The following is a 72,089-nucleotide window of genomic DNA, read 5'->3' on the forward strand; positions in this document are numbered from 1 at the left end:
ATGCATGATTGAATCACTATGAATTTTTTTTTACAGCCTTAGAACACATATAAGCTAGATTGAACCACTACAAATTGTTTTTCACAGAATTATAACACATATTTGCATGATTGAATCACTATAATTTTTTTTTGATAACCATAGATTACATATATCCAAGATTGAATCAGTCTCAATTTTTTTTGACTACCTTAAAACACTTATATGCATTGTAGAATCACTATCAATTTTTTATGACTGCCTTAAAACAAGTGCATGATTGAATCTCTATGATTTTTTTTTGACAGCCTTGGAACACATATATGCATGATTAAATCCCAATGATTTTTTTTTTTACAAACTTAGAACTTAAATATATACATGATTGAATCCCTATGATTTTTTTTGACAAACATAGGACACATATATAAATGATTGAATCACTATAAAATTTTTATGACAGCCTTAGGAGACATATATGAAAGATTGAATCACTATGAGATTTTTTTGACAACGTTATAACACATATATGCATGATTGAGTCACTATGAAATTTTTTTGACAACCTTAGAGAACGTATTGAATCACTATAAATTTTTTTTGACAATGTTATTACACATATACAATTTTTTTACAATATTAGAACACATATATGCATGATTGAGTCTCTATGAAAAGTTTTTGACAGCCTTAGAACACATATATGCATGTCTGAATCACTATGATTTTTTTTGATAGCCCCATAACACATATATGCATGATTGAATCACTATAATTTTTTTTTAACCGCCTTAGACCCCATATATGCATTATTGAATCACTATGAAAATTTTTTGACAGCCTTAGAAAACATATATGCATTGAAATTTTATTTACAACCTTAGAAAACATATATACTTGATTGAGTCACTATGATTTTTTTTTGACAGCCTTAGATCACATATATGCATGGTTGAATCACTATGAGTTTTTTTTGACAACGTTAGAGCACATACTTGTAGGATTGAGTCACTATGTAATTTTTTTGACAGCCTTAGAACACATATATGCATGATTGAATAACTATAAAATTTTTGGCATAGCCTTAGAAGACATATATGCACGATTACAATTTTTTTGACAGCCTTAGAACAGATATATGCATGATTTAATCACTATGAAGTTTTTTTGACAGCCTTAGTATATGCATGATTGAATCACTATGATTTTTTTTTGACATTGTTAGAACACATATATGCATGATTGTGTCACTATGAAATTTTTTTGGTAGCGTTAGAACACATGTATGCGTGATTTGATCATTATGAACTTTTTTTGATAGCCTTAGAACAAATATATGCATGATTGAATCACTAAGATTTTTTTTGACAACATTAGAACACACATGCCTGATTGAGTCACTATGAATTTTTTTGACGGCCTTAGAACACATATATGCAAGATTAAAATTTTTTTGATGACCTTAGAACATATATATTCATGATTTAATCACTATGAATTTTTTTGACAATGTTAGAACACATATATGCTTGATTGAGTCACTATGAATTTTTTTTCACAGCGTTAGAATAGTTATATGCATGATTAAATCACTATAAATTTTTGTTGACAGACTTACAACACAAATATGCATGTTTGAATTTTTTTGACAGCCTTAGAACACATATATGCATGAGTGAATCACTATGATTTTTTTTTGACAACCTTAGAACACATATATGAATGATTAAATCACTATGAAATTTTTTTGACAACGTAAGAACACATATATGCTGGATTGAGTCACTATGAATTTTTTTTGACAGCCTTAGAATGCATATATGCATGATTGAATTATTATGAATTTTTTTTAACAGCCTTAGAACACATATATGCATGATTGAATCACTATGAATTTTTTTCGACAATGTTGGAAAACATAAATGCATGATTGAGTCACTGTGATTTTTTTTGACAACCTTAGAAAATATGTTTGCACGATGGAATCACTATGAAATTTTTTTCACTCCCTTATAACACATATATGAATGATTGAATCACTATGAAATTTTTTAACAGCATTAGAACCCATATATGCATGATTCAATCACTATGAATTTTTTTTGAGATCGTTAGAACACATATATGCATGATTGAGTCGCTATGAAAATTTTTTGACAGCCTAAAAACTCATGTATGTAAGATTGAATCACTATGAATTTCTTTTGACAGCCATAAAACACATATACGCATGATTGAAATTTTTTTGACAGCCTTAGGACACATATATGCTTGATTGGATCAATATGATTTTTTTTTGATTGACTTAGAACACATATATGTATGATTGAAATTTTTGTGACAAAGTTAGAACACAAATATGCAGGATTGAGTCACTATGAAATATTTTTGACGACCTTAAAAGACATATATGCATGACTAAAATTTTTTTGATAGCCTTAGAACACACACATGCATGATTGAATCACTATGATTTTTTTTGAAAATGTTATAATACATATATGCATGATTGAGTCTCTATGAATTTTTTTTGAGAGCCTTAGAACACATATATGCACGATTAAATTTTTTTTGACAACCTTAGAACAAATATATACATGATTAAATCACCATGATTTTTTTTTGCTTTTTTAGAACACATATATGCATGATTGAATCACTATGAAATTTTTTTAACAGCCTTAGAACACATATATAAATGATAGAATCACTATGATTTTTTTTTTTGACAATGTTAAAACACATATATGTATGATTCCGTCACTATGAATTTTTTTTGACAACATTAGAACACATATATGCAGGATTGAGTCACTATGAAATTTTTTTGACAACCTTAGAACACATGTATGCATTATAGAATCACTATGAATTTTTTTTGACTGCCTTAGAACACATATATGAATGATGGAGTCCCTATGATTTTTTTTGACAGCCTTAGAACACATATATGTGTGATTGAATCACTATAAATGTTTTTTAATATCCTTAGAACACATGTGATTGATTGAATCACTATGAATTTTTTTTGACAACGTCAGAACACATATATGTCGGATTTAGTCACTATAACATTTTTTTGACAACCTTAAAACACATATATGAATGATTGAATCACTATAATTTTTTTAACAGCCTTAGGACACATATATGCATGATTGAATCACTTAGAAATTTTGTTGACAACGTTAGAACACATATACCCATGATTGAGTTACTATAAATTTTTTTTGACAGCCTTAGAACACATATATGCATGAATGAATAACTATAAAATGTTTTTAACTGCCTTAGAACACATATGCGCTTGATTGAATCACTATGAAATTGTTTTGACTACGTTACAACACATACATGCAAAATTTAGTCACTATGACATTTTTTTGACAGCCTTAGAACACATATATGAATGATTGAATTACTGTAAATTTTTTTTAACAGCCTTAGAACACATATATGCATGATTGAATCACTAAGAATTATTTTGACAATGTTAGATCACAGATACGCACGATTGAGTCACTATGATTTTTTTTAACAGCCTTAAAACACATATATGCATGATTGGATCACTATGAAATTTTTTTGATATCCTTAAAACACATGTATGCATGATTGAATCACTATAAATTTTTTTTGACAACCTTAGAACACATATATGCATGATTGAAATTTTTGTGACAGCCTTAGAACACATATATGCATGATTGAATCACTATGAATTTTTTTCGACAATGTTGGAAAACATAAATGCATGATTGAGTCACTGTGATTTTTTTTGACAACCTTAGAAAATATGTTTGCACGATGGAATCACTATGAAATTTTTTTCACTGCCTTATAACACATATATGAATGATTGGATCACTATGAAATTTTTTAACAGCATTAGAACCCATATATGCATGATTCAATCACTATGAATTTTTTTTGACATCGTTAGAACACATATATGCATGATTGAGTCGCTATGAAAATTTTTTGACAGCCTAAAAACTCATGTATGTAAGATTGAATCACTATGAATTTCTTTTGACAGCCTTAAAACACATATACGCATGATTGAAATTTTTTTGACAGCCTTAGGACACATATATGCTTGATTGGATCAATATGATTTTTTTTTGATTGACTTAGAACACATATATGTATGATTGAAATTTTTGTGACAAAGTTAGAACACAAATATGCAGGATTGAGTCACTATGAAATATTTTTGATGACCTTAAAAGACATGTATGCATGACTAAATTTTTTTTGATAGCCTTAGAACACACACATGCATGATTGAATCACTATGATTTTTTTTTGCAAATGTTATAAACATATATGCATGATTGAGTCTCTATGAATTGTTTTTGACAGCCTTAGAACACATATATGCACGATTAAATTTTTTTTGACAACCTTAGAACAAATATATACATGATTAAATCACCATGATTTTTTTTTTGCTTTTTTAGAACACATATATGCATGATTGAATCACTATGAAATTTTTTTAATAGCCTTAGAACACATATATAAATGATAGAATCACTATGATTTTTTTTTGACAATGTTAAAACACATATATGTATGATTTCGTCACTATGAATTTTTTTTGAGAACAATAGAACACATATATGCAGGATTGAGTCACTATGAAATTTTTTTGACAACCTTAGAACACATGTATGCATTATAGAATCACTATGATTTTTTTTGACTGCCTTAGAACACATATATGAATGATGGAGTCCCTATGATGTTTTTTGACAGCCTTAGAACACATATATGTGTGATTGAATCTTTATAAATGTTTTTTAATATCCTTAGAACACATGTGATTGATTGAATCACTATGATTTTTTTTTGACAACGTCAGAACACATATATGCCAGATTTAGTCACTACGACATTTTTTTGACAACCTTAGAACACATATATGAATGATTGAATCACTATAATTTTTTTAACAGCCTTAGGAGACATATATGCATGATTGAATCACTTAGAAATTTTGTTGACAACGTTAGAACACATATACGCATGATTGAGTTACTATAAATTTTTTTTGACAGCCTTAGAACACATATATGCATGATTGAATAACTATAAAATGTTTTTAACTACCTTAGAACACATATGCGCTTGATTGAATCACTATGAAATTGTTTTGACTACGTTACAACACATACATGCAAAATTTAGTCACTATGACATTTTTTTGACAGCCTTAGAACACATATATGAATGATTGAATTACTGTAAATTTTTTTAACAGCCTTAGAACACATATATGCATGATAGAATCACTAAGAATTATTTTGACAATGTTAGAACACAGATACGCACGATTGAGTCACTATGATTTTTTTTAACAGCCTTAGAACACATATATGCATGATTGGATCACTATGAAATTTTTTTGATATCCTTAACACACATGTATGCATGATTGAATCACTATAAATTTTTTTTGACAACCTTAGAACACATATATGCATGATTGGAATTTTTGTGACAGCCTTAGAACACACATGATTGAATCAGTTTGAAACTTTTTTGATAGCCTTAGAACACATATATGTATGATTGAATCACTATGATTTTTTTTGACAAAGTTAGAACACATATTTGCAAGATTGAATCACTATGAATTTTTTTTGACAGCCTTACTACACACATATGAATGATTGAATCACTCTAATTTTTTTTGACAGCCTTAGTACACTTATATGCATGATTGAATCACTCTGAATTATTTTTTGACAATAATAGAAACATATATGCATTATTGAGTCACTATGATTTTTTTTGACAGCCTTAAAACACATGTATGCATGATTGAAGCTATGTGAATTTTTTTTGACAGCCTTAGAACACATATATGCATGATTGAAATTTTTTTGATACCCTTAAAACACATATATGGATGCTTAAATTTTTTTTAACATCCTTAGAACACATATATTCATGGTTGAATCACTTTGAAATTTTTTTAATAGCCCTGGAAGACATATACGCTTGATTGAATCACTATGATTTTTTTTTGACAATGTTGGAACATATATATTATTGATTGAGTCACTATGAAATTTTTTTGACAGCCTTAGAACACATGTATACAAGATTGTATCACTACGATTTTTTTTACAATGTTAGAACACATATATACATGATTGAGTCACTATGAAATTGTTTTGACAACCTTAGAATATATGTATGCATGATTGAATCACTATGAGATTTTTTTGACAAAGTTAGAACACATGTATGCATGATTGAGTCACTATATTTTTTTTTTGACAACCATAAAACACATATATGCATGATTGAATCACTATGACATTTTTTTGCCAATGTTAGAACACAAATATTCATGATTGAGTCACAATGAAATTTTTTTGACAGCCGTGGAACATTTGTATGCATGATTAAATTTTTTTTGACAAACTTAGAAAACGTATATGCATGATTGAATCATTTTGAAACTTTTTTGACAATGTAATAACAAATATATGCAAGGCTAAGTCACTATAATTTTTTTTTGACAGCCTTTGACCACACATATTTTTGATTGAATCACTATGAATTTTTTTTGACAACCTTAGAACACATATATGCATGATTGAATCACTATGAATTTTTTTTGACAACCTTAGAACATATGCATGATTGAATTTTTTTTTACAACCTTAGAACGCATATACACATGATTAAATCACTATGAATTTTGTTTTGACAACATTAGAACACATATATTAATGATTGAGTCACTATAATTTTTTTTTGATAGCCTAAGAACACATGTATCCATGATTGAATCACTTTGAAAGAATTTTTACAGCCTTAGAACATATATATGCATGATTGAATTACTATGATTTTTTTTGACAATGTTAGAACACACATATGCATGATTGAGTCACTACGAAATCTTTTTGACAACCTTAGAACACATGTATGCATGATTGAGTTACTATGAATTTTTTTTGATAGCCTTAGAACACATATATGAATGATTTAATGACTGTGACATTTTTTTAACAATGTTAGAATACATAAATTCATGATTGAGTCATAATGAAATATTTTTAACAGCCTTAGAAAACATATATGCATGATTGAATCACTATGAAATTTTTTTGACAGCCTTAGAACACATATATGCATGATTAAATTTTTTTTGACCGCCTTAGAACACATATATGCATGATTGAATCACTATAAATTTTTTTACATCCTTCGAACACATATATGAATGATTGAATCACTATAAAGTTTTTTTGATAGACTTAAAACACATATATTTATGATTGAATCACTATGAATTTTTTTGACAGCCTTAGAACACGTATATTTATAATTGAATCACTATGATTTTTTTTGACAGCCTTAGAACACGTATATGCATGATGGAAATTATTTTGACAACCTTAGAACACTTATATACATGACTAAATCACAATGAATTTTTTTTGACAACATTAAAACACATATATGCAGGATTGAGTCGCTATAAAATTTTTTTTGACAATCTTCCAGCACATATATGCATGATTGAATCACTATGAAATTTTTTTAAGAGCCTTAGAACACATATATGCATGATTGAATCATTATGATTTTTTTTTGATAATATGAGATCACATATATTCATGATTGAGTCACTATGATTTTTTTTTTACAACCTTAGAACATATATATGCAAGATTTAATCACTATGAAACTTTTTGATAGCGTTTTAGCATATATATGCATGATTGATCTTTTTTTGACATCCTTAGAACACATATATGCATGATTCAGTCACTATGAATTTTTTTTGACAGCCTTAAAATATATATATGTCGGATTAAATTTTTTTTGATAGCCTTTGAGCACATATATGCATGATTGATTTTTTTTTTAAATCCTTAGAACATATATATGCCTAATTGAAATTTTTTTGACAGCCTTAGAACACATATATGGATGATTGAATCACTACAAAATATTTTTGACAGCCTTAGAACACATATATTCATGATTGAATCACTGTAAAATTTTTTTGACAACGTTAAAACATATATATGCAAGATTGAGTCACTATGAAATTTTTTTGACAGCCTTAGAGCACATGTATGCATGATTGAATCACTATGAATTTTTTTTGACAGCCTTAAAACACATATATGAAAGATTGAATCACTACAAAATTTTTTTAACATCTTTAGAACACGTATATGCATGATTGAGTCACTGTGATTTTTTTTTCACAACGTTAAAACACATGTATGCATGATTTAATCACTTTGAATTTTTTTTCACAGCCTTTGAATATATACATGCATGATTGAAATTTTTTTGATAGCCTTAGAACATATATATGCATGATTGATTTTTTTTGGCAGCCTTAGAACACATATGGATGATTGAATCACTACGAAATATTTTTGACAGCCTTAGAAAACATATATTCATGATTGAATCACTATGATTTTTTTTTACAATGTTAGAACATATATATGCAAGATTGAGTCACTATGAAATTTTTTTGACAACCTTAGAACACATGTATGCATGATTGAATCACTATAAATTTTTTTTGACTGCCTTAGAACATATATATGCATGACTGAATTAGAATGATTTTTTTTTATCAGCATTAGAACACTTATATGCCTGATTTAATCACTATGATTTTTTTTTGAAAACCTTAGACATATGTATGCATGATTGAATCACTATGACATTTTTTTGATAGCCTTAGCACACATATATGCAGGATTGAAATTTGTTCGACAGCCTTAGAACACATATATTCACGACTGAAACACTATGAACTTTTTTTGATTGCTTTAGAACACATATATGCATGATTGAATCACTATTAATTTTTTTTGACAGCCTTAGAACACATATATGCATGATTGAATTTCTATGATTCTTTTTGACATTCTTAGAACAAATATATGCATGATTAAATCATGATGATTTTTTTGAAAACCTTAGAGACATATATGCATGATTAAATCACTATAAATTTTTTTGAAAGCCTTAGAACATATATATGCATCATTGAATAAGTATGATTTTTTTTGACATAATTAGGACACATATATGTATGATTGAATCACCTTAAATTTTTTTTGATAGCATTAGAACACATATAATGCATGATTGAATCACTATAAATTTTCTTTGACAATCTTAGAACACATATATGCATGATTGAATCACTATGATTTTTTTTATAGCCTTAGAACTCATATATGCTTGATTGAATTACTATAATAATTGTTTGACAATGTTAGAATACAAATTTGTATAATTGAATGACTATAAATTTTTTTTGACAGCATTAGAACACATATATGCATGATTGAATCACTATAAATTAGTTTTGACAACCTAACAACAACATATGCAGAAATGAATCATTATAAAATTTTTTTGACAGCCTTAGGACACATATATGCATGATTGAATCACAAAGAATTTTTTTTGATGCCATTAGAGCACATATATGCATGATTGAATCACAATAAATTTTTTTTGACAACCTTAGAACACATATAAATGCATGATTGAATGACTGTAATTTTTTTTGACAACCTTAGAACACATATATGCATGATTAAATTACTATCAATTTTTTTTGACAGTCTTAGAACACATATATGCATGATTAAATCACAATGAAAAATTTTTAATAGCCTTAAAACACATATATGCGTGATTGAATCACAATAAAATTTTTTGACAGCCATAGAACATATATATGCATGATTGAATCATTACAAAATTATTTTGACAACATTAGAACACATATATGTCTGATTGAATCACTATAATTTTTTTTTGAGAACCATAGAACACAAAAATGCAAGATTGAATCACTATGAATTTTTTTTGACAGCCTTATAACACAAATACGCATGATTGGTTCACTATGAAATTTTTTTGATAGCCTTAGAACATATACATGCCCGATTGAATCACTATAATTTTTTTTTGACAACCCCAAAACATATACAAGCAAGATTGACTCACTATGAAATTTTTTTGACAGCCTTAGAAGACATATATGCAAGGTTCAATCTTTGAGATTTTTTTTTACAGCCTTTGAACTCATACACGCATGATTGAATTTTTTTTGACAGCCTTAGAACATATATATGCATGATTAAAACACTAAATTTTTTTGGACAGCCTTAGAACACGTATATGCAAGATTGAAACACTAATTTTTTTTTGACAACATTAGAACACATATATGCATGATTGTACCACTATGAATTTTTTTTGACAGCATTAGAACAAATATATGCATGATTGAATCACTAGAATTTTTTTTGACAACCATAGAACACATATACACTTGATTGAATCACTATAATTTTTTTTGACAACCTCAGAAAACATATATGCAAATTTGAATCACTATAAATTTTTTTTATAGCTTTAAAACACATATATGCATGATTGAATCACTGTGATTTTTTTTTGACAGCACACACACACACACACACACACATATATATATATATGATTAAATTTTTTTTGACAATCTTAGAACACATATATTCACGATTGAAAGACCATGATTTTTTTTGAAATCCTTAGAACACATATATGCATGGTTGAATCACTATAAATTTTTTTGACAGCCTTAGAACACATATATGCATGATTGACTCTGTATATATTTTTTTGATAGCCTTATAACACATATATGCATGATTTTATCACTATGAATTTTTTTAGAAAACCTTAGTCACATATATGCATGATTAAATCACTAGAAATTTATTTTGATAGCCTTAGAACACATATATGCGTGATTGAATTACTATGATTTTTTTTGACATCCTTAGAACACATACATGACTGGATCACTATGAATTTTTTTTGACAGCCTTAGAACACATATATGCATGATTGAATGACATTGAAAATCTTTTGATAGCCTTAGAACACATATACGCTTGATTGAATCACTGTAAAATTTTTTTGACAACCTTAGAACACATATATGCATGATTGAATCACAATGATTTTTTTTTGGTAGCCTTAAAACTCATATATGCATGATTGAATCACTGTGAATTTTTTTTGACAATGTTAGAATACATAATTGAATGATTGAATCACTATGATTTTTTTTTGACAACATTAGATCACATATATACATGATTGAATCAATATAATTTGTTTTTGACAACTTAAGAACACATAAATACATAACCGAATCACTATACCTTTTTTTGACCATCTTAGAACACATATATGCATGTTTGAATCACTATGAATTTTTTTTGACAGTATTAGAATACATATATGCATGATTGAACCACAATACATTTTTTTCGACAACCTTAGAACACATATATGCATGATTGAATCACTGTGAATTTTTTTGGACAACCTTAGAACACATATATGTATGATTGAATCACTATGATTTTTTTTTGGCTGCCTTAGAAGACATATATTCATGATTGAGTCACAATGAATTTTTTTTAATAGCGTTAGAACACATATATGCATGATAGAATCATAATGATCTTTTTTTGAAAGCCTTAGAACACATATATGCAAGATCGAATCACTATGAATTTTTTTTGATAGACTTAGAACACATATATGCTTGATTGAGTCATTATAAATTTTTTTTAATAGCCTTAGAAAAGATATATGCTTGATTGGATCACAATGATTTTTTTTGGACAACCTTAGAACACATATATGTGTGATTGTATCAGTATAATTTTTTTTTGACAACATTAGAACAAATATATGATGGATTGAATCACTCAAAATTTTGTTTCAGAACCTTAGAACACGTATGTGCATGATTGATACACTATGATATTTTTTGACAACGTTAGAACAAATATATGCCTGATTGAATCACGATGATTTTTTTTTGACAGCCTTAGAACACATATATGCATGATTGACAACCTTAGAACACACATATGCATGATTGTATCAATATGATTTTTTTTGACAACACTAGAACAAATATATGCAAGATTGAATCACTAGAATTTTTTTTGACAACCTCAGAACACATATATGAAGATTGAATTACTATAAATTTTTTTTGACAACCTTTAATCACATATGTGTATGATTAAATCACTGTTAAATTTTTTTGACAGCCTTAGAACACATATATGCATGATTGAAATTTTTTTAATAGCCTTAGAACACATATATTCATGATTGAATCACTATGATTTTTTTTGACAGACTTAGAGCACATATATGCATGATTGAATAACAATAAATTTTTTTTGACAGATTTAGAACACATATATGTAGGATTGAATCACTATGAATTTTTTTTGACAGCCTTAGAAGACATATATGCATGATTGAATCACTATGAATTTTTTTTGATAACCTTAGCCACATATATGCATTATTAAATCATTATAAATTTTGTTTGATAGCTTTATAACACATATATGCATGTTTGAATTAATATGATTTTTTTTTGACATCCGTAGAACACATATATGCTTGATTGAGTCACTATGGAATTTTCTTGACACCCTTAGAACATATATATGCATGAGTGAATCACAACAATTTTTTTTTGAGAGCATTAGAACACATATGTATGTATGATTGAATCACTATAAATTTTTTTTAAAACCTTAGAACACATATATGCATGATTGAATCACCATAAAATTTTTTTGACAGCCTTAGAACACATATATGCATGACTGAATCACTATCAATTTTTTTTGACAGCCTTCAAACACATATATACATGATTGAATCAATATAATTTTTTTTGACAGCCTTAGAGCTCATGTATGCATGATTGAATCACTATGAAATTTTTTTGACAGCATTAGAACACATATATGCATGATTAAATTATTATAAGTTTTTTTGACAACTTTAGAACACATAGATGCATGATTGAATCACTATAATTTTTTTTTGATAGCTTCAGAAGACATATACGCATGATTGAATCACTATGAATTTTTTTTGACAGCGTAAAAACACAAATATTATTAATTGAATCAGTATGAAATTTTTTTGAGAGCCTTAGAACACATATATGCTAGATTGAATCACTATGTTTTTTTTTTGACAGCCTTAGAACACATTTATACAAGATTTAATCACTATGAAATTTTTTTAACAGCCTTAGAACACATGTATGTATGAATGAATCACTATGAATTTTTTTGATGGCCTTAGAACACATATATGCATGATTGAATCACTATAAAATTTCTTTGACAACCTTAGAACTCATATATGCATGATTAAATCATCATGAATTTTTTTTGAAAGCCTTAGAACTCATATATGCATAATTGAATCACCATAAAAATTTTTTGACAGCATTATAACACATATATGCATGATTAAATCATTATAAATTTTTTTTGACAACCTCAGAACACATATATGCATGATTGAATCACTCTGAATTTTTTTTGATAGACTTAAAACCCATATATACATGATTGAATCACTATCAAACTTTTTCGCCAGACTTAGAACACATATATTTACAATAGAATCACAATAAAGCTTTTTGACATCCTTAGAACACATATATGAATGATTAAATCACTGTAATTTTTTTTTGACAACCTTAGAACACATATATGCATGATTGAATCAGAATGAATTTTTTTTTACAATGTCAGAACACATATATGCATGATAGAATCAAAATGAATTTTTTTGACTGCCTTAGAACACATATATGCATGATTGAATCACTATGAATTTTTTTTGCGAGACTTACAACACATATATTCATGATTGAGTCACTATAAATTGTTTTTACAGCCTTAGAACACATATATGCATGATTGATTTTTTTTGATAGCCTTAGAACACATATATGCATGATTGAATCACTATGAAATTTTAATGACAGCCATAGAACACATATATGCTTGATTGAATCACTATGAAATTTTTTTGACAACGTTAAAACGCATATATCCATGATTGTGTCACTATGAATTTTTTTTGACAGCCTTAGAACATATGTATGCATGATTCAATCACTATTAAATTTTGTTGACAACATTAGAACACATATATGCATGATTGAATTTTTTTTATAGCATTAGACCACATATATGCATGATTGAATTTTTTTTGACAGCCTTAGAACACATATATGCATGATTGAAACAATATGATTTTTTTTGACAACCTTAGAACACATATATGCAATATTGAATCACTAAGAATTTTTTTTGAGCACGTTAGGACACATATATGCATGATTGAGTGACTATGATTTTTTTTGACAGCCTTAGGACACATATATGCTTGATTGAGTGTGTATGATTTTTTTTGACAACCTTAGGACACATATATGCATGATTGAATCACTATGAATTTTTTTTGACAGCCTTAGAACACATATAAGCTAGATTGAACCACTACAAATTGTTTTTCACAGAATTATAACACATATTTGCATGATTGAATCACTATAATTTTTTTTTGATAACCATAGATTACATATATCCAAGATTGAATCAGTCTCAATTTTTTTTGACTACCTTAAAACACTTATATGCATTGTAGAATCACTATCAATTTTTTATGACTGCCTTAAAACAAGTGCATGATTGAATCTCTATGATTTTTTTTTGACAGCCTTGGAACACATATATGCATGATTAAATCACAATGATTTTTTTTTTACAAACTTAGAACTTAAATATATACATGATTGAATCCCTATGATTTTTTTTGACAAACATAGGACACATATATAAATGATTGAATCACTATAAAATTTTTATGACAGCCTTAGGAGACATATATGAAAGATTGAATCACTATGAGATTTTTTTGACAACGTTATAACACATATATGCATGATTGAGTCACTATGAAATTTTTTTGACAACCTTAGAGAACGTATTGAATCACTATAAATTTTTTTTGACAATGTTATTACACATATACAATTTTTTTACAATATTAGAACACATATATGCATGATTGAGTCTCTATGAAAAGTTTTTGACAGCCTTAGAACACATATATGCATGTCTGAATCACTATGATTTTTTTTGATAGCCCCATAACACATATATGCATGATTGAATCACTATAATTTTTTTTTAACCGCCTTAGACCCCATATATGCATTATTGAATCACTATGAAAATTTTTTGACAGCCTTAGAAAACATATATGCATTGAAATTTTATTTACAACCTTAGAAAACATATATACTTGATTGAGTCACTATGATTTTTTTTTGACAGCCTTAGATCACATATATGCATGGTTGAATCACTATGAGTTTTTTTTGACAACGTTAGAGCACATACTTGTAGGATTGAGTCACTATGTAATTTTCTTGACAGCCTTAGAACACATATATGCATGATTGAATAACTATAAAATTTTTGGCATAGCCTTAGAAGACATATATGCACGATTACAATTTTTTTGACAGCCTTAGAACAGATATATGCATGATTTAATCACTATGAAGTTTTTTTGACAGCCTTAGTATATGCATGATTGAATCACTATGATTTTTTTTTGACATTGTTAGAACACATATATGCATGATTGTGTCACTATGAAATTTTTTTGGTAGCGTTAGAACACATGTATGCGTGATTTGATCATTATGAACTTTTTTTGATAGCCTTAGAACAAATATATGCATGATTGAATCACTAAGATTTTTTTTGACAACATTAGAACACACATGCCTGATTGAGTCACTATGAATTTTTTTGACGGCCTTAGAACACATATATGCAAGATTAAAATTTTTTTGATGACCTTAGAACATATATATTCATGATTTAATCACTATGAATTTTTTTGACAATGTTAGAACACATATATGCTTGATTGAGTCACTATGAATTTTTTTTCACAGCGTTAGAATAGTTATATGCATGATTAAATCACTATAAATTTTTGTTGACAGACTTACAACACAAATATGCATGTTTGAATTTTTTTGACATCCTTAGAACACATATATGCATGAGTGAATCACTATGATTTTTTTTTGACAACCTTAGAACACATATATGAATGATTAAATCACTATGAAATTTTTTTGACAACGTAAGAACACATATATGCTGGATTGAGTCACTATGAATTTTTTTTGACAGCCTTAGAATGCATATATGCATGATTGAATTATTATGAATTTTTTTTAACAGCCTTAGAACACATATATGCATGATTGAATCACTATGAATTTTTTTCGACAATGTTGGAAAACATAAATGCATGATTGAGTCACTGTGATTTTTTTTGACAACCTTAGAAAATATGTTTGCACGATGGAATCACTATGAAATTTTTTTCACTCCCTTATAACACATATATGAATGATTGAATCACTATGAAATTTTTTAACAGCATTAGAACCCATATATGCATGATTCAATCACTATGAATTTTTTTTGAGATCGTTAGAACACATATATGCATGATTGAGTCGCTATGAAAATTTTTTGACAGCCTAAAAACTCATGTATGTAAGATTGAATCACTATGAATTTCTTTTGACAGCCATAAAACACATATACGCATGATTGAAATTTTTTTGACAGCCTTAGGACACATATATGCTTGATTGGATCAATATGATTTTTTTTTTATTGACTTAGAACACATATATGTATGATTGAAATTTTTGTGACAAAGTTAGAACACAAATATGCAGGATTGAGTCACTATGAAATATTTTTGACGACCTTAAAAGACATATATGCATGACTAAAATTTTTTTGATAGCCTTAGAACACACACATGCATGATTGAATCACTATGATTTTTTTTGAAAATGTTATAATACATATATGCATGATTGAGTCTCTATGAATTTTTTTTGAGAGCCTTAGAACACATATATGCACGATTAAATTTTTTTTGACAACCTTAGAACAAATATATACATGATTAAATCACCATGATTTTTTTTTGCTTTTTTAGAACACATATATGCATGATTGAATCACTATGAAATTTTTTTAACAGCCTTAGAACACATATATAAATGATAGAATCACTATGATTTTTTTTTTTGACAATGTTAAAACACATATATGTATGATTCCGTCACTATGAATTTTTTTTGACAACATTAGAACACATATATGCAGGATTGAGTCACTATGAAATTTTTTTGACAACCTTAGAACACATGTATGCATTATAGAATCACTATGAATTTTTTTTGACTGCCTTAGAACACATATATGAATGATGGAGTCCCTATGATTTTTTTTGACAGCCTTAGAACACATATATGTGTGATTGAATCACTATAAATGTTTTTTAATATCCTTAGAACACATGTGATTGATTGAATCACTATGAATTTTTTTTGACAACGTCAGAACACATATATGTCGGATTTAGTCACTATAACATTTTTTTGACAACCTTAAAACACATATATGAATGATTGAATCACTATAATTTTTTTAACAGCCTTAGGACACATATATGCATGATTGAATCACTTAAAAATTTTGTTGACAACGTTAGAACACATATACCCATGATTGAGTTACTATAAATTTTTTTTGACAGCCTTAGAACACATATATGCATGAATGAATAACTATAAAATGTTTTTAACTGCCTTAGAACACATATGCGCTTGATTGAATCACTATGAAATTGTTTTGACTACGTTACAACACATACATGCAAAATTTAGTCACTATGACATTTTTTTGACAGCCTTAGAACACATATATGAATGATTGAATTACTGTAAATTTTTTTTAACAGCCTTAGAACACATATATGCATGATTGAATCACTAAGAATTATTTTGACAATGTTAGATCACAGATACGCACGATTGAGTCACTATGATTTTTTTTAACAGCCTTAAAACACATATATGCATGATTGGATCACTATGAAATTTTTTTGATATCCTTAAAACACATGTATGCATGATTGAATCACTATAAATTTTTTTTGACAACCTTAGAACACATATATGCATGATTGAAATTTTTGTGACAGCCTTAGAACACATATATGCATGATTGAATCACTATGAATTTTTTTCGACAATGTTGGAAAACATAAATGCATGATTGAGTCACTGTGATTTTTTTTGACAACCTTAGAAAATATGTTTGCACGATGGAATCACTATGAAATTTTTTTCACTGCCTTATAACACATATATGAATGATTGGATCACTATGAAATTTTTTAACAGCATTAGAACCCATATATGCATGATTCAATCACTATGAAATTTTTTTGACATCGTTAGAACACATATATGCATGATTGAGTCGCTATGAAAATTTTTTGACAGCCTAAAAACTCATGTATGTAAGATTGAATCACTATGAATTTCTTTTGACAGCCTTAAAACACATATACGCATGATTGAAATTTTTTTGACAGCCTTAGGACACATATATGCTTGATTGGATCAATATGATTTTTTTTTGATTGACTTAGAACACATATATGTATGATTGAAATTTTTGTGACAAAGTTAGAACACAAATATGCAGGATTGAGTCACTATGAAATATTTTTGATGACCTTAAAAGACATGTATGCATGACTAAATTTTTTTTGATAGCCTTAGAACACACACATGCATGATTGAATCACTATGATTTTTTTTTGCAAATGTTATAAACATATATGCATGATTGAGTCTCTATGAATTGTTTTTGACAGCCTTAGAACACATATATGCACGATTAAATTTTTTTTGACAACCTTAGAACAAATATATACATGATTAAATCACCATGATTTTTTTTTTGCTTTTTTAGAACACATATATGCATGATTGAATCACTATGAAATTTTTTTAATAGCCTTAGAACACATATATAAATGATAGAATCACTATGATTTTTTTTTGACAATGTTAAAACACATATATGTATGATTTCGTCACTATGAATTTTTTTTGAGAACAATAGAACACATATATGCAGGATTGAGTCACTATGAAATTTTTTTGACAACCTTAGAACACATGTATGCATTATAGAATCACTATGATTTTTTTTGACTGCCTTAGAACACATATATGAATGATGGAGTCCCTATGATGTTTTTTGACAGCCTTAGAACACATATATGTGTGATTGAATCACTATAAATGTTTTTTAATATCCTTAGAACACATGTGATTGATTGAATCACTATGATTTTTTTTTGACAACGTCAGAACACATATATGCCAGATTTAGTCACTACGACATTTTTTTGACAACCTTAGAACACATATATGAATGATTGAATCACTATAATTTTTTTAACAGCCTTAGGAGACATATATGCATGATTGAATCACTTAGAAATTTTGTTGACAACGTTAGAACACATATACGCATGATTGAGTTACTATAAATTTTTTTTGACAGCCTTAGAACACATATATGCATGATTGAATAACTATAAAATGTTTTTAACTACCTTAGAACACATATGCGCTTGATTGAATCACTATGAAATTGTTTTGACTACGTTACAACACATACATGCAAAATTTAGTCACTATGACATTTTTTTGACAGCCTTAGAACACATATATGAATGATTGAATTACTGTAAATTTTTTTAACAGCCTTAGAACACATATATGCATGATAGAATCACTAAGAATTATTTTGACAATGTTAGAACACAGATACGCACGATTGAGTCACTATGATTTTTTTTAACAGCCTTAGAACACATATATGCATGATTGGATCACTATGAAATTTTTTTGATATCCTTAACACACATGTATGCATGATTGAATCACTATAAAATTTTTTTGACAACCTTAGAACACATATATGCATGATTGGAATTTTTGTGACAGCCTTAGAACATACATGATTGAATCAGTTTGAAACTTTTTTGATAGCCTTAGAACACATATATGTATGATTGAATCACTATGATTTTTTTTGACAAAGTTAGAACACATATTTGCAAGATTGAATCACTATGAATTTTTTTTGACAGCCTTACTACACACATATGAATGATTGAATCACTCTAATTTTTTTTGACAGCCTTAGTACACTTATATGCATGATTGAATCACTCTGAATTATTTTTTGACAATAATAGAAACATATATGCATTATTGAGTCACTATGATTTTTTTTGACAGCCTTAAAACACATGTATGCATGATTGAAGCTATGTGAATTTTTTTTGACAGCCTTAGAACACATATATGCATGATTGAAATTTTTTTGATACCCTTAAAACACATATATGGATGCTTAAATTTTTTTTAACATCCTTAGAACACATATATTCATGGTTGAATCACTTTGAAATTTTTTTAATAGCCCTGGAAGACATATACGCTTGATTGAATCACTATGATTTTTTTTTGACAATGTTGGAACATATATATTATTGATTGAGTCACTATGAAATTTTTTTGACAGCCTTAGAACACATGTATACAAGATTGTATCACTACGATTTTTTTTACAATGTTAGAACACATATATACATGATTGAGTCACTATGAAATTGTTTTGACAACCTTAGAATATATGTATGCATGATTGAATCACTATGAGATTTTTTTGACAAAGTTAGAACACATGTATGCATGATTGAGTCACTATAATTTTTTTTTGACAACCATAAAACACATATATGCATGATTGAATCACTATGACATTTTTTTGCCAATGTTAGAACACAAATATTCATGATTGAGTCACAATGAAATTTTTTTGACAGCCGTGGAACATTTGTATGCATGATTAAATTTTTTTTGACAAACTTAGAAAACGTATATGCATGATTGAATCATTTTGAAACTTTTTTGACAATGTAATAACAAATATATGCAAGGCTAAGTCACTATAATTTTTTTTTGACAGCCTTTGACCACAAATATTTTTGATTGAATCACTATGAATTTTTTTTGACAACCTTAGAACACATATATGCATGATTGAATCACTATGAATTTTTTTTGACAACCTTAGAACATATGCATGATTGAATTTTTTTTGACAACCTTAGAACGCATATACACATGATTAAATCACTATGAATTTTGTTTTGACAACATTAGAACACATATATTAATGATTGAGTCACTATAATTTTTTTTTGATAGCCTAAGAACACATGTATCCATGATTGAATCACTTTGAAAGAATTTTTACAGCCTTAGAACATATATATGCATGATTGAATTACTATGATTTTTTTTGACAATGTTAGAACACACATATGCATGATTGAGTCACTACGAAATCTTTTTGACAACCTTAGAACACATGTATGCATGATTGAGTTACTATGAATTTTTTTTGATAGCCTTAGAACACATATATGAATGATTTAATGACTGTGACATTTTTTTAACAATGTTAGAATACATAAATTCATGATTGAGTCATAATGAAATATTTTTAACAGCCTTAGAAAACATATATGCATGATTGAATCACTATGAAATTTTTTTGACAGCCTTAGAACACATATATGCATGATTAAATTTTTTTTGACCGCCTTAGAACACATATATGCATGATTGAATCACTATAATTTTTTTTTACATCCTTCGAACACATATATGAATGATTGAATCACTATAAAGTTTTTTTGATAGACTTAAAACACATATATTTATGATTGAATCACTATGAATTTTTTTGACAGCCTTAGAACACGTATATTTATAATTGAATCACTATGATTTTTTTTGACAGCCTTAGAACACGTATATGCATGATGGAAATTTTTTTGACAACGTTAGAACACTTATATACATGACTAAATCACAATGAATTTTTTTTGACAACATTAAAACACATATATGCAGGATTGAGTGGCTATAAAATTTTTTTTGACAATCTTCCAGCACATATATGCATGATTGAATCACTATGAAATTTTTTTAAGAGCCTTAGAACACATATATGCATGATTGAATCATTATGATTTTTTTTTGATAATATGAGATCACATATATTCATGATTGAGTCACTATGATTTTTTTTTTACAACCTTAGAACATATATATGCAAGATTTAATCACTATGAAACTTTTTGATAGCGTTTTAGCATATATATGCATGATTGATCTTTTTTTGACATCCTTAGAACACATATATGCATGATTCAGTCACTATGAATTTTTTTTGACAGCCTTAAAATATATATATGTCGGATTAAATTTTTTTTGACACTCTTAGAACATATATATGGATAGTTGAATCACTATGATTTTTTTTTTGACATCGTTAGAACTCATATAAGAATGATTGAGTCTCTTTCAATTTTTTTTGACATCGTTAGAACATATATGGAGGATTGAGTCACTATGATTATTTTTTGATATCCTTAGAACACATATATGCAAGATTGAATCACTATAGAAATTTTTTGACAGCCGTAGAATATATATATGCGTGATTCAAATTTTTTTGATAGCCTTAGAACACATAAATGCTTGACTGAATCACCCTGAAATTTTTTTAACAACCTTAGAACACATAACACATATATGCATGATTGAATCACTATAAATTTTTTTTGACAATGTTAGAACACGTATATACATGATTGAGTCACATTGAAATTTTTTTGACTGCCTTTGAACACATATACGCATGGTTGAATTACTATGAAATTTTTTTGACAGCCTTAGAACACATATACGCATGATTGAATCACTATAAATTTTTTTTGACAGCCTTAGAACACATATTTGCATGTTTGAATCACTATGAATTTTTTTTGACAGCCTTAGAATACATATACGCTTGATTGAATCACTATAAAGTTTTTTTGACAACATTAGAACACATGTATGCAGGATTGAGTCACTATGAAATTTTTTGACAGCCTTAGAACACATATATGCATGATTGAATAACTATGATAATTTTTTGACAGCCTTTGAACACATATACACATGATTGAATCACTATAAAAATTTTTGACAACCTTAGAACACATATATGCATGATTGAATCACTATAAAATTTTTTTGATAGTCTTAGAACATATATATGCACGATTGAATTTTTTTTGACAGCTTTAGAACAAATATTCATTATTGATTGACTACAAGATTTTTTTGAAAGCCTTAGAACACATATATGCACGATTGAATCACTACAATTTTTTTTTGACAATGTTAGAACACATATATGCTTGATTGAGTCACTATAAATTTTTTTTGAGAGCCTTAGAACACATATATGATTGATTGAATAACTATAAATTTTTTTTGACAACGCTAGAACACATATATAGATGATTGAATCACTATAAATATTTTTTGATAGCATTTGAACACATATACGCATGATTGATTCACTATGAATTTTTTTTGACAGCCTTTCAACATATATACGCATGGCTGAATCACTATGAAATTTTTTAGATAGCCTTAGAACTCATATTTTTATGATTGAATCACTATGAAACTTTTTTTACAGTCTTAGAACATATATATGCATGATTGAATTTTTTTTGACAACGTTACAACACATATATGGGTCATTGAGTCACTATAAAATTTTTTTGACAGCTTTAGAACACATGTATGCATGATTGAATCTCTATGAAGTTTTTTTTACCACCTTAGAACTCATGTATAAATGATTGAATCACAATGAATTTTTTTTGACAGCCTTAGAACACAGATATGCATGATTGAATCACTATAAAATTTTTTTGACAACCTTAAAACATATGTATGCCTGATTGAATTTTTTTTGACAGCCTTGGAACACATATATACATGATGGAATCACTATAAATTTTTTTTGACAGACTTAAAAACATATATGCTTCATTGAATCACTATGAATGTTTTTGAAAATGTTAGAACACATATATGCATGATTGAGTCACTATGAATTTTTTTTGACAGCCTTAGAACACATGTATGCATGATTGAATCACTATGAATTTTTTTTACAGCCTTTGAACTCATATACGCATGATTGAATCACTATGAAATTTTTTTGACAGCCTTAGAACACACATATATGCATGATTGAATCACTATGAAATTGTTTTGACAGTCTTAGAACATATGTATGCATGATTGATTTTTTTTTGACAGCTTTAGAACACACAAATGCATGATTGAATCACTATGAAATTTTTCTGAAAGCCTTAGAACGCATATATGCATGATTGAATCACTATGAATTTTTTTGACAATGTTAGAACACATATATGCGTGATTGAGTCACAATAAATTTTTTTTGACAGCCTTAGAACTCATACATGATTGATTGAATCACTATAAATTTATTTGACAATGTTAGAACACATATGTGGATGATTGAGTCACTATGATTTTTTTTTGACAACCTTCGAACACATATATGCATGATCGAACCACTATGAATTTTTTTTGATAGCCTTTGAACACATATACGCATGATTGACTCACTATGAAATTTTTTGGACATCCTTAGAACACATATATGGATGATTGACAGTATTAGAACATATGTATGCATGTTTGAACTTTTTTTGACAATGTTAGAACACATATAAGCACCATTGATTCACTATAAAGTTTTTTTGACACCCTTAGAACACATGTGTGCATGATTGAATCTCTATGAAATTTTTTTGACCGCCTTAGAACTCATATATGCATGATTGAATCACAATAAATTTTTTTTGACTGCCTTAGAACACAGATATGCATGATTGAATCACTTTGAAATTTTTTTGACAGCCTTAGAACATATATATGCATGATTGAAACTTTTTTTGACAGCCTTGAAACACATATAGGCATGATTAAATCACTATGAATTTTTTTTGACAGCCTTAGAACACATATATGCTTCATTGAATCACTATGAAACTTTTTTTAGAACGTTAGAACACATATATGCATGATTTAGTCACTATAATGTTTTTGACAGCATTAGAGCGCATATATGCATGATTGAATAGCTATAAAAAAAAATTGACATCCTTAGAACACATATATGCTTGATTGAATTTTTTTGACAGCCCATAATACATATATGCATGATTAAATCATAATGAATATTTTTTGGCAAGCTAAGAACATATATGGATAATTGAATCACAATGAAGTTTTTTTGACAATGTTAGAACACATATTTGGAGGATTGAGTCACTATGAATTTTTTTCACAGCCTTAGAACACATATATCCAAGTTTGATTTTTTTTTTGCAGCCTTACAACACATATATGCATGTTTGAATCACTATTAAATTTAGTTGACAGCCTTAGAACACATATATGCATCATTGAATTGCTATAAACCTTTTTTGACAACGTTAGAACACATATATGCATGATTGAGTCACTATGAAATTTTTTGACAGCCTTAGAACACATACATGCTTCATTGAATCACTATGAAATTTTTTAGAAATCTTAGAACACATATATGCTTGATTGAATTTTTTTTGACATCCTTTGAACATATATATGCAAGATTCAGCCACTATGAATTTTTTTTGACAGCGTTAGAACACATATATTCATGATTGAATCACTTTGATTTTTTTTTTTACATTGTTGAAATTTTTTAGAAATCTCAGAACACATATATGCTTGATTGAATTTTTTTTGGCAACCTTTGAACACATATATGCATGATTCAACCACTATGAATTTTTTTTGACAACCTTAGAATACATATATTCATGATTAAATCACTTTGATTTTTTTTTACAATGTTAGAACACATATATGCATGATTGAGTCACTATGAAATTTTTTTGACAGCCTGAAAACAAATATATCCAAGATGGAATCACTATGAAATTTTTTTGACAACCTTAGAGCACATATAAGAAAGATTGAATTTTTTTGGACATTCTTAGAACACATATATGCATGATTGAGTCACTATGAATTTTTTTTGACAGCCTTAGAACACATGTATGCAGGATTCAATAACTAGAAATTTTTTTGACACCCTTAGAATGCATATATGCATGAGAATGCATGAATGCATGATTGAATCACTATGAATTTTTTTTGACAATGTTAGAACACATATATGCGTGACTGAGTCACTATGAACTTTTTTTTACAGCCTTTGAACACATATACACAATATTGAATCACTATGAATTTTTTTGACTGCCTAAGAACACATATATTCTTGAATGAATTTTTTTTATAGCCTTATGACACATATATGCATGATTGAAATACGATGACTTTTTTTTGACATCCTCACAGCAAATATGAAATTGTTTTGACAGCCTTAGAACACATGTATGCATGATTCAATCACTATGATTTTTTTTTACAGCCTTACAACGTATATATGCATGATGGAATCACTATGAAATTTTTTATCAACGTTGCCGTCAACCGCCACGTATATTTTTTATTGAATCACAATGATTTTTTTTTGAAATATTAGAACACATATATGCTTGATTGAAATTGTTTTGACAACCTTTGAACACATATTTGCATGATTCATTACCTATGATTTTTTTTTGACAGCCTTAGAACACATATATTCATGATTGAATCACTTTGAATTTTTTTTTCAACGTTAGAACACATATATACATGATTGAGTTACTATGATTTTTTTTTGACAGCCTTAAAACACATATATCCATGATGGAATCACTATGAATTTTTTTTGACAGCCTTAGAACACATATAAGTATGATTGATTTTTTTTGACAGCCTTAGAACACATATATGCTTGATTGAATCACTATAATTTTTTTTAGACAACATTAGAACACTTATATGCATGATTGAATAGCTATAAATAAAATTTGAGAGCCTTAGAACGCATAATTCCTTGATTCAATTTTTTTGACAGCTCAGAACACATATATGCATGATTGAATCACAACAAATTTTTTTTGACAATGAAAGAACATATATGGATGATTTAATCACAATAAATTTTTTTGGACAACATTAGAACACATTTATGCAGGATTAAGTCACTATAAATTTTTTTGACAGCCGTAGAATACATATATGCATGATTAAATGTCTATGAATTTTTTTTGACAGCCTTAGAACACATATATGCATGATTGATTTTTTTTTTGACAGCTTTATAACACATATATGCTTGATTGAATCACTAAATTTTTTTTTGACAGCCTTATAATATATATATACATGATCAAAATATTTCTGATAGACTTAGAACATATATATGCTTGATTAATCACTATGAAATCTTTTTGACAACATTAAGACACATATATGCCTGATTGAATCACTATGAATTTTTTTTGACAGCCTTAGAACACATAAATGCATGATTGAATCACTATGAATTTTTTTTGACAATGTTAGAACACATATATGCATGACTGAGTCACTATGATTTTTTTTTGACAGCCTTTGAACACATATACGCATGATTGAATCACTATGAAATTTTTTTGATTGCCTTAGAACACATATTCTTGATTGAAAAATTTTTGACAGCCTAATAACACATATATGCATGATTGCATTACTATGATTTTTTTTGACAACCTTAGAACACATGTACGCATGATTGAATCACTTTGAAAGTTTTTTAACAACCTTAGAACACATATATGAATGATTGAATCACTATGATTTTTTTTTGACAATGTTAGAAGACATATATGCATGATTTAGTCACTGTGATTTTTTTTTGACATCCTTAGAACATATATATGCATGTCTGATCATTATGAATTTTTTTTTACTGCCTTAGAAAACATATATGCATCATTCATTTTTTTTGATAGCCTTAGAACACATATATGCTTGATAGAATCACTATAATTTTTTTTGGACAACGTTAGAACACATATATGCACGATTGAGTCACTATAAATTTTTTTTTACATCATTAGAACACATATATGCATGATTGAAAAGCTATAAAAAAATTTGATAGCCTTAGAACACATATATGCTTGATTGAATTTTTTTTTGACAGCCCAGAATACATATATGCATGATTGAATCACATTGAATTTTTTTTGATAGCCTAAGAACATATATGAATGATTGAATCACAATGATTTCTTTTTGACAATGTTAGAACACATAAATGCAGGATTGAGTCACTATGATTTTTTTTTGACAACCGTAGAACACATATATGCCAGATTAAAGGACTATGATTTTTTTTGGACCGCCTTAGAACACATATATGCATGATTGAAATTTTTTTGACAGCCTTAGAACACATATATGCTTGATTGAATCACTATGAAATTATTTTGACAGCCTTAGAACATATAATTGCATGATTGAAATATTTCTGACAGACTTAGAACTTATATATGCTTGATTGAAACACTATGATTTTTTTTTGACAACATTAGAACACATATACACATGATTGAATCACTATGAATTTTTTTTGACAGCCTTAGAACACATATATCCACGGTTGAATGTTTTTTTAAGGCCTTATAACAGATATATGAATGTTTGAATCACTATGAAATTGTTTTGACAACCTTAGAGCACATATATGCATGATTGAATCACTATGAATTTTTTTTGACAATGTCAGAGCACAAATATGCATGATTGAGTCACTATAAATTTTTTTTGATAGCCTTAGAACACATATATGCTTAATTGAATTTTTTTTGACAACCTTTGAACACATATATGCATGATTCGGTCACTATGAAAATGTTTTGACAGCCTTAGAATACAAATATTCATGATTGAATCACTTTAATTTTTTTTTACAAAGTTAGAACACATATACGCATAATTGAGTCACTATGAATTTTTTTTGACGACCTTAAAACACATCTATCCATGATGGAATCACTATGTAATTTTTTTGACAGCCCTAGAACACATATAAGCATGATTGATTTTTTTTTACATTCTTAGAACACATATATGCATGATTGAGTCACTATGAATTTTTTTTTACAGCCTTAGAAGACATACATTCATGATTGAATCACTTTGATTTTTTTTTTACAATGATAGAACATGTATATGCATGACTGAGTTACTATGAATTTTTTTTGACAGCCTTAAAACACATATATCCATGATGGAATTCCTATAAATTTTTTTTGAAAGCCTTAGAACCCATAAAGGCATGATTGATTTTTTTTTTAAACATTTTTAGAACACATATATGCATGATTGAGTCACTATGATTTTTTTTTGACAGCCTTAGAACACATGTATGCATGATTCAATCACTATAATTTTTTTTGACAGCCTTAGAATGCATATATGCATGATTGAATCACTATGAATTTTTTTTGACAATGTTAGAACACATATATGCATGACTGAGTCACTATGAATCTTTTTTGACAGCCTTTGAACACATATACGCATGATTGAATCACTATGATTTTTTTTTTATTGCCTTAGAACACATATTCTATATTGAACTTTTTTTGACAGCCTAATAACACAAATATGCATGATTGCATTACTATGATTTTTTTTGACAACCTTAGAACACATGTACGCATGATTGAATCACTTTGAAAGTTTTTTAACAACCTTAGAACACATATATGAATGATTGAATCACTATGAATTTTTTTTGACAATGTTAGAAGACATATATGCATGATTTATTTACTATGATTTTTTTTTGACATCCTTAGAACACATTTATGCATGTCTGATCATTATGAAATTTTTTTGACTGCCTTAGAAAACATATATGCATGATTCATTTTTTTTTGATAGCCTTAGAACACATATATGCTTGATAGAATCACTATAATTTTTTTTGGACAACGTTATAACACATATATGCAAGATTGAGTCACTATAAATTTTTTTTTACAGCATTAGAACACATATATGCATGATTGAAAAGCTATAAAAAAATTTGATAGCCTTAGAACACATATATGCTTGATTGAATTTTTTTTTTGACAGCCCAGAATACATATATGCATGATTGAATCACATTGAAATTTTTTTGATAGCCTAAGAACATATATGAATGATTGAATCACAATGTAATTTTTTTGACAATGTTAGAACACATAAATGCAGGATTTAGTCACTATAAAAATTTTTTGACAACCGTAGAACACATATATGCAAGATTAAAGGACTATGAATTTTTTGGACCGCCTTAGAACACATATATGCATGATTGAAATTATTTTGACAGCCTTAGAACACATATATGCTTGATTGAATCACTATGAAATTATTTTGACAGCCTTAGAACATATAATTGCATGATTGAAATATTTCTGACAGACTTAGAACTTATATATGCATGAATGAATCACTATGATTTTTTTTTGACAACATTAGAACACATATACACATGATTGAATCACTATGAAATTTTTTTGACAGCCTTAGAACACATATATCCACGGTTGAATGGTTTTTTAATGCCTTATAACAAATATATGAATGTTTGAATCACTATGAAATTGTTTTGACAACCTTAGAGCACATATATGCATGATTGAATCACTATGAATTTTTTTTGACAATGTCAGAACACAAATATGCATGATTGAGTCACTATAAAATTTTTTTGATAGCCTTAGAACACATATATGCTTAATTGAATTTTTTTTGACAACCTTTGAACACATATATGCATGATTCAGTCACTATGAAAATGTTTTGAAAGCCTTAGAATACAAATATTCATGATTGAATCACTTTAATTTTTTTTTTACAAAGTTAGAACACATATACGCATAATTGAGTCACTATGAATTTTTTTTGACGGCCTTAAAACACATCTATCCATGATGGAATCACTATGTAAAATTTTTGACAGCCTTAGAACACATATAAGCATGATTGATTTTTTTTTTACATTCTTAGAACACATATATGTATGATTGAGTCACTATGAAAATGTTTTGACAGCCTTATAACACATGTATTCATGATTCAATCACTATGAATTTTTTTTGACAACGTTAGAACACATATATCCATGACTGAGTCAATATGAATTTTTTTTGACCACCTTTGAAGACATATACGCATGATTGTATCACTATGAAGTTTTTTTCACTGCCTTAGAAGACATATATTCTTGATTGAAAATATTCTGACAGACTTATAACACATATATGCATAGTTGAATTACTAAGATTTTTTTTGACATTCATAGAGCAAATATATGCATGATTGATATTTTTTTGACAATTTTAGAAAACATATATGCATGATTGAGTCACTATGAAATTGTTTTGACAGCCTTAGAACACATCTATGCATGATTGAATCACTATAAATTTTTTTTGACAACGTTAGAACACATATATGCATGATTCTGTCACTATGAATGTTTTTTGACAGGCTTAAAACAAATGTATGCATGATTGAATCACTATAAATTTTTTTTGACAGTCTTTGAACACATATATGCATGATTGAATCACTATGAATATTTTTTGACAGCCTTAGAACACATGTATGCATGGTTGAATCACTCTGAATTTTTTTTGACAGTCTTTGGACACATATATGCATGGTTGAAATATTTTTGACAACCTTAGAACATATATACATGAATGAATCACTATCAAATTTTTTTGACAGCCTTAGAATGCATATATTCAAGATTGAATCACTATGAATTTTTTTTTACAACGTTATAACACATATATGCATGATTGAATCAGTATGAAATTTTTTCGACATTTTTAGAACACATATATGCATGATTGAGTCACTATCAATTTTTTTGACTGCCTTAGAACATATGTATGCATGATTGAATCACTATTAATTTTTTTTGACAACTTTAGATCACATATATGCATTATTGAATCACTATGATTTTTTTTTTACAACGTTAGAACACATATATGCATCATTGAGTCACTATGAATGTTTTTTGACAGCCTTAGAACACATACATACATGATTGAATCACTCTAAATTTTTTTTGACAGTCTTTGTACACATATACACATGATTGAAACATTTTTGATAGCCTTAGAACATATATACATGATTGAATCACTATGAAATTTTTTTGACAACCTTAGAATGCATATATGCAACATTGAATCACTATGAATTTTTTTTGACAACGTTAGAACACATATATCCATGATTGAGTCACTATGATTTTTTTGACATCCTTAGAACACATATACGCATGATTGAATCAGTATGAATTTTTTTTGACAATGTTAGAACAAATATATGCATGATTGAGTCACAATGAATTTTTTTTGATGGCCTTTGAACACATGTATTCATGATTGAATCACTATAAATTTTTTTTGACAACCTTAGATTGCATATATGTATTGTTGAATCACTATAAAGTTTTTTTGACAACGTTAGAACACATATATGCATGATTGAGTCACTATAAATTTTTTTTGATAGCCTTACAACACATATACGTATGATTGAATTGTTAAGCAATTTTCTTGACAGCCTTAGATCACATATATGCATGATTAAATCAACATAAATTTTTTTTACCACGTTAGAACACATATATCTAGAATTGAGTCACTATAATATTTTTTTGATAGCCTTAGAACACATATACACATGATTGAATCAGTATGATTTTTTTTTTACAATGTTAGAACACATATATGCTTGATTGAGTCACTATGAAAATTTTTTGATGGCCTTTGAACACATGTATGCATGATTGAATCACTATAAAATTTTTTTGACAGCCTTAGATCGCATATATGCATTATTGAATCACTATGAGTTTTTTTTGACAACGTTAGATCACATATATGCAGGATTGAGTCACTATGATTTTTTTTGACAGCCTTATAACACATATACGCATGATTGAATCACTAAGCAATTTTTTTGACAGCCTTAGATCACATATGCGCATGATTGAATCACTATGAATATCTTTTGACATCGTTACAACACATATATGCATGATTGAGTCTCTATGAATTTTTTTGACAGCCTTAGAACACATATATGATTGATTGAATAACTATGGAATATTTTTAATAGTCGTAGAACACATATATAAATGACTGAATCACTATGACATTTTTTAACAGCCTTAGAACACATATATTTATGATTGAATCACTATGAAATATTTTTGACAATGTTAGAACACATAAGCATGTTTGAGTCACTATGATTTTTTTTTGACACCCTTAGAACACATATGCATGATTGAATCATTATGAAATTTTTTTGACCACCTTTAAACACATATACGCATGATTGAATCAATATGAATTTTTTTAGAAAGCCTTAGAACATATATATGCACGAATAATTTTTTTTTGACAACTTTAGAACACATATATGCATGATTGAGTCACTATAAAATTCTTTTGATAGTCGTAGACCACGTGTGCATGATAGAATCACTATAAAACTTTTTTGACAGCCTTATAACACATATATGCATGATTGAATCACTATAAATTTTTTTTGACAGCCTTAGAACACAGTTATGCATGATTGAGTATCTATTAAATTTTTTTGACAGCCTTTGAACACATATATGCATGATTGAGTCACTATGAATTGTTTTTGACATCCTTAGAACAAATATATGCCTGATTGAATTTTTTTTACAGTCTTAGAACACATATATGCATGATTGAGTGACTATGAAATTGTTTTGATAGCCTTAGAACACATATATGCATGAATTTTTTTTGACAATGTTAGAACACGTCTATGCATGATTGAGTCACTATGAAATTTTTTTGATGGCCTTTGAACACATGTATGCATGATTGAATCCCTATAAAATTTTTTTGACAGCCTTAGATCGCATATATGCATTATTGAATCACTATGAATGATTTTTGACAACGTTAGATCGCATATATGCAGGATTGAGTCACTATGATTTTTTTTGACAGCCTTATAACACATATACGCATGATTGAATCACTAAGCAATTTTTTTGACCGCCTTAGATCACATATGCGCATGATTGAATCACTATGAATTTTTTTTGACATCGTTACGTTACAACACATATATGCAGGATTGAGTCTCTATGAATTTTTTTGACAGCCTTAGAACACATATATGATTGATTGAATAACTATGGAATTTTTTTGACAGTCATAGAACACATATATAAATGACTAAATCACTATGACATTTTTTAACAGCCTTAGAACACATATATTTATGATTAAATCACTATGAATTTTTTTTGACAATGTTAGAACACATATAAGCATGTTTGAGTCACTATGAAATTTTTTTGACACCTTTAGAACACATATGCATGATTGAATTATTAAGAATTTGTTTTGACCACCTTTAAACACATATACGCATGATTGAATCAATATGATTTTTTTTAGAAAGCCTTAGAACATATATATGCACGATTAAATTTTTTTTGACAACTTTAGAAAACTTATATGCATGATTGAGTCACTATGAAATTCTTTTGACAGCCGTAGAACACGTGTGCATGATAGAATCACTATAAAATATTTTTGACAGCCTTATAACACATATATGCGTGATTGAATCACTATGATTTTTTTTTGACAGCCTTAGAACACAGTTATGCATGATTGAGTCACTATGATTTTTTTTGATAGTCTTTGAACACATATATGCATGATTGAGTCACTATGAATTGTTTTTGACATCCTTAGAACAAATATATGCCTGATTGAATTTTTTTGACAGTCTTCAAACACATACATGCGTGATTGAGTGACTATGAAATTGTTTTGATAGCCTTAGAACACATATATGAGTGATTGAATCACTATAAATTTTTTTGGCAACCTTAGAACACATATATGCATGATTGAATCTCTATTAATTATTTTGACAGCCTTAGAGCACATGCATGCGTGATTGAATCACTATGATTTTTTTTTTGACAACGTTAGAACACATATATACATGATTGAGTCACTATGAAATTTTTTTGATAGCCTTAGAACACCTATATGCAAGATTGAATCATTATGAAATTTTTTCACAGCCAAAGAACACATATATATGCACAATTGAAATTTTTTTGATAGTCTTAGAACACATATTTGCCTTATTGAATGACTATGAAATTGTTTTGATAGCCAAGGACACATATATGCAAGATTGAATCACTATGAATTTTTTTTGACAATGTTGGTACACATATATATGCATGATTGAGTCACTATGAGTTTTTTTTGACATCCTTAGAACATATATAAGCAAGATTGAATCACTATGAAATTTTTTTGACTTCCTTAGAACACATAAACGCATGATTGAATCACCACAAAAATTTTTTGACAGCAGTAGAACACATATATGCATGGTTGTGTCACTATGAAATTTTTTTGATAGCCTTAGAACACATGCAGCAGGATTGAATCACTATGAAATTTTTTTTATTGCCTTAGATTGCATATATCAATGATTGAATCAGTATGATTTTTTTTGATAGCCTTAGAACATATATATGCATGATTGAATGACTTTGAAATTTTTTTGACAGCCTTAGAACACATATATGCTTGATTGAATCACTATGATTTTTTTTTGACAGCCTTAGAACACATATATGAAAGATTGAAATTTTTTTAACAGTCTTAGAACACATATATGCATGATTGAATCACTATGATATTTTTGCGACAACCTTAGAACAAATATATACAAGATTGAATCACTATGATTTTTTTTTGACAATGTTAGGACATATATATGCGTGACTGAGTAATTATGATTTTTTTTAACAGCCTTTGAACACTTATATGCATGATTGAATCACAATAAAACTTATTTGACAGTCTTAGAACACATATATGAATTATTGAATCATTCAGAATTTTTTTTACAACCATAGAACATATATATGCTTGATTGAATCACTACAATTTTTTCTGACAGCCATAGAACATATATATGCATGATTGAATCACTATGACATTTTTTTCACAGCCTTAGAACACATATATGCACTATAAATTTTTTTTGACAGCCTTAGAACACATATATGGACTATGAATTTTTTTTGATGCGGTTAAAAGACATGTATGGATGATTGAGTCACAATGATTTTTTTTTGACAGCCTTAGAACACATATATGCGTGATTGAATCACTATGATTTTTTTTTTACATGTTAGAACACATGTATGGAAGATTGAGTCACAATGATTTTTTTTTGACAGCCTTAGAACACATATTCATAATTGAGTCACTACGAAATATTTTTGACAGCCTTAGAACACACATATGCATGATTGAATCACTGTGAAATTTTTTTGATAATGTTAGAACACATAGTTGCATGACTGAGTCACTATGAAATATTTTTGACCGCCTTAGAACACATATTTGCATGTCTGAATCACTATAAATTTTTTTTGACGGCCTTAGTTCACATATATGCATGATTGAATTTTCTTTACAGCCTTAGAACAAATATGTGCATGATTGAATTTTTTTTTACAGCCTTATAACACATATATGCATGATTAAATTCCCATGAATTTTTTTTGACAGCCTTAGAACACGTATATGCATGATAGAAACACTATGACTTTTTTTGACAACGTTAGAAAATACATATGCATGATTGAGTCCCTTTGAATTTTTTTTGAAAGCCTTACAACATATATATGCATGATTGAATTTTTTTTGACAGCCTTAGAACACATATATGCAGGATTAAATCTTGATGATTTTTTTTTGACAACCTTAGAACACATATATGCATGATTGATTCACTATGAAATTTTTTTGATAGCCTTAGAACACATATATGCATGATTCGAATTTTTTTGGCACCTTAGAACAGATTTATGCATGATAGAATCACTATGATTTTTTTTTGACAGGTTTCGAACACATATATACAAGATTGAAAAACTATGATTTTTTTTTTCAACGTTGAAACACATATGTGCATGATTGAGTCACTATGAATTTTTTTTGACAGCCTTAGAACACGTACACATGATTGAGTCACTACGAAATTTTTTGGACAGCCATAGAACCCATATATGCGTGATTGAATAAGTACAAATTGTTTTTTGACAAGGTTAGAACATATATATTCATGATTTTGCCACTATGACATTTTTTTGACAACATTAGAACATATATACGCTTAATTCATAACTATGATATTTTTTTGACAGCCTTAGAACACATATATGCATGATTGAAAATTTTTTGACAACCTTTTAATATATATATGCATGATTAAATCACTATGAATTTTTTTTGATAGCCTTAGAACAAATGTATGCATGGTTGAGTCACTATGAAATATTTTTGACGGCCTTAGAACACATATATTCTTGATTGAATCAATATAAATTTTTTTTGACTGCCTTAGAACACATATATGAATGATTGAATCACTGTGAAATTTTTTTGACAGCCTTAGAACACATATATACATGATTGAGTCACTATGATTGTTTTTTGACAAAGTTAGAACACATATATTTATGATTGGGTCACTATGATTTTTTTTTGACATTCTTAGAACACTTATATGCATCATTGAATCACTATGATTTTTTTTGACAGCCTTATAACTTATATATGCATGATTGAATCACTATGATTTTTTTTGAGAGCCTTAGAACACATATACGCTTGATTGAATCACTATGATTTTTTTTTTACTAGATTAGCGCACATATATGCTAGATTGAATCACTATGAAATTTTTTTGACACCCTTAGAACACGTATATGTATGATTGAATCAATATGATTTTTTTTTGACAACTTTAGAACCCATATATGCATTATTTAAATTTTTTTCACAGCCTTAGAACACATATATGCATTTTTGAATCACTATGAAATCTTCTTGAGAGAATTAGAACACATATACGAAAGATTGAATCACTATGAAATTTTTTTGACAGCCTTAGAACACATATATGCATGATTGAATTAGTATGAATTTTTTCGCACAACGTTAAAATACATATGCATGATTGAGTCATTATAATTTTTTTTGACAACATTATGACACATATATGCATGATTGAATCACTATGGATTTTTTTTGACAGCCTTAGAGCACATATGTGGATGACTGAATCACTATGAAATTTTGTTGAAAGCTTTAGAACGAATATATGCATGATTGAATTTTTTTTGACAGTGTTAGAACAGATATATGCAAGATTGAATCACTATGATTTTTTTTGACAACCTTCAAACACATGTATGCATGATTGAATCACTATGAATTTTTTTTGACAACCTTAGAATGCATATATGAAGAATTGAATCACTATAATTTTTTTTAACAACGTTATAACACATATATCTATCATTGAGTCACTATGAAAATTTTTTGATAGCCCTTGAACACATATACCATGATTGAATCACTATGAAATTTTTTTCACAGCCTTAGAACAGAGATATGCATAATTAAATTTTTTTGGACAGCCTTTTAAGACATATATGCATGATTAAATCACTATGATTTTTTTTGACAGCCTTAGAACACATATATACAAGATTGAATCGCTATAATATTTTTTTGACAACGTTATAATACATATTTGCATTATTGAGTCGCTAAAATATTTTTTGACTGACAAAGAACACATATGTGCATGATTGAATCACTATGAAAATTTTTTGACAGCCGTAGAACACACATATGCATGATTATAGTTTTTTTATTGTCTTAGAACACTTATATGCATGATTGAATCTCGATGAAATTTTTTGGACAGACTTAGAACACATATATGCCTGATTGAATCACTATGAATTTTTTTTGATAGCCTTAGAACACATATATGCAAGATTCAATTTTTTTGGACAGCCTTAGAATAGATATATGCATGATTGAATCGCTATAAAATTTTTTTGACAGCCTTTGAATACGTATATGCAAGATTGAATCACTATGATTTTTTTTTACAACGTTAGAACACATAAATGCATGATTGAGTCACTATGAATTTTTTTGGACAGCCTGAGAATACATGTATGCATGATTAAATCACTATGAAATTTTTTTGACTTCTTTAAATCGCATATATGCATGATTGAATCACTATAATTTTTTTTTGACAACGATAGAACACATATATATGATTGAGCCATTATGAATTGTTTTTGACAGCCTTAGAACATATATATGCAGGATTGAATCACTATGATTTTTTTTTACTACCTTAAAACATATATATGCATGATTGAATCACTATGAAATTTTTTTGACAGCCATAGAACACATATATACACGATTGAAATTTTTTTGATAGCCTTAAAACATATATATGCATATTGAATTTTTTTGATAGTCTTAGAACACAAATATGCAAGATTGAATCACTATGAAATTTTTTTGATAGCCTTTAAACACATATCTGCAAGATTGAATCACTGTGATTTTTTTTTTCACATTCTTAGAACACATATATGCACTATAAATTTTTTTTGACAGCCTTACAACACATATATGCACTATGATTTTTTTTTGATGCGGTTAAAAGATATGTATGGATGATTGAGTCACAATGAAATTTTTTTGACAACCTTAAAGCACATATATGCATGATTAACTCACTATGAATTGTTTTTTACATGTTAGAACACATGTATGGAAGATTGAGTCACAATGATTTTTTTTTGACACCCTTAGAACACATTCATGATTGAGTCACTATGAAATATTTTTGACAGCCTTAGAACACACATATGCATGATTGAATCACTGTGATTTTTTTTTGACAATGTTAGAACACATAGTTGCCTGACTGAGTCACTATGAAATATTTTTGACCGCCTTAGAACACATATTTGCATGTCTGAATCACTATAATTTTTTTTTGACGGCCTTAGTTCACATATATGCATGATAGAATTTTTTTTTACAGCCTTAGAATAAATATGTGCATGATTGAATTTTGTTTTACAACCTTATAATACATATATGCATGATTAAATTCCTATGAATTTTTTTTGACAGCCTTAGAACACGTATATGCATGATAGAATCACTATGACTTTTTTTTGTAAACGTTAGAACACACATATGCATGATTGAGTCCCTATGAAATATTTTTGAAAGCCTTACAACATATATATGCATGATTGAATTTTTTTTGACAGCCTTAGAACACATATATGCATGATTAAATCTTGATGAATTTTTTTTATAGCCTTAGAACACATATATGCATGATTGATTCACTATGATTTTTTTTTGATAGCCTTAGAACACAGATATGCTTGATTCAAATTTTTTTGACACCTTAGAACAAATTTATGCATGATAGAATCACTATGATTTTTTTTGACAGGTTTAGAACACATATATACAAGATTGAGTCACTATGATTTTTTTTGGACAGCCTTAGAACACATGTACACATGATTGAGTCACTATGATTTTTTTTGGACAGCCTTAGAACCCATATATGCCTAATTGAATCACTACAAATTGTTTTTTGACAAGGTTAGAACATATATATTCATGATTTTGCCACTATGACATTTTTTTTTACAGCATTAGAACATATATATGCTTAATTGAACACCTATGATTTTTTTTTGACAGCCTTAGAACACATATGCATGATTGAATTTTTTTTGAAAGCCTTTTAATATATATATGCATGATTAAATAACTATGATTTTTTTTGATAGCCTTAGAACACATGTATGCATGGTTGAGTCACTATGAAATATTTTTGATGGCCTTAGAACACAAATATTCCTGATTGAATCACTATAAAATTTTTTTGACTGCCTTAGAACACATATATGAATGATTGAATCACTGTGAAATTTTTTTGACAGCCTTAGAACACATATATACATGATTGAGTCACTATGATTGTTTTTTGACAAAGTTAGAACACTTATATGCATCATTGAATCACTATGAAATTTTTTTGACAGCCTTATAACTTATATATGCATGATTGAATCACTATGATTTTTTTTTGACAGCCTTAGAACACATATACGCTTGACTGAATCACTATGAAATTTTTTTGACTACATCAGCGCACATATATGCATGATTGAGTCACTATGAAATTTTTTTGACACCCTTAGAACACGTATATGTATGATTGAATCAATATGAATTTTTTTTGAGAACCTTAAAACCTATATATGCATTATTTAAATTTTTTTCACAGCCTTAGGACACATATATGCATTTTTGAATCACTATGAAATCTTCTTGAGAGAATTAGAACACATATACGTAAGATTGAATCACTATGAAATTTTTTTGACAGCCTTAGAACACATATATGCATGATTGAATCAGTATGGAATTTTTTGCACAACGTTAAAATACATATGCATGATTGAGTCATTATGAATTTTTTTGACAGCCTTATGACACATATATGCATGATTGAATCACTATGGAATTTTTTTGACAGCCTTAGAGCACACATGTGGAAGACTGAATCACTATGAAATTTTGTTGAAAGCCTTAGAACAGATATATGCATCATTGGATTTTTTTTGACAGTCTTAGAACAGATATAAGCAAGATTGAATCACTATGATTTTTTTTTGACAACCTTCGAACACATGTATGCATGATTGAATCACTATGAAATTTTTTTGACAACCTTAGAATGCATATATGAAGAATTGAATCACTATAAATTTTTTTTGACAATATTATAACCCATATATCTATGATTGAGTCCCTATGAAAATTTTTTGATAGCCTTTGAACACATATACCATGATTGAATCACTATGAAATTTTTTTCACAGCCTTAGAACACAGATATGCATTATTAAATTTTTTTGGACAGCCTTTAAGACATATATGCATGATTAAATCACTATGATTTTTTTGACAGCCTTAGAACACATATATACAAGATTGAATCACTATAATATTTTTTTGACAACATTAGAATACATATTTGCATTATTGAGTCGCTAAAATATTTTTTGACTGACAAAGAAAACATATGTGCATGATTGAATCACTATGAAAATTTTTTGACAGCCGTAGAACACACATACGCATGCTTATAGTTTTTTTATTGCCTTAGAACACTTATATGCATGATTGAATCTCGATGAATTTTTTTGGACAGACTTAGAACACATATATGCATGATTGAATCACTATGAATTTTTTTTGATAGCCTTAGAACACATATATGCAAGATTCAATTTTTTTGGACAGCCTCAGAATAGATATATGCATGATTGAATCGCTATAAAATTTTTTTGACAGCCTTTGAATACATATATGCAAGATTGAATCACTATGATTTTTTTTTACAACGTTAGAACACATAAATGCATGATTGAGTCATTATGAATTTTTTCGGACAGCCTTAGAATACATGTATGCATGATTAAATCACTATGAACTTTTTTTGACTTCTTTAAATCGCATATATGTATGATTGAATCACTACAATTTTTTTTTGAGAACGTTAGAACACATATATATGATTGAGCCATTATGAATTGTTTTTGATAGCCTTAGAACATATATATGCATGATTGAATCACTATGATTTTTTTTTACTACCTTAGAACACATATATGCATGATTGAATCACTATGAAATTTTTTTGACAGCCATAGAACACATATATATATACACGATTGAAATTTTTTGATAGACTTAAAACATATATATGCATATTGAATTTTTTTGATAGCCTTAGAACACATATATGTATGATTGAATCACTGTGAAATTTTTTTGATAGCCTTTGAACACATATCTGCAAGACTGAATCACTGTGATTTTTTTTTTCACAGCCTTAGAACACATATATGCACTATAAATTTTTTTTGACAACCTTAGAACACATAAATGCACTATGAATTTTTTTGATGCGGTTAAAAAACATGTATGGATGATTGAGTCGCAATGATTTTTTTTTTTACAGACTTAGAACAAATATGTGCATGATTGAATTTTTTTTTACAGCCTTATAACACATATATGCATGATTAAATTCCTATGAATTGTTTTTGACAGCCTTAGAACACGTATATGCAGGATAGAATCACTATGACTTTTTTTTGACAACATTAGAACACACATATGCATGATTGAGTCCCTATGAATTTTTTTTAAAAGCCTTACAACATATATATGCATGATTGAATTTTTTTTGACAGCCTTAGAACACATATATGCATGATTAAATATTGATGATTTTTTTTTGACAACCTTAGAACAAATATATGCATGATTGATTCACTATGAATTTTTTTTGAAAGCCTTAGAACACATATATGCATGATTCAAATTTTTTTGACACCTTAGAACAAATTTATGCATGATACAATCACTATGAATTTTTTTTGACAGGTTTAGAACACATATATACAAGATTGAAAAACCATGATTTTTTTTTCAACGTTAAAACATATATGCATGATTGAGTCACTATGAAATTTTTTTGACAGCCTTAGAACACATGTACACATGATTGAGTCACTATGAAATGTTTTGGACAGCCTTAGAACCCATATATGCGTGATTGAATCACTACAAATTGTTTTTTGACAAGGTTAGAACACATATATTCATGATTTTGCCACTATGACATTTTTTTGACAGCATTAGAACATATATACGCTTAATTCAACAACTATGATTTTTTTTGACAGCCTTAGAACACATATATGCATGATTGAAATTTTTTTGACAGCCTTTTAATATATATATGCATGATTAAATCACTATGAATTTTTTTTGATAGCCTTATAACACATGTATGCATGGTTGAGTCACTATGAAATATTTTTGACGGCCTTAGAACACATATATTCTTGATTGAATCACTATAAATTTTTTTGGCTGCCTTAGAACACATATATGCATGATTGAATCACTATGAAATTTTTTTGACAGCCTTAGAACACATATATACATGATTGAGTCACTATGATTGTTTTTTGACAAAGTTACAACACATATATTTATGATTGGTTCACTATGATTTTTTTTTGACATGCTTAGAACACTTATATGCATCCTTGAATCACTATGATTTTTTTTTGACAATCTTATAACTTATAAATGCATGATTGAATCACTATGATTTTTTTTGACAGCCTTAGAACATATATACGCTTGATTGAATCACTATGAAATTTTTTTGACTACATCAATCCACATATATGCATGATTGAGTCACTATGAATTTTTTTTGACACCCTTAGAACATGTATATGTATGATTGAATCAATATGAATTTTTTTGGACAACCTTAGAACCCATATATGCATTATTTAAATTTTTTTCACAGCCTTAGAACACATATATGCATTTTTGAATCACTATGAAATCTTCTTGAGAGCCTTAGAACACATATACACAAGATTGAATCACTATGAAATTTTTTTGACAGCCTTAGAATATATGCGTGATTGAATCGATATGAAATTGTTTGCACAATGTTAAAATACATATGCATGATTGAGTCATTATGAATTTTTTTGACAGCCTTATGACACATATATGCATGATTGAATCACTATGGAATTTTTTTGACAGCCTTAGAGCACATATGTGGATGACTGAATCACTATGAAATTTTGTTGAAAGCCTTAGAACAGATATATGCATGATTGAATTTTTTTTGACAGTCTTAGAACAGATATATGCAAGATTGTATCACTATGAATTTTTTTTGACAACCTTCGAACACATGTATGCATGATTGAATCACTATGAAATTTTTTTGACAACCTTTTGACAACGTTATAACACATATATCTATGATTCAGTCACTATGAATTTTTTTTTATAGCCTTTGAACACATATACCATGATTGAATCACTATGATTTTTTTTTCACAGCCTTAGAACACAGATATGCTATATTAAAATTTTTTGGACAGCCTTTTAAGACATATATGCATGATTGAATCACTATGATTTTTTTTGACAGCCTTAGAACACATATATACAAGATTGAATCACTATAATATTTTTTTGACAACGTTAGAATACATATTTGCATGATTGAGTCACTAAAATATTTTTTTACTGACATAGAACACATATGTGCATGATTGAATCACTATGAAATTTTTTTTGACAGCCGTAGAACACATATACGCATGATTATAGTTTTTTTATTGCCTTAGAACACTTATATGCATGATTGAATCTCGAGGAAATTTTTTGGACAGACTTAGAACACATATATGCATGATTGAATCACTATGATTTTTTTTTGATAGCCTTAGAACACATATATGCAAGATTCAATTTTTTTGGAAAGCCTTAGAATAGATATATGCATGATTGAATCACTATAAATTTTTTTTGACAGCCTTTGAGTACATATATGCAAGATTGAATCACTGTGATTTTTTTTGACAATGTTAGAACACATAAATGCATGATTGAGTCACTATGAATTTTTTTAGACAGCCTTAGAACACATGTATGCATGATTAAATCACAATGAATTTTTTTTGACAGCTTTAGATCACATATATGCATGATTGAATTATAACAAAGTTTTTTTGACAAAGATAGAACACATATATATGATTGAGCCATTATGAATTGTTTTTGACAGCCTTAGAACATATATATGCATGATTGAATCACTATGATTTTTTTTACTACCTTAGGACACATATATGCATGATTGAATCACTACGAAATTTTTTTGACAGCCATAGAACACATATATATACACGATTGATTTTTTTTTGATAGCCTTAAAACATATATATGCATATTAAATTTTTTTGATAGCCTTAGAACACATATATGTATGATTGAATCACTATGAAAATTTTTTGATAGCCTTTGAACACATATCTGCAAGATTGAATCACCGCGATTTTTTTTTTCAGAGCCTTAGAACACATTAATGCATGATTGAGTCACTATGAATTTTTTTGGACAGCCTTAGAACACATGTATGCATGATTAAATCATTATGATTTTTTTTCCATAACTTTAGATCGCATATATGCATGATTGAATCTCTATAATTTTTTTTTGATAACGATAGAACACATACAAAATTGAGCCATTATTATTTTTTTTGACAGCCTTAGAACATATATATGCATGATTGAATCACCATGATTTTTTTTGACTACCTTAGAACACATATTTGCATGATTGAAATTTTTTTGACAGTCGTATAACACATATATGCATGATTGAATCACTATGAAATTTTTTTGCCTGCCTTAGAACACATATATACACAATTGAAATTTTTTTGACAGCTTTAAAACATATATATGCATATCGAATTTTTTTGACAGCCTTAGAACATATATATGTATGATTTAAACACTATGAATTTTGTTTGACAGCTTTAGAACACATATATGCATTATTGATTTTTTTTTCACAGCCATAGAACACAAATATGCTTTACTGAGTCACTATGAAATTTTTTTGACAGCCATAGAACACAAATATGCATGATTGAAATACTATGAATTTTTTTTGACAACCTTAGAACACATATATGCATGATTGAATCACTATGAAATTTTTTTGACAGCCTTAGAACACATATATACATGATTAAATCACTATAATTTTTTTTGACAATGTTAGAACACACATATGCATGATTGAGTCACTATGAATTTTTTTGACTGCCTCAGAACACATATATGCATCATTGAATCACTATGATTTTTTTATGGCCTTAGAACACATATATGCATGATTGAATCTCAATGTTAATTATTGAGAGCCTTAGAAGACATATATGCATGATAGAATCACTATGAAATTTTTTTGATAGCCTTAGCACACATATATGCATGATTGATTTTTTTTTTGACAGTTTTAGAACTGGTATATGCATGATTGAATCACTATGAAATTTTTTGTATTGCCTTAGAACACACATGTATGCACAATTGAATCACAAGGAAATGTCTTTGACATCCTTAGAACACGTATATTCATGATTGATTTTTTTTGACAGCCTTATAACACATATGTGCGTGTTTGAATCACTATGAATTTTTTTCGACAACATTAAAACACATATATGCATGATTGATTTTTTTTTTACAGCCTTATAACACATATATTCAAGTTTGAATCACTATGAATTTTTTTTGACAACCTTAGAACACATATATACATGATTGAATCACTATGAATTTTTTTTGACAATGTTAGAACACATATATGTATGATTGAGTCATTATAAATTTTTTTTGACAACCTTAGAACTTATATATGCATGATTGAATCACTTTTAATTCTTTTTGACATCCTAAGAAAACACATATGCATGATTGAAACACTATGAAATTTTTTTGACAACGTTAGAACACGTATATGCGTGATTGACTCACTATCATTTTTTTTGACAGCCTTAGAACGCATATATGCGTGATTGAGCCACTATGAAATCTTTTTGACAGCCTTTGAAGACATATGTGCATGATTGTGTCACTATGAAATCTTTCTGACAGCCTTATAACTCATATATGGATGATTGAATCACGATGAAATTTTTTGACAGCCTTAGAACACAAATATACATGATTGAAATTTTTTTAACAGTCTTAGAACACATAAATGCATGATTGAGTGACCATGAAGTTTTTTTGTTAGCCTCAGAACACATGTATGCATGATTCAATCACGATGAAATTTTTTTACAGCCTTAGAATGCATATATGCATGATTGAATCACTTTGATTTTTTTTGACAATGTCAGAACCCATATATGATTGATTGAGTCACTATGAACTTTTTTTGACAGCCTTACAACACATATATGCCTGATTGAATCACTACAAAATCTTTTTCAGAGACTTAGAACACATATATGCATAATTAAATTTTTTTTGCAGCAGTATAACACATATATGCATGAGTGAGTCACTATGATTTTTGTTTGACAGCCTTAGAACACATATACGCATGATTGAATCATTTTGAAATTTTTATGGCACTCTTAGAACACATATATGCATTATTGATTTTTTTTTCACAACCTTAGAAAACATATATGCATTTTTAAATCACTATTAAAATTTTTGGACAGCCTTAGAACACATATATGCATGATTGAGTTACTACGAATTTTTTTTGACACCCTTAGAACACATATATGCGTGATTGAATCACTATGATTTTTTTTTTAGAATGTTAGAACACACATATACTTGATTGAGTCACTCTAAATTTTTTTTGACAGCCTTAGAACATATATATGGATGATTAAATTTTTTTTGATAACCTTAGAACACATATATGCCTGATTGAATTTTTTTTGACAGCCATACAACACATATATGCATGATTGAATCTCTATCAAATTTTTTTAACCACGTTAGAACACATATATGGATGATTGAGTCACTATAATTTTTTTTTAACAGCCATAGAACACCTATATGCATCATTGAATCACTATGATTTTTTTTACAGTGTTAGAACACCTATATGAATGATTGAATCACTATAATTTTTTTTGACTGCATTAGGACATATATATGCATGATTGAATCACAATGAATTTTTTTTGACAGGCTTAGAACACGTATATGCATGATTGAGTCACTATGAAGTTTTTTTTGACAACGCTAGAACACATATATACTTGATTGAATCACTATCAAATTTTTTTGACAGCCTTAGAACAAATATATGGATGATGGAATTCCTATAAAATTTTTTGGCATCCTTAGAACACATATATGCATGATTGAGTCACTATGAAATTTTTTTGACAACCTTAGAACACATATATGCATGATTGAAATTTTTTTGACTGCCTTAGAGAACATATATTGATGATTGAAGTTTTTTTGACAGCCATAGGGGACATATATGCAAGATTTAATTACTATAAATTTTTTTGACAGCCTTAGAACACATATATGCATGATTGAATCACTATGAATTTTTTTTGACAATGTTAGAACACATATATGCATGATTGATTCACTATGAAATTTTTTGGACAGCATTAGAACACATATATGCATGATTGAATCACTATGAATTTTTTTTGACAGCCTTAGAACACATAGATGCATGATTGAATTTTTTTTCACACCCTTAGAACACATATATGCATTGTTAAATCACTATGAATTTTGTTTGACAGCCTTCGAACACATATATGCCTGATTAAATCACTATGATTTTTTTTTGAAAAAGCTAAAACGCACATATACATGATTAAGTTACTATGATTTTTTTTATGGACTTAGAATATAAATATATGCATGATTAAATTTTTTTTGACAGCCTTAGAACACATATATGCATGATTGATTTTTTTTTGACAAACTTAGAACACATATATGCATGATTGATCTTTTTTTGACAGCCTTTAAACACATATATGCAAGATTGAATGCCTATCAATTTTTTTTGACAACGTTAGAAGACATATTTGCATGATTGAATCACCATGATTTTTTTTGACAGCCTTAGAACACTTATATGCATGATTGAATCACTATTAGTTTTTTTTTTACGGCATTAGAACTTATATATGCATTATTGAATCACTATGATTTTTTTTGACAGCCTTAGAACAAATATATGCTTGATTGAATCCCAATGATTTTTTTTTTGACAGGCTTAAAACGAATATATGCATGATTGAATTAGTATGAGATTTTTTGACAACCTTAAAACACATATATACGTGATTGAATCACTATGATTTTTTTTTACAACGTTAGAACACATATATGCATGATTGAATCACTATGAATTTTTTTTGATAGCCTTAACATATGTGCGTGATTAAATCAATATGATTTTTTTTTGATAGCCTTCTAAAACATATATGCAGGATTGAAATTTTTTTGACAGCCTTAGAACACATATATGCATCATTGAATTTTTTTTGACAGCCTTAGAACACATATATGCACGATTGAATCAATATGATATTTTTTTGACAGCATTAGAACACATATATGCAAGATTCAATCACTATGAATTTTTTTTGACAACGTTGGAACACATACATGCTTGATTGAGTCACTATGAATTTTTTTGACGGCCTTAGAACAAATATATGTATGGTTTAATCGCTATAATTTTTTTTTGAAACCCTTACGACATATATACGCATTATTAAAATTTTTTGACTGCCCTAGAACACATAAATGCATGATTGAATCACTGTTATATTTTTTTGACAACATTAGAACACATATATGTATGATTGAATCACTATGAAAATTTTTTGATAGCCTTTGAACACATATCTGCAAGATTGAATCACTGCGATTTTTTTTTTCAGAGCCTTAGAACACATTAATGCATGATTGAGTCACTGAATTTTTTTGGACAGCCTTAGAACACATGTATGCATGATTAAATCATGATGATTTTTTTTTCATAACTTTAGATCGCATATATGCATGATTGAATCTCTATAATTTTTTTTTGATAACGATAGAACACATACAAAATTGAGCCATTATTATTTTTTTTGACAGCCTTAGAACATATATATGCATGATTGAATCACCATGATTTTTTTTGACTACCTTAGAACACATATTTGCATGATTGAAATTTTTTTGACAGTCGTATAACACATATATGCATGATTGAATCACTATGAAATTTTTTTGCCTGCCTTAGAACACATATATACACAATTGAATTTTTTTTGACAGCTTTAAAACATATATATGCATATCGAATTTTTTTGACAGCCTTAGAACATATATATGTATGATTTAAACACTATGAATTTTGTTTGACAGCTTTAGAACACATATATGCATTATTGATTTTTTTTTCACAGCCATAGAACACAAATATGCTTTACTGAGTCACTATGAAAATTTTTTGACAGCCATAGAACACAAATATGCATGATTGAAATACTATGAATTTTTTTTGACAACCTTAGAACACATATATGCATGATTGAATCACTATGAAATTTTTTTGACAGCCTTAGAACACATATATACATGATTAAATCACTATAATTTTTTTTGACAATGTTAGAACACACATATGCATGATTGAGTCACTATGAATTTTTTTGACTGCCTCAGAACACATATATGCATCATTGAATCACTATGATTTTTTTATGGCCTTAGAACACATATATGCATGATTGAATCTCAATGTTAATTATTGAGAGCCTTAGAAGACATATATGCATGATAGAATCACTATGAAATTTTTTTGATAGCCTTAGCACACATATATGCATGATTGATTTTTTTTTTGACAGTTTTAGAACTGGTATATGCATGATTGAATCACTATGAAATTTTTTGTATTGCCTTAGAACACACATGTATGCACAATTGAATCACAAGGAAACGTCTTTGACATCCTTAGAACACGTATATTCATGATTGATTTTTTTTGACAGCCTTATAACACATATGTGCGTGTTTGAATCACTATGAATTTTTTTCGACAACATTAAAACACATATATGCATGATTGATTTTTTTTTTACAGCCTTATAACACATATATTCAAGTTTGAATCACTATGAATTTTTTTTGACAACCTTAGAACACATATATACATGATTGAATCACTATGAATTTTTTTTGACAATGTTAGAACACATATATGTATGATTGAGTCATTATAAATTTTTTTTGACAACCTTAGAACTTATATATGCATGATTGAATCACTTTTAATTCTTTTTGACATCCTAAGAAAACACATATGCATGATTGAAACACTATGAAATTTTTTTGACAACGTTAGAACACGTATATGCGTGATTGACTCACTATCATTTTTTTTGACAGCCTTAGAACGCATATATGCGTGATTGAGCCACTATGAAATCTTTTTGACAGCCTTTGAAGACATATGTGCATGATTGTGTCACTATGAAATCTTTCTGACAGCCTTATAACTCATATATGGATGATTGAATCACGATGAAATTTTTTGACAGCCTTAGAACACAAATATACATGATTGAAATTTTTTTAACAGTCTTAGAACACATAAATGCATGATTGAGTGACCATGAAGTTTTTTTGTTAGCCTCAGAACACATGTATGCATGATTCAATCACGATGAAATTTTTTTACAGCCTTAGAATGCATATATGCATGATTGAATCACTTTGATTTTTTTTGACAATGTCAGAACCCATATATGATTGATTGAGTCACTATGAACTTTTTTTGACAGCCTTACAACACATATATGCCTGATTGAATCACTACAAAATCTTTTTCAGAGACTTAGAACACATATATGCATAATTAAATTTTTTTTGCAGCAGTATAACACATATATGCATGAGTGAGTCACTATGATTTTTGTTTGACAGCCTTAGAACACATATACGCATGATTGAATCATTTTGAAATTTTTATGGCACTCTTAGAACACATATATGCATTATTGATTTTTTTTTCACAACCTTAGAAAACATATATGCATTTTTAAATCACTATTAAAATTTTTGGACAGCCTTAGAACACATATATGCATGATTGAGTTACTACGAATTTTTTTTGACACCCTTAGAACACATATATGCGTGATTGAATCACTATGATTTTTTTTTAGAATGTTAGAATACACATATACTTGATTGAGTCACTCTAAATTTTTTTTGACAGCCTTAGAACATATATATGGATGATTAAATTTTTTTTGATAACCTTAGAACACATATATGCCTGATTGAATTTTTTTTGACAGCCATACAACACATATATGCATGATTGAATCTCTATCAAATTTTTTTAACCACGTTAGAACACATATATGGATGATTGAGTCACTATAATTTTTTTTTAACAGCCATAGAACACCTATATGCATCATTGAATCACTATGATTTTTTTTACAGTGTTAGAACACCTATATGAATGATTGAATCACTATAATTTTTTTTTACTGCATTAGGACATATATATGCATGATTGAATCACAATGAATTTTTTTTGACAGGCTTAGAACACGTATATGCATGATTGAGTCACTATGAAGTTTTTTTTGACAACGCTAGAACACATATATACTTGATTGAATCACTATCAAATTTTTTTGACAGTCTTAGAACAAATATATGGATGATGGAATTCCTATAAAATTTTTTGGCATCCTTAGAACACATATATGCATGATTGAGTCACTATGAAATTTTTTTGACAACCTTAGAACACATATATGCATGATTGAAATTTTTTTGACTGCCTTAGAGAACATATATTGATGATTGAAGTTTTTTTGACAGCCATAGGGGACATATATGCAAGATTTAATTACTATAAATTTTTTTGACAGCCTTAGAACACATATATGCATGATTGAATCACTATGAATTTTTTTTGACAATGTTAGAACACATATATGCATGATTGATTCACTATGAAATTTTTTGGACAGCATTAGAACACATATATGCATGATTGAATCACTATGAATTTTTTTTGACAGCCTTAGAACACATAGATGCATGATTGAATTTTTTTTCACACCCTTAGAACACATATATGCATTGTTAAATCACTATGAATTTTGTTTGACAGCCTTCGAACACATATATGCCTGATTAAATCACTATGATTTTTTTTTGAAAAAGCTAAAACGCACATATACATGATTAAGTTACTATGATTTTTTTTATGGACTTAGAATATAAATATATGCATGATTAAATTTTTTTTGACAGCCTTAGAACACATATATGCATGATTGATTTTTTTTTGACAAACTTAGAACACATATATGCATGATTGATCTTTTTTTGACAGCCTTTAAACACATATATGCAAGATTGAATGCCTATCAATTTTTTTTGACAACGTTAGAAGACATATTTGCATGATTGAATCACCATGATTTTTTTTGACAGCCTTAGAACACTTATATGCATGATTGAATCACTATTAGTTTTTTTTTTACGGCATTAGAACTTATATATGCATTATTGAATCACTATGAATTTTTTTGACAGCCTTAGAACAAATATATGCTTGATTGAATCCCAATGATTTTTTTTTTGACAGGCTTAAAACGAATATATGCATGATTGAATTAGTATGAGATTTTTTGACAACCTTAGAACACATATATACGTGATTGAATCACTATGATTTTTTTTTTACAACGTTAGAACACATATATGCATGATTGAATCACTATGAATTTTTTTTGATAGCCTTAGAACACATATGTGCGTGATTAAATCAATATGATTTTTTTTTGATAGCCTTCTAAAACATATATGCAGGATTGAAATTTTTTTGACAGCCTTAGAACACATATATGCATCATTGAATTTTTTTTGACAGCCTTAGAACACATATATGCACGATTGAATCAATATGATATTTTTTTGACAGCCTTAGAACACATATATGCAAGATTCAATCACTATGAATTTTTTTTGACAACGTTGGAACACATACATGCTTGATTGAGTCACTATGAATTTTTTTGACAGCCTTAGAACAAATATATGTATGGTTTAATCGCTATAATTTTTTTTTGAAACCCTTACGACATATATACGCATTATTAAAATTTTTTGACTGCCCTAGAACACATAAATGCATGATTGAATCACTGTTATATTTTTTTGACAACATTAGAACACATATATGCATAATTGAATCACCATGAATTTTTTTTGACAATGTTACAACACACATATGTACAATTGAGTCACTATGAAATTTTTTTGACAACCTTAGAACACATATTTGCATGAATAAAATTTTTTTGACAGCCTTTGAACAAATATATGCATGATTGAAATTTTTTTGACAACCTTAGAACTCATAACTGCATGATTGAACTTTTTTTGATAGCCTTACAACACATATATGCATGATTGAATCCCTATGATTTATTTTTGACAACGTTAGAACACATCTATGTATGATTGAATCACTATGAATTTTATTAACAGCCTTAGAACACCTATATGCATGATTGAATCACTATTAATTTTTTTTTACAACATTTGAACGCATATATACATGATTGAGTCATATCATTTTTTTTGACAGCCTTAGAACACCTATAAGCATGATTGAGTCACCATGAAAGTTTTTTGACAGCCGTAGAACACCTATATGCATGATTGAATCACTAAGAATTTTTTTTGATAGCCTTAGAACATATATATGCATGATTGCATTACTATGATTTTTTTTTTACAATGTTAGAACACATATATTCATGATTGAGTCACTTTGAATTTTTGTTGACAACCTTAGAACACATGTATGCAAGATTGAATCGCTATGAAATTTTTTTGACAGCCATAGAACACATATGCATGATGAAATCAATATGATTTTTTTTTGACAACCTTAGAATACATATATGCATGATTGAATTTTTTTTGCAGACTTAGAACATATATATGCATGATTGAGTCACTATAATTTTTTTTGATGGTTTTACAACCCATATATGCATGATTGAATCACTATACATTTTTTTTGAGCGCCTTAGAACACATACATACATGATTGAATCACTATGACATTTTTTTGACATCGTTAGAACACATATATGCATGATTGAGTCACTATGAATTTTTTTAGACAACCTTTGAACACATGTATGCATGATTGAATCAGTATGAAAATTTTTTGACAGCCTTTGAACATTTATGCCTGATTAAATCACTATGATTTTTTTTGACAAGGTTAGAACACATATATACATGATTGAGTCACTATGAATGTTTTTCGACTGCCTTAGAACACATATATGCATGATTGAATCACTATGAATTTTTTTGACAACGTTAGAACACATATATGCATGATGGACTCACTATGAATTTTTTTTCACAGCATTAGAACACATCTATGCATTATTGAATCACTAAAAAAAAGTTTTGACAGCCATAGAACACATATATGCATGATTGAATCACTATGATATTTTTTTGACAACGCTAGAACACATTTATGCATGATTGAGTCACTATGAATTTTTTTTGACAGCCTTAGAACGCTTATATTCTTGATTGAATTACTATAAGTTTTTTTTGACAGCCTTGGAACACATATCTAGTCGATTAAAATTTTCTTGACAGTCTTAGAACACATATATGCATGATTGAATCACTACGATTTTTTTTTGACAGCCTTAGGACGCATATATGCATGATTGAATCACTATGATTTTTTTTTGATAAAGTTAGAAGACATATATGCATGATTGCATCACTATAAAATTTTTTTGACAGCCTCAGAACACTTTATGCATTATTGAATCTCTAATTTTTTTTTTGACAACATTAGAACACATATATGCATGATTGAATCACTATGATTTTTTTTTGACAGCCTTAGAATGCATATATCCATTATTGAATCACTATAATTTTTTTTTTGACAAAGTTAGAACACATATACGCATTATTGAATCACTATGAAATTTATTTGACAACCTTAGAACACCTTTTTGCATTATTGAATCACTACAATTTTTTTTGACAGCATTAGAACACAAATATGCATGATCGAATCACTAAGAAATTTTCTTGACACCCTTAGGACATTTATATGCATGATTGAAATTTTTTTGACAGCCTTAGAACACATATATGCATGATTGAATCACTATGAAGGTTTTTTCACAGCCTTAGAACACATACATGCCAGATTAAATCAATATGATTTTTTTTTGACATTGTTAGAACACATATATGCTTGATTGAATCACTATGAAGCTTTTTTAACAGCCTCAGAACACATCTATGCATGATTGAATCACTATTAAAAGTTTGTGACAATGCTAGAACAAATTTATGCATGATTGAGTTACTATGAAATTTTTTTGACAGTCTTAGAACACATATATGCGTGATTGAATCACTATGAATTTTTTTTGACAACCTTAGAACACATGTATGCAAGATTAAATCACTAAGAATTTTTTTTGACAGCCTTACCATACATATATGCATGATTGAATCTCTGTGATTTTTTTTTGACAACGTTAGAACACATATATACATGATTGAGTCACTATGAAATTTTTTTGACAACCTTAGAACACATGGATGCAAGATTAAATCGCTATGAATTTTTTTTGACAGCCTTAGCATACATATATGCTTGATTGAATCTCTGTGAATTTTTTTTGACAATGTTAGAACACATATATGCATGATTGAGTCACTCTGAATTTTTTTTGACAGCGTTAGAATATATATATGCATGATTTAAGCACTATGAAAATTTTTATACAGCCTTAGAACACATATATGCATGATTGAAATTTTTTTGGTTGCCTTAGAACACATATATGCATGATTGAATCACGATGAAATTTTTTTGACAGGCTTAGAACATATATATGCACGATTGAATCAGTATAAAAATTTCTTGACAGCCTTAGAACATATATATTCATGTCTCAATTTTTTTTGACGGCCTTAGAACACATATAATTGTGGTTGAATCACTATGAAATTTTTTTGAGAGCCTTAGAACACATATATGCATGATTGTGTCACTATGATTTTTTTGACATTCTTACAACACATATATGCATGATTGAATACCTATGAATTTTTTTTGATTGCCTTAGAAATCATATATGTATGAATAAATTTTTTTTGACAACCTTAGAACACATATATACATGATTGAATCACTATGAATTTTTTTTGACAGCCTTACAACACATATATGCATGATTGAGTCACTATGAAATTTTTTTGACAACCTTACAACACATATATGCATGATTGAGTCACTATCATTTTTTTTGACATTCTTAGAACACATATATGTATGATTGAATCACTAGAAAATTTTTTTGACAGCCTTAGAACACATATATGCTTGATTTAAATATTTTTGAAAGCCATAGAGCACATATATACATGATTGAATCACTATGAATTTTTTTTGACTGCCTTATAACACATATATGCAAGATTGAGTCACTATAATTTTTTTTGACAGCCTCAGAACATATATATGCATTGTTTAATCACTATGAAAATTTTCTGACAACCTTAGAATACATATATGCTTGAATGAAATTTTTTTGAATGCCTTAGAACACATATATGCATGATTGAATCATGATGAAAATTTTTTGTCAGCCTTAGAACACATATATGCTTGATTGATTTTTTTTTTATTGCCATAGAACACATATATGCGTGATTGAATCACGATGAATTTTTTTTGATAGCCTTAGAACATGTATGTGCATGATTGAATTTTTTTTGACAGCGATTGAACACATATATGCGTGATATCATTGTGATTTTTTTTTGAAAGCCTTAGATCACATATATGCATGATTGAGTCACTATGATTTTTTTTTGACATTGTTAGAACATATATATGCATGATTGAATTTTTTTTGGCAACCTTAGAACACATATATACATGATTGAATCACTCTTATTTTTTTTGACTTCCTTAGAACACATATATGCATGATTGAATCACTATAAAATTTTTTGAAACGTTATAACACATATATGCAGGATTGAGTCAGTATGATTTTTTTTTGAAATCCTTAGAATACATATATGCATGATTGAATCACTATGACTTTTTTTTGACAAAGTTAAAATGCAAAATGCATCATTGAATCACTATGAAATGTTTGTGACAGCCTTAGAACACATATATGCATGGTTGAATTTTTTTTACAGCCTTACAACTCATATATGCAAGGTTGAATCACTATAAATTTTTTTGACAACCTTAGAACACATATATGCATGATTGAATCACTATGAAGGTTTTTTTACAACGTTAGAACACATATATGCATGATTGTTTCACTATGAAATTTTTTTCACAGCCTTAGAACATAAATATGCACGATTGAATCACTATGATTTTTTTTTGACAACCTTAGAACACATATATGCATGATTGAGTCACTATGAAATATTTTTTACAGCCTTAGAACACATATATGCCTGATTGAATCACAATGATTTTTTTTAACAAAGTAATAACACATATATGCATGATTGTGTCACTATGAAATTTATTTGACAACCTTAGAACAGCTACACACACCATTGAATCACTATGAAAATTTTTTTGACAGCCTTCGAACACCTATTTGCGTGTATAAAATTTTTTTGACTGCCTTACAACACATATATGCATGATTGAATCACTATGAAGTTTTTTTTACAATGTTAGAACACATATATGCATGATTGCGTCACTATGAAAATTTTTTGACGGACTTTGAACATATATATGCATGATTGAATCACTATAAAACATTTTTGACAACGTTAGAACACATATATGCATGATTGAGTCACTATGAATTTTTTTTGACAGCCTTAGAACACATATATGCATGATTAAATTTTTTTTGATAGCCTTAGAACACATATATGTACGATTGAAATTTTTTTGACTGCCTTAGAACGCATATATGCATGATTGAATTTCTATCAATTTTTTTTACTACGTTTGAACACATATATGCAAGATTGAATCACTATGATTTTTTTTAATAGCCTTAGAACACATATATGCATGATTGATTCACTATGAATTTTTTTTGACAACTTTAGAATACATATGTGCATGATTGAGTGACAATGATTTTTTTTTGACATCCTTAGAATGTATATATGCATAATTTAATCACTATAAATTTTTTTTGACAACATTAGAACTCATATAAGCAAGATTGAAATTTTGTTGACAACCTTAGAACACATATATGCATGATTGAATCAGAATAAAAATTTTTTGACGGCCTTATAATGCATATATGCATGATTGAAACAATATGATTTTTTTTAACAACGTTATAACACATATATGCATGATTGAGTCACTATGAAGTTTTTTGTCAGCCTTAGAACACATATATGCATGATTTAATCACTATGAGTTTTTTTTGACAACCTTAGAACACCTATATGCATGATTGAATTATTTTTGACAGACTTAGAACATATATAAGCATGATTGAATCTGTATGAAAATTTTTGTTGATTGCCTTAGAACTCATATATGCATGATTGAATCACTATGATTTTTTTTTTACAATGCTAGAGCACATATATGCATGATTGAGAACAATGAATTTTTTTTTGATAGCCTTAGAACACATGTATGCCTGATTGAATCAATACATCTTTTTTTTGACAGCCTCAAAACACATATATTCATGATTGAAATTTTTTTGACAGCCTTGGAACACATATGCGAGATTGAATCACTATGAAGTTTTTTTGAAAGCCTTATAACACATATATCCATGATTGAGTCACTATGAATTTTTTTGACATTCTTAGAACACATGTATGCATGATTGAATCACTATGAAATTTTTTTGATGGCCTTATAACACATAAATTCATGACTAATTTTTTTTACAACTTTAGAACACATATATGCATGATTGAAACACTATGAAATTTTTTTGACAGCCTTAGCACACATACATGAATGATTGAATCACTATAAATTTTTTTTGTCAACGTTAGAACACATATATGCATGATTAAGTCACTGGGAAATTTTTTTGACTCCCTTAGAACACATCTATGTATGATTGAATCACTATGAAATTTTTTTGACAGCCTTAGAACACTTATATGCATGATTGAATCACTATAAATTTTTTTTGACAACATTGGAACACATATATGCAAGATTAAGTCACTATGAAATTTTTTTGATAGCCTTAGAACACATATATGCATGATTGAATCACTATGAATTTTTTTCGACAGCCTTAGAACACCAATATGCATGATTGAATTTTTTTTGACAAAGTTAGAACACATATATGCATGATTGAATCACAATGATTTTTTTTTGACATCCTTAGAACACATATATGCATGATTGAATCACCATGAATTTTTTTTGACATTGTTAGAACACATATATGCATGATTGTGACACTATAAACTTTTTTTGATAGCCTTAGATCACATGTATGCATGATTGAATCACTATGACAATTTTTCGACAACCTTAGAACATTTATATCTATGATTGAATCACTATGAATTTTTTTTGACAACAATAGAAGACATATATGCATGATTGAGCCACTATGATTTTTTTTTGACAGCCTTAGAACACATATATGCATGATTGAATCACTATGACTTTTTTTTGACAGCCGTAGAACATGTATATGCATGATTGAAATTTTTTTGACAGTCTTAGAACATATATATGCATGATTCATTGACTATAAATTTTTTTTGACAATGTTAGAACACATATATGCTTGATTGAAATTTTTTTCATTGCCTTCGAACACATATATGCATGATTGACTCATGATAAAATTTTTTGGACAATGTTAGAACAAATATATGCATGATTGAGTCACAATGAAATCTTTTTGACGGTTTTAGAACACATATATGCATGATTGAATCACTATGAACTTTTTTTGTCTGCCTTAGAACACATATATGCATGATTGAAATTTTTTTGATAGTCTTAGAACACATCAGCATGATTGATTTTTTTTTGACAACCTTAGAACACATATATACATGATTGAATTACTCTGAATTTTTTTGACAGCCTTAGAATGCATATAGACATGATTGAATCACTATGAAATTTATTTGACAGCCTTACAACACCTTGATACATTAATGAATCACTATTTTTTTTTGATAGGATTAGAACATTATATGCATGATTGAATCACTATGAATTTTTTTTTGACAGCCTCAGAACATATATATGCATGGTTTAATCACTATGAAAATTTTCTAACAACCTTAGAATACATATATGCTTGAATGAAATTTTTTTGAATGCCTTAGAACACATATATGCATGATTGAATCATGATGAAAATTTTTTGTCAGCCTTAGAACACATATATGCTTGATTGAAAATTTTTTTATTGCCTTAGAACACATATTTGCATGATTGAATCACGATGATTTTTTTTTGATAGCCTTAGAACATGTATGTGCATGATTGAATTTTTTTTTACAGCGATTGAACACATATATGCGTGATTGAATCACTGTGATTTTTTTTTGAAAGCCTTAGATCACATATATGCATGATTGAGTCACTATGATTTTTTTTGACATTCTTAGAACACATATATGCATGATTGAATCACTAGCAATTTTTTTTTATCACCTAAGAACACATATATGCATGATTGAATTTTTTTTGGCAACCTTAGAACACATATATACATGATTGAATCACTCCAATTTTTTTTTTGACTTCCTTAGAACACATATATGCATGATTGAATCACTATAAAACTTTTTGACAACGTTATTACACATATATGCAGGATTGAGTCAGTATGATTTTTTTTTGAAATCCTTAGAATATATATATGCATGATTGAATGACTATGAATTTTTTTTGACAAAGTTAAAATCTGAAATGCATCATTGAATCACTATGAAATTTTTGTGACAGCCTTAGAACACATATATGCATGGTTGAATTTTTTTTTACAGCCTTACAACTCATATATGCAATGTTGAATCACTATAAATTTTTTTGACAACCTTAGAACACATATATGCATGATTGAATCACTATGAAGTATTTTTTACAACGTTAGAACACATATATGCATGATTGTTTCACTATGAAATTTTTTTGACAGCCTTAGAACATAAATATGCACCATTAAATCACTATGATTTTTTTTTTACAACCTTAGAACACATATATGCATGATTTAGTCACTATGAATTTTTTTTTATAGCCTTTGAACACATATATGCCTGATTGAATCACAATGATTTTTTTTTAACAACGTAATAACACATATATGCATGATTGTGTCACTATGAAATTTCTTTGACAACCTTAGAATAGCTACACACACCATTGAATCACTATGAATTTTTTTTTGACAACCTTCGAACACCTATTTGCGTGTATAAATTTTTTTTGACTGCCTTAGAACACATATATGCATGATTGAATCACTATGAAGTTTTTTTTACAACGTTAAAACACATATATGCATGATTGCATCACTATGAATTTTTTTTGACAGACTTTGAACATATATATGCATGATTGAATCACTATAAAATGTTTTTGACAACGTTAGAACACATATATGCATTATTGAGTCACTATGAAATTTTTTTGACAGCCATAGAACACATATATGCATGATTAAATTTTTTTTGATAGCCTTAGAACACATATATGTACGATTGAAATTTTTTTGACTGCCTTAGAACACATATATGCATGATTGAATCTCTATCAATTTTTTTTTACTACGTTTGAACACATATATGCAAGATTGAATCACTATGAATTTTTTTTAATAGCCTTAGAACACATATATGCATGATTGAATCACTATGAATTTTTTTTAACAACTTTAGAATACATATGTGTATGATTGAGTGACAATGATTTTTTTTTGACATCCTTAGAAAGTATATATGCATAATTTAATCACTATAAACTTTTTTTGATAGCATTAGTACACATATATGCAAGATTGAAATTTTGTTGACAACCTTAGAACACATATATGCATGATTGAATCAGAATAAAATTTTTTTGACGGCCTTATAATGCATATATGCATGATTGAAACAATATGATTTTTTTTAACAACGTTATAACACATATATGCATGATTGAGTCACTATGAAGTTTTTTGTCAGCCTTAGAACACATATATGCATGATTTAATCACTATGATTTTTTTTTGACAACCTTAGAACACCTATATGCATGATTGAATTATTTTTGACAGACTTAGAACATATATAAGCATGATTGAATCTGTATGAAAATTTTTGTTGATTGCCTTAGAACTCATATATGCATGATTGAATCACTATGAACTTTTTTTTACAATGCTAGAGCACATATATGCATAATTGAGAAAATTGAATTTTTTTTGATAGCCTTAGAACACGTGTATGCCTGATTGAATCAATACAATTTTTTTTTGACATCCTCAAAACACATATGCATGATTGAATCTCTATTAATTTTTTTTCAAATCCTTAGAACATGCATATGCAGGATTGAAATTTTTTTGACAGCCTTGGAACACATATGCGAGATTGAATCACTATGAAGTTTTTTTGAAAGCCTTAGAACACATATATCCATGATTGAGTCACTATGAATTTTTTTGACATTCTTAGAACACATGAATGCATGATTGAATCACTATGAAATTTTTTTGATAGCCTTATAACACATAAATGCATGATTACTTTTTTTTTACAACTTTAGAACACATATATGCATGATTGAATCACTATGAATTTTTTTTGACAGCCTTAACACACATACATGCATGATTGAATCACTATAATTTTTTTTTGTCAACGTTAGAACACATATATGCATGATTAAGTCACTGGGAATTTTTTTTGGCACCCTTAGAACAAATCTATGCATGATTGAATCACTATGAATTTTTTTTGACAGCCTTAGAACACTTATATGCATGATTTAATCACTATAAATTTTTTTTTGACAACGTTGGAACACATATATGTATGATTAAGTCACTATGAATTTTTTTTGACAGCCTTAGAACGCATATATGCATGGTTGAATCACTATGAAATTTTTTCGACAGCCTTAGAACACCTATATGCATGATTGAATTTTTTCTGACAGACTTAGAACACATATACGCATGATTGAATCACTATGATTTTTTTTTCACATCCTTAGAACACATATATGCATGATTGAATAACCATGAATTTTTTTTGACATTGTTAGAACACATATATGCATGATTGAGACACTATAGTTTTTTTTTGATAGCCTTAGATCACATGTTTGCATGATTGAATCACTATGACATTTTTTTGACAACCTTAGAACGTATATATCCATGATTGAATCACTATGAATTTTTTTTGAGAACAATAGAAGACATATATGCATGATTGAGCCACTATGAATTTTTTTTGACAGCCTTAGAACACATATATGCATGATTGAATCACTATGACTTTTTTTGATAGCCTTAGAACATGTATATGCATGATTGAAATTTTCTTGATAGTCTTAGAACATATATATGCATGATTCAATCACTATAATTTTTTTTTGACAATGTTAGAACACATATATGCTTGATTGAATTTTTTTCATTGCCTTCGAAGACATAAATGCATGATTGACTCATGATAAATTTTTTTGGACAATGTTAGAACACATATTTGCATGATTGAGACACAATGAAATCTTTTTGACGGTTTTAGAACACATATATTCATGATTGAATCACTATGAACTTTTTTTGTCTGCCTTAGAACACATATATGCATGATTAAAATTTTTTTGATAGTCTTAGAACACATCAGCATGATTGATTTTTTTTTGACAGCCTAAGAACACATATATACGTGATTGAATTACTCTGATTTTTTTTTGACAGCCTTAGAATGCATATAGACATGATTTAATCACTATGAAATTTATTTGACAGCCTTACAACACCTTGATACATTAATGAATCACTAAATTTTTTTTGATAGGATTAGAACATTATATGCATGATTGAATCACTATAAATTTTTTTGACAGCCTCAGAACATATATATGCATGGTTTAATCACTATGAAAATTTTCTGACAACCTTAGAATACATATATGCTTGAATGAATTTTTTTTGAATGCCTTAGAACACATATATGCATGATTGAATCATGATGAAATTTTTTTGTCAGCCTTAGAACACATATATGCTTGATTGAATTTTTTTTATTGCCTTAGAACACATATATGTGCATGATTGAATTTTTTTTGACAGCGATTGAACACATATATGCGTGATTGAATCACTGTGATTTTTTTTTTGAAAGCCTTAGATCTCACATATGCATGATTAAGTCACTATGATTTTTTTTGACATTCTTAGAACACATATATGCATGATTGCATCACTAGCATTTTTTTTTTATCACCTAAAAACACATATATGCATGATTAAATTTTTTTTGGCAACCTTAGAACACATATATACATGATTGAATCACTCTGAATTTTTTTTGACTTCCTTAGAACACATATATGCATGATTGAATCACTATAAATTTTTTTGACAATGTTATAACACATATATGCAAGATTGAGTCAATATGATTTTTTTTTGAAATCCTTAGAATACATATATGCATGATTGAATCACTATGAATTTTTTTTGACAAATTCAAAATGCAAAATGCATCATTGAATCACTATGAAATCTTTGTGACAGCCTTAGAACACATATATGCATGGTTGAATCACTATGAAATCTTTGTGACAGCCTTACAACTCATATATGCAAGGTTGAATCACTATAATTTTTTTTTACAACCTTAGAACACATATATGCATGATTGAATCACTATAAAGTATTTTTTACAACGTTAGAAAACATATATGCATGATTGTTTCACTATGAATTTTTTTTGACAGCCTTAGAACATAAATATGCACGATTTAATCACTATGATTTTTTTTTGACAACCTTAGAACACATATATGCATGATTGAGTCACTATGAATTTTTTTTTACAGCTTTAGAACACATATATGCCTGATTGAATCACAATGATTTTTTTTTAACATCGTAAAATCACATATATGCATGATTATGTCACTATAAAATTTCTTTGTCAACCTTAGAACAACTACACACACCATTGAATCGCTATGAAATTTTTTTGACATCCTTCGAACACCTATTTGCGTGTATAAATTTTTTTTGACTGCCTTAGAACACATATATGCATGATTGAATCACTATGAAGTTTTTTTTACCAGGTTAGAACACATATATGCATGATTGCGTCACTATGAAATTTTTTTGACAGACTTTGAATATGTATATGCATGATTAAATCACTATAAAATGTTTTTGACAATGTTAGAACACATATATGCATGATTGAGTTACTATGAAATTTTTTTGACAGCCTTAGAACACATATATGCATGATTAAATTTTTTTTGATAGCCTTAGAACACATATATGTACGATTGACATTTTTTTGACTGCCTTAGAACGCATATATGCATGATTGAATCTCTATCAATTTTTTTTGACTATGTTTGAACACATATATGCAAGATTGAATCACTATGAAAATTTTTTTAATAGCCTTAGAACACATATGTGCATGATTGAATAACTATGATTCTTTTTTGACAACTTTAGAATACATATGTGCATAATTGAGTGACAATAATTTTTTTTTGACATCCTTAGAACGTATATATGCATAATTTAATCACTAAATTTTTTTTTGACAGCATTAGAACACATATATGCAAGATTGAAATTTTGTTGACAACCTTAGAACACATATATGCATGATTGAATCACAATAATTTTTTTTTGACGGCCTTATAATGCATATATGCATGATTGAAACAATATGGTTTTTTTTAACAACGTTATAACACATATATGCATGATTGAGTCACTATGAAGTTTTTTGTCAGCCTTAGAACACATATATGCATGATTTAATCACTATGAAATTGTTGACAGCCTTAGAATACATATATCCACAATTGTATCTCTATGAATTTTTTTTATAGCATTAGAACAAAAGTATGGATGATTGAATCACTAGAATCACTTTTGACAACCTTAGAACACATATATGCATGATTGAAACACTATGAATTTTTTTTGAGAACTTCAAAACAGATAAATGCAAGATTGAATCACTATGATTTTTTTTTGACAGCCTTAGAACACAAATATGCATGATTGAATCACTGTGAATTTTTTTTGACAACCTTAAAAACCATATATGTATGATTGAAAGTTTTTTGACAGCCTTAGAATACATATATGCATGATTAAATCACTACAATTTTTTTTTGACATCCTTAGAACACATATACGCATGATTGAATCACTATGATTTTTTTTTGACAACCTTAGAGCTCATATATGCATTATTGAATCACTATAAATTTTTCTTGAGAGCCTTAGAACACATATACACAAGATTGAATCATTATAAATTTTTTTTGACATCCTTAGAACACATATACGCATGATTGAATCACTATAAAATTTTTGTTACAAACTTAGAACACATATATGCATGACTGCATCATTATGATTTTTTTTTGACAACGTTTGAACACATATATGCATGCTTGAATTAGAATGATTTTTTTTATAGTCTTAGAACACATATATGCCTGATTTAATCACTATGATTTTTTTTTGAAAACCTTAAACATATATATGCAAGATTGAATCACTATAAATTTTTTTCACAGCCATAAAACACATATATGCAAGATTTAATCACTATGAAATTTTTTTGATAGCCTTAGAACGCATATATGCAGGATTGAAATTTTTCTGACAACCTTGGAACACATATATTCACGATTGAATCACTATAAACTTTTTTGGATTGCCTTAGAACACATATACGCATGATTAAATCACTATTAATTTTTTTTACTGCCTTATAACACATATATGCATGATTGAATCTTTATGAATTTTTTTGACAGCATTAGAACACATATATGCATGATTTAATCACTATGAGTTTTTTTGAAAACCTTAGAGACATTTATGCATGATTAAATCACTATAAATTTTTTTTGATAGCCTTAGAACATGTATATGCATGATTGAATAAGTATGATTTTTTTTTGACATCCTTAGAACATATATATGCATTATTGAATCACCTTGAATTTTTTTTTACAGCCTTAGAACATATACATGCAAGTTTGAATCACTATAAATTTTTTTTGACAACCTTAGAACACATATGTGCACGATTGAATCACTATGAATTTTTTTTGACAGCCTTAGAAACTCATATATGCATGATTGAATTACTATGATTTTTTTTTGACAATGTTAGAATACATATTTGCATGATTAAATAAATATGATTTTTTTTTGACAGCATTAGAACACATATATGCATGATTGGATCAGTAAAAATTTGTTTTGACAACCTAAGAACACATATATGCTTGATTGAATCACTACCATTTTTTTTTGTCTGCCTTAGAACACATATATGCATGATTGAATCAGTATGATTTTTTTTGACAGCATTAGAATGCATACATGTATGATTGAATCACTATAAATTTTTTTTGACAACCTTAGAACACATATAAATGCATGATTGAATCAGTATTAATTTTTTTTGACAACCTTAGAACACATATAAACATGATTGAATTACTATAAATTTTTTTTGACAGCCTTAGAACACATATGAATGCATGATTGAATCACTATTAATTTTTTTTGACAACTTTAGAACACACATATACATGATTGAACTACTATAACTTTTTTTTGACAGCCTTAGAACCCATATATGCATGATTGAATCACAATGAAATTTTTTTAATAGCCTTAGAACACATATATGCATGATTGAATCACTACAAAATTGTTGTGACAGCATTAAAACATATATATATATATATATATATATATATATATATATATGATTGAATCACTATAATTTTTTTTTGAGAACCTTCGAACACATGTATGGAAGATTGAATCACTATAATTATTTTTTGACAGCCTTAGAACACAAATACGCATGATTGGATCAATATGAAATTTTGTGGACAACCTTAGAACATATACATGCATGATTTAATCACTATAACTTCATTTTGACAACCTCAAAACATATACATGCAGGATTGAATTACTATGAATTTTTTTTGACAGCCTTTGGACACATATATGCATGATTAAATCACTATAAATTTTTTTTGACAGCCTTAGAACACGTATATGCATGATTGAAACACAATGTTTTTTGACAAACTTAGAAGACATACATGCATGATTGTACCACTATGATTTTTTTTGACAACATTAGAACGTATATATGCGTGATTGAATAACTAGAATTTAGTTTTGACAACCTTTGAACACATATATGATTGATTGAATCACTATAAATTTTTTTTGACTACCTCAGAAAACACATATGCAAGATTGAATGACTGGAAATTTTTTTTGACAGCCTTAAAACACATATATGCAAGATTGAAACACTCTGGCATTTTTTTGACACGCTTAGAACACACACACACACACACACACACACACACACACACACACACACACACACACACACATATATATATATATATATATATATATATATATATATATATATATATGATTAAATTTTTTTTGACAACCTTAGAACACATATATTTAGGATTGAAAGACTATGATTTTTTTTAACAGCCTTAGAACACATATATGCATGGTTGAATCACTATAAATTTTTATTGATAGCATTAGAACACATATATGCATGATTGAATCTTTATGATTTTTTTTTAACAGCCTTAGAACACATATATGCATGGTTTAATCACCATGATTTTTTTTAGAAAACCTTAGACACATATATGCATGATTAAATTACTATAAATTTTATTTGATAGCCTTAGAACACACATATGCATGATTGAATTACTATGAAATTTTTTTACATCCTTAGAATTCATATATGCATGATTGAATCACTGTGAAATTCTTTTGACAATGTTAGAATACATATTTGCATGATTGAATCACATTCAAATATTTTTGACCACATTAGAACACATATATGCATGATTGAATCACTTTAATTTGTTTTTGACAACCTAAGAACACATATATACATGACCGAATCACTATGAATTTTTTTGGACAGCATTACAACACATGTACGCCTGATTGAACCACAATACATTATTTTTGACAACCTTAGAACACATTTATGTATGATTGAATCATTATGAAATTTTTTTGACTACGTTAAAACACGTATATGCATGATTGAATCACAATGAAATTTTTTTAATAGCCTTAGAACACATATATGCATGATTAAGTCACTATGAATTATTTTTGATAGCCTTAAAACATATATATGCCTAATTGAATCACTACAACTTTTTTTTAACATCATTAGAATACATATATGTATGATTGAATCACTATAATTTTTTTTTGAAAATCTTTGAATACATATATGCAAGATTGAATCACCAATAATTTTTTTTGACATTCTTAGAACACATATATGCATGATTGGATCCATATGAAATTTTTTTGTTAGCTTTAGAACACATATATGCATGCTTGAATCACTATGATTTTTTTTTGAAGTTCCTAGAACACTTGAATCACTATGATTTTTTTTTGAAGTTCCTAGAACACATATATGCATGATTAGATCACTATGAATTTTTTTTGACAGCCTAAGAACACACATACGCAAGATTGAATCACTATGATTTTGTTTTGACAATGCTAGAACACATATATGCAAGATTTAGTAAATATAAATTTTTTTAACAGCATTAGAACACATATATGCATGATTGAATCACTATTATTTTTTGGACAACCTTATAATACATATATGCATGATTGAATCACTATGATTTTTTTTGACAATGTGTGAACAAATATGCATGATTTAGTCACAATGATTTTTTTTTGACATTGTTAGAACACATATATGCATGATCGAATCACAATGATTTTTTTTAGAGCCTTAGAACACATATATGCATGATTGACAACCTTAATACACATATATGCATGATTGTGTCACTTTGAATTTTTTTTTACAGCATTAGAAAAAATATATGCATGATTGAATCACTAGAACTTTTTTTGACAACCTTAGAATACAAATACCCATGATTGAATCACTATAAATTTTTTTTGACAGCCATTAATCACACGTGCTTGATTAAATCATTGTGAAATTTTTTTGATAGCCTTAGAACACATATACCTTTCATTAATTTTTTTTTAACAGCTTTAGAACACATATATTCATGATTGAATCACTATGAGTTTTTTTGACAGACTTAGAATACAGATATGCATGATTGAATCACAATAAATTTTTTTTGATAGCCTTAGAACACATATATGCATGATGATTGAATCACTATGAATTTTTTTTGACAGCCTTAAAACACATATATTCATGATTGAATCCCTATGAATTTGTTTTGGTAGCCTTAGACACATATATGTATGATTAAATCACTTAAAATTTTTTTGATAGCCTTATAGCACATATATGCATGATTGAATTACTATGATATTTTTTGACACCCTTAGAACACATATATGCATGATTGAATCATTATGAATTTTTTTTGACCGCATTAGAACACATATATGCATGATTGATTCACTATGATTTTTTTTTTGACAACTTTAGAACACATAGTTGCATGATTGAATCACTATAAATTTTTTTGACAGCCTCATAACACATATATGCATGATTGAATCACTATGATTTTTTGTTAACAGC

This window comes from Nuphar pumila, chromosome 8 (assembly GCF_984573655.1).
Source record: "Nuphar pumila chromosome 8, dmNupPumi1.hap1.1, whole genome shotgun sequence".
Classification (NCBI taxonomy): domain Eukaryota; kingdom Viridiplantae; phylum Streptophyta; class Magnoliopsida; order Nymphaeales; family Nymphaeaceae; genus Nuphar; species Nuphar pumila.